Source organism: Cucurbita pepo, chromosome LG10 (genome assembly GCF_002806865.2).
Source record: "Cucurbita pepo subsp. pepo cultivar mu-cu-16 chromosome LG10, ASM280686v2, whole genome shotgun sequence".
NCBI lineage: Eukaryota > Viridiplantae > Streptophyta > Magnoliopsida > Cucurbitales > Cucurbitaceae > Cucurbita > Cucurbita pepo.
In genome coordinates this window covers 3,510,969-3,575,947 of record NC_036647.1, presented here as the reverse complement: position 1 = coordinate 3,575,947, position 64,979 = coordinate 3,510,969, and the positions used below count along the sequence as shown (strand labels likewise).

At 36.5% G+C, this 64,979-nt stretch overlaps 14 protein-coding genes, 1 long non-coding RNA gene and 3 other non-coding genes across 23 annotated transcripts; 3 read left to right on the top strand and 15 right to left on the bottom strand.

The window, feature by feature from the left end:
- The first annotated feature begins 4,457 nt into the window (after positions 1-4,457).
- LOC111804391 (nucleolar protein 6) lies at positions 4,458-14,088 on the top strand. The gene is made up of 26 exons (XM_023689177.1): positions 4,458-4,751; positions 4,949-5,110; positions 5,635-5,800; positions 5,923-6,045; positions 6,162-6,295; positions 6,372-6,522; positions 6,807-6,874; positions 7,329-7,427; positions 7,974-8,089; positions 8,263-8,437; positions 8,524-8,634; positions 8,708-8,786; positions 8,901-9,047; positions 9,547-9,660; positions 10,058-10,182; positions 10,262-10,344; positions 10,416-10,540; positions 10,647-10,767; positions 10,842-10,979; positions 12,497-12,593; positions 12,677-12,802; positions 12,917-13,009; positions 13,114-13,219; positions 13,304-13,446; positions 13,529-13,615; positions 13,703-14,088. Exons 1-26 carry the CDS (start codon positions 4,596-4,598, stop codon positions 13,826-13,828), a joined length of 3,171 nt encoding a protein of 1,056 aa, XP_023544945.1. The 5' UTR covers positions 4,458-4,595; the 3' UTR covers positions 13,829-14,088.
- Positions 14,089-14,739: 651 nt separating this feature from the next.
- Positions 14,740-16,715, bottom strand: LOC111803085 (60S ribosomal protein L6, mitochondrial). The gene is made up of 2 exons (XM_023687355.1): positions 16,444-16,715; positions 14,740-15,363 (listed from the first exon to the last, which is right to left on the bottom strand). The coding sequence occupies exon 2, from the start codon at positions 15,345-15,347 to the stop codon at positions 15,039-15,041; it is 309 nt and encodes a 102-aa protein (XP_023543123.1). The 5' UTR covers positions 15,348-15,363; positions 16,444-16,715; the 3' UTR covers positions 14,740-15,038.
- Positions 16,716-17,001: 286 nt separating this feature from the next.
- LOC111803600 (pyridine nucleotide-disulfide oxidoreductase domain-containing protein 2-like) lies at positions 17,002-23,094 on the top strand. 3 transcript variants are annotated; one of them, XR_002816401.1, is made up of 16 exons: positions 17,003-17,510; positions 17,608-17,769; positions 17,866-18,045; positions 18,133-18,190; positions 18,460-18,510; positions 19,145-19,230; positions 19,439-19,526; positions 20,088-20,129; positions 20,211-20,285; positions 20,368-20,436; positions 21,347-21,465; positions 21,763-21,875; positions 22,056-22,135; positions 22,287-22,438; positions 22,636-22,702; positions 22,782-23,041. XR_002816401.1 is itself a non-coding variant. In XM_023688088.1 (16 exons), exons 1-16 carry the CDS (start codon positions 17,257-17,259, stop codon positions 22,909-22,911), a joined length of 1,695 nt encoding a protein of 564 aa, XP_023543856.1. In that variant the 3' UTR covers positions 22,912-23,094. The 3 variants fall into 3 exon arrangements, 2 of the variants coding, with proteins under 2 accessions (XP_023543858.1, XP_023543856.1); XM_023688088.1 differs by having other exon boundaries at positions 17,257-17,510; positions 22,318-22,438; positions 22,782-23,094; XM_023688090.1 differs by lacking the exons at positions 22,287-22,438; positions 22,636-22,702; positions 22,782-23,041 and having other exon boundaries at positions 17,002-17,510; positions 21,763-22,003.
- Positions 19,764-19,834, bottom strand: TRNAG-GCC. Its single transcript has one exon. It is a non-coding gene; the product is annotated as a tRNA-Gly (tRNA).
- Positions 23,059-25,355, bottom strand: LOC111803603 (AP-3 complex subunit sigma). The gene is made up of 7 exons (XM_023688094.1): positions 25,138-25,355; positions 25,018-25,061; positions 24,834-24,895; positions 24,470-24,566; positions 23,921-23,991; positions 23,568-23,659; positions 23,059-23,476 (listed from the first exon to the last, which is right to left on the bottom strand). Exons 1-7 carry the CDS (start codon positions 25,203-25,205, stop codon positions 23,413-23,415), a joined length of 498 nt encoding a protein of 165 aa, XP_023543862.1. The 5' UTR covers positions 25,206-25,355; the 3' UTR covers positions 23,059-23,412.
- Positions 25,356-25,395: 40 nt separating this feature from the next.
- On the top strand, positions 25,396-26,538 carry LOC111803602 (protein N-lysine methyltransferase METTL21A-like). The gene has a single exon (XM_023688093.1). It carries the CDS (start codon positions 25,543-25,545, stop codon positions 26,374-26,376), a length of 834 nt encoding a protein of 277 aa, XP_023543861.1. The 5' UTR covers positions 25,396-25,542; the 3' UTR covers positions 26,377-26,538.
- On the bottom strand, positions 26,323-29,900 carry LOC111803601 (phosphatidylinositol transfer protein 3-like). 2 transcript variants are annotated; one of them, XM_023688092.1, is made up of 7 exons: positions 29,830-29,900; positions 29,054-29,152; positions 28,771-28,947; positions 27,606-27,704; positions 27,086-27,331; positions 26,691-26,997; positions 26,323-26,414 (listed from the first exon to the last, which is right to left on the bottom strand). In XM_023688092.1, the coding sequence occupies exons 2-6, from the start codon at positions 29,123-29,125 to the stop codon at positions 26,695-26,697; spliced, it is 897 nt and encodes a 298-aa protein (XP_023543860.1). In that variant the 5' UTR covers positions 29,126-29,152; positions 29,830-29,900; the 3' UTR covers positions 26,323-26,414; positions 26,691-26,694. The 2 variants fall into 2 exon arrangements, with proteins under 2 accessions (XP_023543860.1, XP_023543859.1); XM_023688091.1 differs by lacking the exon at positions 26,323-26,414 and having other exon boundaries at positions 26,464-26,997.
- Positions 29,901-31,202: 1,302 nt separating this feature from the next.
- LOC111803736 lies at positions 31,203-33,986 on the bottom strand. Of its 3 annotated transcripts, none has more exons than XR_002816420.1 (2): positions 31,902-33,986; positions 31,203-31,792 (listed from the first exon to the last, which is right to left on the bottom strand). It is a non-coding gene; the product is annotated as an uncharacterized LOC111803736 (long non-coding RNA). The 3 variants fall into 3 exon arrangements; XR_002816421.1 differs by having other exon boundaries at positions 31,203-31,703; XR_002816422.1 differs by having other exon boundaries at positions 31,203-31,703; positions 32,194-33,981.
- Positions 33,987-34,509: 523 nt separating this feature from the next.
- On the bottom strand, positions 34,510-35,424 carry LOC111803316. The gene is made up of 3 exons (XM_023687658.1): positions 35,204-35,424; positions 34,996-35,117; positions 34,510-34,904 (listed from the first exon to the last, which is right to left on the bottom strand). Exons 1-3 carry the CDS (start codon positions 35,386-35,388, stop codon positions 34,831-34,833), a joined length of 381 nt encoding a protein of 126 aa, XP_023543426.1. The 5' UTR covers positions 35,389-35,424; the 3' UTR covers positions 34,510-34,830.
- A 1,046-nt stretch (positions 35,425-36,470) lies between these two features.
- LOC111803315 lies at positions 36,471-37,312 on the bottom strand. The gene is made up of 3 exons (XM_023687657.1): positions 37,115-37,312; positions 36,904-37,025; positions 36,471-36,814 (listed from the first exon to the last, which is right to left on the bottom strand). Exons 1-3 carry the CDS (start codon positions 37,297-37,299, stop codon positions 36,741-36,743), a joined length of 381 nt encoding a protein of 126 aa, XP_023543425.1. The 5' UTR covers positions 37,300-37,312; the 3' UTR covers positions 36,471-36,740.
- A 268-nt stretch (positions 37,313-37,580) lies between these two features.
- Positions 37,581-37,669, bottom strand: TRNAY-GUA. Its single transcript is given in 2 exon segments — positions 37,581-37,616; positions 37,633-37,669. It is a non-coding gene; the product is annotated as a tRNA-Tyr (tRNA).
- A 92-nt stretch (positions 37,670-37,761) lies between these two features.
- Positions 37,762-37,850, bottom strand: TRNAY-GUA. Its single transcript is given in 2 exon segments — positions 37,762-37,797; positions 37,814-37,850. It is a non-coding gene; the product is annotated as a tRNA-Tyr (tRNA).
- Positions 37,851-38,755: 905 nt separating this feature from the next.
- LOC111803955 (SCARECROW-LIKE protein 7-like) lies at positions 38,756-41,520 on the bottom strand. The gene is made up of 2 exons (XM_023688578.1): positions 40,935-41,520; positions 38,756-40,806 (listed from the first exon to the last, which is right to left on the bottom strand). The coding sequence occupies exon 2, from the start codon at positions 40,784-40,786 to the stop codon at positions 38,945-38,947; it is 1,842 nt and encodes a 613-aa protein (XP_023544346.1). The 5' UTR covers positions 40,787-40,806; positions 40,935-41,520; the 3' UTR covers positions 38,756-38,944.
- A 3,889-nt stretch (positions 41,521-45,409) lies between these two features.
- Positions 45,410-50,755, bottom strand: LOC111803577 (U1 small nuclear ribonucleoprotein 70 kDa-like). Its single transcript, XM_023688057.1, has 10 exons — positions 50,457-50,755; positions 49,867-49,981; positions 49,678-49,757; positions 49,017-49,092; positions 48,870-48,934; positions 48,730-48,792; positions 47,255-47,336; positions 46,988-47,150; positions 46,721-46,792; positions 45,410-46,568 (listed from the first exon to the last, which is right to left on the bottom strand). Exons 1-10 carry the CDS (start codon positions 50,553-50,555, stop codon positions 45,953-45,955), a joined length of 1,431 nt encoding a protein of 476 aa, XP_023543825.1. The 5' UTR covers positions 50,556-50,755; the 3' UTR covers positions 45,410-45,952.
- A 297-nt stretch (positions 50,756-51,052) lies between these two features.
- LOC111803919 lies at positions 51,053-51,745 on the bottom strand. The gene has a single exon (XM_023688534.1). It carries the CDS (start codon positions 51,718-51,720, stop codon positions 51,238-51,240), a length of 483 nt encoding a protein of 160 aa, XP_023544302.1. The 5' UTR covers positions 51,721-51,745; the 3' UTR covers positions 51,053-51,237.
- A 249-nt stretch (positions 51,746-51,994) lies between these two features.
- Positions 51,995-55,318, bottom strand: LOC111803918 (plant-specific TFIIB-related protein 1). The gene is made up of 3 exons (XM_023688533.1): positions 54,606-55,318; positions 53,919-54,077; positions 51,995-52,882 (listed from the first exon to the last, which is right to left on the bottom strand). The coding sequence occupies exons 1-3, from the start codon at positions 55,188-55,190 to the stop codon at positions 52,304-52,306; spliced, it is 1,323 nt and encodes a 440-aa protein (XP_023544301.1). The 5' UTR covers positions 55,191-55,318; the 3' UTR covers positions 51,995-52,303.
- A 591-nt stretch (positions 55,319-55,909) lies between these two features.
- On the bottom strand, positions 55,910-59,250 carry LOC111804541. The gene is made up of 3 exons (XM_023689390.1): positions 58,816-59,250; positions 58,491-58,706; positions 55,910-56,367 (listed from the first exon to the last, which is right to left on the bottom strand). Exons 1-3 carry the CDS (start codon positions 59,047-59,049, stop codon positions 56,287-56,289), a joined length of 531 nt encoding a protein of 176 aa, XP_023545158.1. The 5' UTR covers positions 59,050-59,250; the 3' UTR covers positions 55,910-56,286.
- An 818-nt stretch (positions 59,251-60,068) lies between these two features.
- Positions 60,069-62,663, bottom strand: LOC111804211 (60S ribosomal export protein NMD3-like). The gene is made up of 2 exons (XM_023688937.1): positions 62,380-62,663; positions 60,069-61,808 (listed from the first exon to the last, which is right to left on the bottom strand). The coding sequence occupies exon 2, from the start codon at positions 61,795-61,797 to the stop codon at positions 60,268-60,270; it is 1,530 nt and encodes a 509-aa protein (XP_023544705.1). The 5' UTR covers positions 61,798-61,808; positions 62,380-62,663; the 3' UTR covers positions 60,069-60,267.
- Between the last annotated feature and the right edge of the window lie 2,316 nt (positions 62,664-64,979).

The following is a 64,979-nucleotide window of genomic DNA, read 5'->3' as shown; positions in this document are numbered from 1 at the left end:
AAAAAAAAAAAAAAAAAAAAAAAAAAAAAAAAAAAAAAAAAAAAAAAAAAAAAAAAAAAAAAAAAAAAAACAGAGCTTAAAAAACTGTGAAGAAAACCCCCCAATCCCATACATGAAATCATGAATCATCATACCCAACCCCGACCAAACTCCCCCTCTCAAAACCCGGACCCCACCAATCCCTTCTCTTCTTCTTCTTCTTCTTCTTCTTCTTCCTTTTTTTTTTTTTTTTTTTTTTTTTTTNNTTTTTTTTTTTTTTTTTTTTTTCTTTTTTAATTTAAATTTAAATTTGAAAAGACACATAATCAGATCGTCTCGAGATTGGTGACGTGCTCTGTCTGTACCAAAAAAGATGCTCTGTTTCTCTCTCTGTCTCTCTAGATCTCTGTCTTTCTCTCTCTCCCCCTTTGCTTTATAAGACTACCAGAGAACAAATTATGATTCAACTCCACATTCCATAAAAAAGTGCCATACACATTCATCCATCCAAAATCTATCCTATATACCCAACTTATACTCACTTTTAATGTCGAAAATGGCCATCTTCCCGTGCTTGGTATCAACCGGTTAATAGTTCTGATACCATTTGTTATAGTTTAACCTCACGCTAGTTGTTATTAGAGAGGATGTAGCCCTATTCTGACTAGAGTTTGGTACTATCCATTGACTTGCTTTAATATCATTTGTAACTGCCTAAATCCACCACAGTTAATAAATATTGTCAATTATAAGTAATGTTTTATTCCTTTCTACTAAGATCTCACTATAAATTCTAATTTTATTCATTAAATTTTAAAGACATTTTTGTAGATTTTTGAATGTTTAATTCGTTGATTGAGTATAAATAAAGTTAATATACCAAATAAATACAATCTTGTATAAGTTAAGGTAGGAGTTTTCTCTCTCTTTTATTTATTTTTTATTTTTATTTTTTTGGGTTAGGGGACAGAAGAGATCGATGTTGATGGTTTTCGCTTACCAACAATTATACGGTCGTGGTGTTTTATTATAATAAATGAAAATAATGATGAAATTTATTGAAATACGAACTGAAAAGACCGAATTATTAGTGGATGCAAGTAGGGGAGTCATATTTCCAAGGCAGAAAAGGGGGGCAATATTGAGAAATATAATTAATGGAAGTGGGCACGTGGAATGTATTGCATGCATGCAAAGAAACGACAGTAAAATTATAACCAGAAGATCTATCTATGAAAATGAATCAATGATGATCAAATATCCAAATGGGGAACACCCAACCGACATCATCAACCTACGTACATATTCCATAAAAAAAATCCATCATTTTTTCACCTTTATACACTTCCTAGAAAAAAAAAAATCCTCAAATCATACCACCCTCTTCCTTTATTTTTATTATTTTTTACGTTAACTCTGGAAAAACAACTAAATTTCTACCATTTTTACAGAACCATTAAGTTAATAATATATAAAAAATTTCACTAACGTTCTTGCTTGTACACTGCTAGTGTCTAACTCTGATATTTTATAAAAGCCCAAATAACTAATTAAATAAATGATTATGAATTTATAGAAAATAAATATATTTATTAAAAGTACGAGAGCCTATGATCATAGTGGACACGTCATAAATAAATAAATAAAAATATATAAAATATAAGTATCGGTGGTTGTTCCTCAAAAGCAACAAATGCACAACTGGAATGTGTGTGTGGGGGAAGCTTTGGAAGTTGGGCCTGGTGGCTTGGGGGCGATTCTGCCGTACGTTGACTGGATCTTCTTTTTGCGACTTATCTTAAAGTAATAACAAGACAAGGCAGCAGCACAGTGATTGATTATTACAATTATATAATATGATCTGATATATATATATATATATATTATTTATTTATTTATTTATAAGTTTGGTACCCAAAAAGATAAAGCCAAAATGAAAGAGAGAGAGAGGGGTTCGGATTTGATAATAGGCAAAGTCGGGTTGCGTTTGTAGGTATAACCCCGAACAAGCCGCCTGCCTGCGCCAAAGTTGATACCCATTTTTGTCGCCACTCTCATTCTCTTCATTTTTTTGTTGGTTACGTGAGTTGATTAAGGCCTGATTTGAAGTCTTTTAGGGGGTGGGGGCGTCTTATAGGATAGGGACAATGGACAATCATATGAATTTTTTTTTTTTTTGAAGTTAGCTTAATATTCAAGTAATGTGTTCTCCAAGATTTGAAGGGTAAAAGAAAATGCTAAGATCTATGGCCTTTTTTGACTATGACTTCAATCCAAACACTACCTTCTGCATACATCTCTTCCTCTTTTCTTCTCTTTATTTAATTTTCTCAACAAAAAAAATAAAAAACACAGTTTGATTCCATTCACAAATAGTTTAATTCTACAAAATGGTGCCGTGTGATTGAATATGTGGGATAATTAGTTTTCGTATATTTCCAACTCACTTTTATTAACAAATTTAAATAAATTAATTTTCTTTTACTTTTTATTTTTACAATTTAGCTAACATTTTGCAACAAATTATTTAATTTGTTAGGATGGTTCGTTCTCTCCTCCAACCTATTTGGATTGTATTTAAGTAAATATTATTTTTTTTTAATAACTTCAAGGATGTTTGTTTACTCTAGAAAACGGTTTATTGAGAGTTTATTTGATAATTATTTGACGGAAGTTTTTCGTTTTTTAAATTCAACTTATTATTATTATTATTAATTGGGTTTACTTTTTCGTAATTATAAATAACAACAATTATAAACTGTTTTTTAGTTTGAATTTCATAAAAAGGAGAAGTAGAAAAATTGAATAAGTGAAAGCACTCTTACTAGATTAATTTTTTCAAAAAATAAAATACAAAATTCAAATGTTCTAGCTCTCATTAATACTTTCCAAATTTAAGTTTAATTTTGAGGATTAAAATAAATTGTTTTTAAATTTATGTTTTTTTTTTTTTATTATTTTGAAATATGACTATTAATTCAAATGTAAATTAAGAAAAATATATAGAACAAGAGGCGAGGACAAACCATAAATTTTTAGAACAAAGTTATACGGCATGTATGTTTTATAATACATTTCACATATATTAATACTTTTTCAAAAAAAAAAAAAATCGGACGAAAGTTTATGAGTTAAAAAAATTGCAACATATATTTAGTTATGTTTAACACGTATTTAAGTTGAAGTAAAATTTGATAAAAATTAAAGTTTGTAAATCAAATTTCATCAACAAATTTAAAAATTTGTTAGTTTGAGACAGCAAAAATCAAATTTACCCCTTGATTTATCATATCAAATTTCATCTTCTTTTCAGTTAAATTTAAATGCCAACCCATTTTAACAAAATAAATAAATAAATAAATAAATAAACATTTTAAATGTTCACTGATTTAAACGAAAGTAAAGCGTGACACATAATTCAGTTAGACTAGGTAATATTTAAGATTTAGAGATAAACCAAAATTTTTAAATCTTATAAATTATTTTTTTAAAAAATATCCACTACAGTTTATTAATTCATACCCATACGTTTAATATTTATTACATGCACCATACCAATTTGTATTAATAATTTTTTAATGAATAATCGTTAAGGGGTAAATATTATAAACACTAATAGAAAATTAGTGACTAAATTTAATATTTAATAAAAATAAATGGACCAAAATAATATTTTAGCACAAATAAAAAAAATATTAAATATAAAATAAACATTTTAAATATTCACTAATTTAACTAAAAAATCAAATTAGAAAAATTTCATATAATATAACACAAATCCACTTGTATAATTTATTTTGAAATTTTATTAATTCGTAGGCATATGTTTAACATTTATTAAAGGTTTTAGACGAGTTCGTACTAATAAAATTTTAGCGCATAATTGTTAGAAGATAAAAATGAGTTACTCGTAGTAGAAAATTGTTATATTATTAAAATTTCAACAGGAAAGTGTTAAAAGTAAAAATTAATACACATTCTCATCTAGCTCAACACAAAACTGGTATTCTATTTTTTAATCTCTTCTTAAAAAAAAAAATATATAAAACAAAGAATTTATTGGGAATATTAAAGGTAGGTATAATATCATTTTATTTTGGTACGGAATCAATGAATTATCATGGAGGGTACACTCCCCTTCGCTCTCCAATTATTTTATTATTATTTTTTTTTTATTGGACTAAATTATAGTAACTACGCAAATTTACTTTAAAAAATTGAAGTTCAGGTAAGAAAAATACTGTATGAATATAGTTTTTAAATTTATGGATAATATATTGATATATTATTTTTTGGTTGAAAAAATAAAAAAAAGTATTTGACTATATTTAAGATTCAATAAAAACACAATTGGTTTGGAAAATAAATGAAAAAAAGGTTTATTAAAGCCAAATGGGCCTAGATTCTTCATGTCACACACGCGGCCCATAAACTCCATCATAAGTTCTTCCTTCTCTTCATTGTGGTTTAACGTTCCCGCCTTCTTCTTCTTCCGTTAAACCCTGAAAAACCCTAATACCTACTACGCTCTTTTCCGGAAAACAGTGGTTTCTCAGTAAAGCCGAAGAAATACGCTCTTCTCCAGAAACAGTGGTCCGAAGAAGAAAAGCGAAAGAATGGATTCCAATACGCTTTTGGACCCAATGGAGATGAAGGTCGGAGAACTCTTGAAGGAATTTCAGCTTGACTACTCCGCTGCTCTTGTTAAGCTCGTTGAGGACACAGTGTCAACTATAAAAAAAGCAATTAAACTCATTCCAGAGGACTTGAAGGTTGTTTTTCTATCCATTCCTGCCAAAACGTCAAACAATGAATGGCCACTGTGTTCTTCGTTTGATGAACTGCTGAATGGCTTGTGTGTTCTGCTTGTCATGTTTAATCCAACTGGAGTCTCGCATTTATTTTCCTTGCATTTGTAGCTTCTGGATTGTATTCGGCGTTCAACGTTCTAAGGCTAAAAACTTTGCAGGTTACTGCGGCCGCAGCTCCGGGTTTTATCAGGGATATTGGCGCAGACAAAGTGGAATTCAAATTTAGGAAGCCAAAATCAATTAAAATCGGTGGTAGTTATGCCTTTCAAGGCATTGCAAAACCTGATGTAAATGTTGATCTTTTAGTTGGCTTGCCAAAGGTATTCCATGACTACTGTCCAGCGTATGGTTGTTTTACCTCTGCAATTCGCTGTTTTTAATTATCCCCTCAGTCCTTAGTTGTTTAACGTACTTAGGTATTTCTAGGTTTTGGTATAGTATTAGTCTGAATCTATCGAAGGAGTGACCTTAAGGTTAGGTATAATTGCCGAGTTGAACATATTGCTAATTTCTTTGTAATTAGATAAAGTGACCTTGTATATTGCCCACACTGTTTTTATAACCATACTGCTAATTCATTGATTTGAGGAGTAACCTTGGGGCTGGTGTATTGCTCACTATTTTTATAACCATCAAATGTTCAAGAGTCTGATAGTATTCCTAGCTTTAGCCAACTGACTTGAGTAAGGTCTGAGGACTTGTGATTATTTTGAAGGAACAAATGTTAGAAATAGTATCTGTAATTATATATTCGACACACTTGCCTGTATATCAGGAAAAATGTTATGTTTCGATGTGGTAGTTTTCTTGGATATTTCTTAGGCCAAATTCTTCTTTATGGCAGGAGTGTTTCCACGAGAAAGACTACCTCAATTACCGGTACCATGCTAAAAGGTTCCTTTACCTCTGCACAATCAAAAAGTATTTGAACTCATCTTCAATGTTTTCAAAGGTTGAATGGTCCACACTTCAGAATGAGGCTCGAAAACCTGTCTTAATTGTCCATCCAGGTTGGATAAGTGGGAATTTAAAGTACTCAGTTTATCTGTGAAAATAAATGTTAGGGATTGCACAATTTGGCCTCGATTACAAACAAAATCTTAACTTTGAAAAACAAAATTTTGATTTATAGCTTTGGAAGAGCTGAAGGAAGCTCCTGGATTCTTTGTCAGAATAATTCCAACAATAGCAGCATCCTTTTTTAGCATTTCAAAATTGAATCTCAAACGAAACAACATCCATGCCTTGAACCAAGGTGAGTCTCATTATAGTTCATTTTTAGTATGTTATGGTCACCGAACTCTGACCATCTTTTAGCTAAGTCGCTGTTTCAACCAACTGTTCTCATTTCTTTTTAATTATTTGTTCAAGGGAGCTTACTTGCAGCTACACCTAAGTATAACACTAGCATTTTGGAAGATATGTACTTCGAGGATACTTCAGAAATGGTTAAGAAGCCTTTTCTTGAATCAAAAAGTTTGTTAGAAACTTTAATTCTACTAAAGGTATGCAAATGAGATTTTCTCATATTGACCTGATATTTTAGATATTTGTTATTTTAACATCTGGTTTATGTCATAGGTTTGGGCTCGGCAGAGAGCTTCAATATATGTGCATGATTGCTTGAACGGATTTTTAATAGCTGTAATATTATCATACCTCATTACTCAAAATAAAATAAATCATTCAATGACGACAATTCAGATGTTCCGTGTTGCCGTGAAATTTATTGGTATGTTTTCCTTTTGGTTCTCTTTATCTTTTCTCTCGTTAGTCAAAATTGCATTCAGCGATGTGCATGATACAAGTAATAAATGTATTTGGCAATAGAGTATGGGACTTCAGGGCCTACAGGCTTTGGTAAATTCTGGTTCAAAATCATATTATGGTTCAATTGCCTCGAAAATATAAAATTGGAATTAGTAGTTCTCCTTAAGTCATATGAAAGTTGTAATATTTCTGCTGTTTAAGAATGGGACATTCAATTATTTGGAACATTTTCTCCTGTTTTTGCAGCCTCTTCGAATTTATGGAATCACGGGCTCTATTTTAAGCTTGGACGTCAGAGCACTATTTCAAAGGAGGTTAAGTACTGTTGATTAATTCTTTTAAAATGTATTTATTTGGCTGAGTATATTTCTTTATGGGCTGGGAACTTTTCCTTTTCTTTAATTGAGTTCCCAAGGTCTTTTGATATTTTGGGTTACTTACCATTACAAACGATCCCAAAATTTTTGTAGTTTATGCTGTGAATTTGTCTTCCTGATTAGCATCTAATAATAATAACCACAGCAGCAGCAGCAGCAACAATAACAATAATAATATTTTGGGTCTATTTGAATGATTATTTATTGAAGTATCCGTGTTTTTATTCTATCAGATAATGAGATAATTATTTACTGTCCTTGCTGATGTATTGATAACAATGAGATTCCTCATGCAATTAGTGGTTTTTTATTTTTTTCCTTGAAAGCTCCATGTTGATGTTAGATTCAATTCACTCGTACTCAAGGGATTCGGAATGGGTTTTGGTTGCAGGAAAAGAAGCAATATAAAGATTTATTTCCTGTGGTCATCTGCAATCCGTCTTCCAACTTTAACATTGCATTTCGACTATCACAGTCAGGTTTCGCTGAGGTACGGTAGTGTCGAAGTTTGGTGTTCAATCAATTATGACAGTGTGTATTAATTTTGAAATATAGCCATCCTGTTTCACTGATATGGTGAAAAATATTAGAGGAAGTTAGGAGAATCCAATCCATAGGAATCTCAGAAAAAAGTCCAGTTTGAGTTCATTAGAAGCAGTGGTATAATTACAGAAGGAATTTAATAGAGAACACCACCACCTCATCCCAATTGCTCTTCTTGGAAAAGATGCTTCACATTTTCTGAATCTGTGTCTGGAAACAAGTTGTTTCATAGTTTTCCCCGTTGAATTATGAAAAATCCAGCTTAAGTTAGAACTTAGAAGGGCTTTCCTGCAATTTAGACTAAAGTTGTACTGGAAGAAAAAATGCACCTGATTTATCCTCTAAATTCTGCATGACAAGCATGAGTTGGACACCATTCTAAAGTCATTTCATTTATATTTACTATTTATTGCTTTCAAAAACAGGAATTTTTTTTTTCCTATATGTGTTCTTTTTCGTACCGCGCTCTCAGCTGATATGCCTCAACTTTCAGCTTCAAGATGAGGCTGCTTTGGCACTTGCATGCTTGGAGAAATGCAGCAACGGTGGATTTGAAGAGGTTTTTATGACCAAAATTGACTTTGCTGTTAAATATGACCATTGCATTAGGTATAGACCAGAAATCTCAACTCTTCTACATTTTTCTTAATCTTTTTCTGCATTCTTGTACGTTGTGGATGGGTTTTGTTATTGATTTTCGTTGCTCCTATTTAATTTTGACCATTTACGTCAAAGTAAGATTCCATTTTTCACTACATAATGTTATGTGTTTATTTTTATAGATTGAATTTGAGGGGACAAGTCGAGTTATATGCATCAGGCTTTTGTATGGATGATGAGTGTTGGAGACTATATGAGCAGAAAGTACATGGGATCTTAAGTCAAGGCCTGACTGATAGAGCAAAATTCATTCGTGTTTCCTGGAGGAACACGGAACCAGGATGCACTATTGAAAATGTATGGGCCATTTATATATATTTAGTGTTTTATGTGTATATATATTATTCGCTAATCAAGTATTCTAATTGTCCTTGTGATGTCAGGGATTATCAGTATTTGATACGCAGCCATTGCTTGTTGGAATTTCAATTAGCTCTGTGGAAAAAGCTTTTCGTGTGGTCGATATTGGTCCTAATGCTGATAACAAAGAAGATGTAAATAAGTGGAGTTAGAACATTTTCCCCCTCTTAAAATACATTTACTCATCAAACTTTTATTCCATGACAGGCCCTAAAGTTCCGGAGATTTTGGGGTGAAAAGGCTGAGCTCAGGAGATTTAAAGATGGCAGAATTGCAGAAAGCACAGGTTATATAATAGTTTTGCTTCTGGTGGATTATCAGAGTTGATTGATAGAATATTTTGGGCTTGCATCTGAGCCCACTTACAAAATGTTAACTTGTTGATTTCTAAATTTCTTAGTTTGGGAAACTGATCAATGGACGAGACATCTCATTTTGAAGAGAATTGTGGAATATATTTTTGTTCGGCACCTTTCACCGATGTCAAAAGACCGCATTATGCATGCTGTGGATCAGATTGATTTCTCCCTGCTCCATGGTTCTGGAGGTATTCTATGACCTGTATCTTTTAAAAAACGAGAACAAACTTTATATTGATATATGAAAAGATAGCTATGGCAATGTATCTGTAGCTCTTGCATCAAATGATTGAGGTTAATCTCTTTCTTCACCGAATGCTATTTATGTATTTAACATTTCCATAATTTATACATTATTTTCCTTCAATCGTAAATTCTTTTCATATCAAGTATAATTATTTCTATCATTTTTTCATAATTTTGTTAAATGCACTTCTTTGTTATGCAACTGTGTTTACAAGATTCTTTCAGCCTCTAGGCCCCACTCCAACTATCGGTATTAAATCAAGCTATACAGCTATTTTAAGTTCAAAGTGGCATATGACTTGTCATTTACCTTTTTTGTTCCATAAATTAATCTTATTTATTTTAGTCCGTACAAAAGGACAATGTTTAACCTTCTGCTGTATGGAAAAAAAATGCTAAGATGATATTTTCTGTAAATAAAAAGTTTCTTATTTATTTCAGATCCAATAACATTTTCTGGAAGTTTGCTTGCGGCTTTTGAAGTTTTATCAAAGCGATTACGTTCCATTGAAGACATTCCTTTGAAGGTGTCTGCCGTACAGCCTTTAGACTCAGGTATTAGACTTCAGAGGACACAATTCCCATGTAGAGTCTTGAAAATTCCTGATCATTATAAATGCAATATCCAGATTTAGATTGCAGGAACTTGGACCATTTACTTCTCTCTTTTATATCAATGTATGCTTGCACGTATATTCTTTCATCACATCTTTAATCACGCCATTATCTTGGCCATTAAGTCGGCAGAATTTCACATCATAATAAGTGGGATTACTTAGGACATGCGAGAACAGAATAAGAGAATTCCCTAATGGTTTTAAGTTAGTTGTGTAGTTATATTTTTTAATAAGAAGGAATTTTATTTTTAGTTATCAACCAGAAGTCCAGGAGTAAAGTTTTCTCTAGACTTGGGGTTCGGAATGTTAGACTGTATGCTTATCCATATTTACAGCTTTCAGGTATACATCTGTTTATCCTCCTGAACCTCACCCACTAGCAGACGAAAAGACAAGTGATCTGCGAATACAGCAAAAGCTTGCTCCATCCTGCATTCAGCCACTGGAAGTTATGATTCAGGCATGAAGTAACCTGAATTCCATGTTTATTTATTTGAATTTTGAAGTAACTTTTGACCAAATTTCCCCCTCATTTTCAGCTGGAAGGCTCTGGGAACTGGCCAACTGATGAGGTAGCAATTGAAAAAACCAAAACAGCCTTCCTTCTTAAAATTGGAGAGAGGTGAGCAAAAAGTTGATTTTGTCATGACAACATTAACCTCAGAAGTCAATCTGATGGTCTCAATATTGCAGTCTGCAGAATATTCGGGGGATGGCGTGTATTGCTTCTGAAGATTCTGTTAATGTACTTGTCTCTGGTTATGCCTTCCACCTAAAAATTTGGCATGAAAAAGGCCTGAGCTTGGTGAATAAGGAATGTAAGGCCTCATGTCTCTGACATACTTTTATGCAGTCATGGGTCTGGTGGTACTGAGGGTTTCCTGATAACCATTTGAATGTTAACATCCCAACCTATCTTTGCAGTTGGAAATGAATTATCAAATCGGATCTCCTCAACAGATAAGCAACTTTTTATTGAAAGTCAGCATTCAAGCATGATTAGTGGATTACAGGCTCGTCACTCAATATATGGACCGGTTGTTAGGTATGTACTGGTTATTGTGTATTTGATAGATTTCTGTAATACACTCCTCACAACTTTGTTTTTGGCATTATAAGGTTGGCAAAAAGATGGATAGCCTCACATTTCTTTTCAGCATGCTTGGTAGAGGAAGCAGTTGAACTGTTGGTAGCATCAATTTTCCTGAAGCCTCTACCCTTTCATGCACCACTTTCTCGAGTCACAGGTTTTTTAAGGTGTGTATATGTCTAATTTATCTTTGCATTGTATCGTTTTTGTTGGGAGCCTTTCTCTTTCTGTAATTCTCGTTGAAGGAAAGTGAAACTGATGAGTTAAATAAAATAACAAAAGGCCAAAATGAAAGTGACTGGCAAAAACAGAACAAAATATCAATTACAAAAAGATGCTCCAGTTATAAGTAAAAAAATTATGGACAATTGCAGAAAAGAACTTAGACGTAGAAATCAAAAGGGAGGCATTCTATTAGAATGAGCCAAGTCGCACACCCTTCCTAAAACCCCACTACGCCCTTAAGAGGCTCTCGTCTCTCTCTAGCCAAATACTTTCACTCAATAACAAGAAAAGTAGCTTGCCAAACAGTCCTTCCTTTATCTTGTGAATGAGAATGTGAGAGCACCACCTGTAGCATCAGAGTGACAGTTCCTACTTTGGGTCAACCGGACTTAGAAGTTATTGAAGAATGAACTCTAGATAACTGTGACGAGTTGACATCTCCACGACATATGGTCTAGATCCTCTTACAGACGTTTACTAAGAACAACGCTCTGCTAGGGCCTCAAAGCCATAGACGAGGACCTCTTGGATGAATTATGTGTACATATGTGTGGGAATATATATTTGAAAATTTTAACCTTCCAAATTGTGAAAGCAAAAGCTGATTTAATTGAAATTTTGAAAAGAAAGAGGCAATCAGACGGGAAGATTTACAAGAAGATGTTGCCGAATACTTGGGTCCAAGAACAACACTTCTTGTCTCCGGTAAAATTGCAACCCTTATAGAAGGGAGCAGCGAGGACCTGCTGTGAGCTGACCTATTGGACAAGACTAAAGCCTCTTGATGCAACAGTTATACGAACTAGAACCCTCAAACAATAAGTAGCGACAAACAGTTTACTCAAATTTCTTGGAAGAAGGATTATAGAGATGAGAGAAAAGTTAACAAAAGGGGCTCTCACCCAACAATTGGTTCTCTGAAAAACATTTAGTTCCCTCCCTAATGGAATGACTTAGCAGATAATTACAAAATCCTTAGAATCATAAGCCCACAAAGAGATTAATTCTAAGGATATCCCAAACTTCCTCATAGGATTACGCACCCTCAAAATAGGGGAAAAAACAAGTATGTTTCTTGATGAAGAAGACTTTTTGTGATTGTCTTCTCGGTCTTATTTTATTTGTTACGAGCTCATTTTTTTAGTTTGTCTCCTTTTTTGTGTGTCTGGTTTTTGTATCTCCTTGTATTCATTTTTTTTCAATGAAAATTTGGTTATTTATGAAAAACAAGAATGCCATAGGATACTGCCCTAATCCCATCCCGTAGAATTTTGCTCATATGTACTCGCTATAATATTATGCTACGAAGTGTCAAAATTTAAAGTGACATTCATAAGTGTACCATGATAATTGAATTTTTATCATTAAATTCTCGATTTTTTTGTTCATTTGACATCCTATATAGCTTGGTTTGTTCGCAGCTCACTTAATCTGTTTCTGTACTGTGACTTCTTTACAGGTTCCTAAGATTACTGTCGGAATATGACTGGACTTTTTCTCCATTGATTATTGACATAAACAATGATTTGGGTGTGAACGAGGAGAAAGAAATAGCTGTAAGTTCTTACGTTAGGAAACAGTTCCTATTATAGTTATGGGTAACCTTTAATTGCTATTTATTCTCACTGAATTTTTATAGGATAAATTTAACATGACACGAAAAGATTTGCAAGAAAATCCGCAAAGTGCAAGTCCTGCCATGTTCTTAGCAACAGCTTATGACAAGGCATCCGAGGCTTGGACCCGGTTCTCACCAAAATCATCGGTATACTATTGCCAACCAAGACCTTAAATATTGAGCTTTATTGCACGTAGTATAACCACATTTCTCCAGCTTTATAATTCTTCTGTTACTGACTTTATGCGCCCATGTTAAAAGGAGTTAAAACGGTTGGTTGCTTATGCTAGAAGCAGCGCAGATTTGTTGAGTAGACTAATATTACAGCATCAGGTCGACTCTTTTCAGTGGGAGGTTAGTGTGTATGCTAAAACCATTATTTGATTGTTTTGTTTGCGTCTTTGGATGCTCTGCTGTTGTGTAGAAACCTAACGATGTAATGTTTCTTTGGTCTACAGTGCCTTTTCCGAACACCATTGAGCAACTACGATGCTGTTATTCTTCTCCATAGAGATAAATTACCGTACCCACAACGCCTTCTCTTCCCATCTGAACTGAACCGAGGTATTCTTCTTAAGTTGTCCTTTTTGTCGATTGCCTGTCGATGCTTTTGATATCTGAAGTTTAATCATAAGCATATGTTGGTAGGAATTCATGTCGCCAAAGGGAATCCTAGCAAGATCTTCTCTCCATTTTTGTTGCCTAAAAACTTGAAAGCAAGTTCTGAGAACATCAAGGACAAGCTTTTGGTAAATTTTGATCCATTAAGGTGTTATATTGCGGATCTGCAGGCAAGTGACTTGATTTGCTTTGAAATTGCATTATTATCGTCGATTTTGTTGCTTACCCTCCTCCATCTCTATGAAAATGTAGAAAGAATTCTCCAACACTTTCAACTTATGGTATGACTCTTTGGGAGGCGATGCAATTGGACTAACTTGGGGGCAACACAGTTCAAAGGTACATAGTTTACTTGTTATTTGAAGGGAGCAAATTATATCATCACATTTACTTATTTGACCGAACCGAATCTTCTTACCTTATCAGAAGCGTGGGCGCGATGAAGCTGTTGAGGAAAAAGAACCAGCTGAAGTGCTAAAATCTGTTGGTGAAACTGGTAAAGGTCTAATGAGGAGTGTCTACCTACTCAAGGCGCCAAGACTCACGACTTAAGCTTAATGCCATGGAATTGTTGTTCTGGGGTTTTTGACTTATTGTTGTTATGGATGGAGGCAACTGTTGCCAGATTACCTACCCTGCTCTTATTATTTATCCGATTATGTTTACCCCATTTTTCGGCTGGAAATTTGTGGGTTAATGTAATTCGGTGGGGTTATGTCTATGGTAGAAGAACTGAAAATTTATTCAAATGTATATTTGATTATTGATGTATTAATATCAAGGAAATTTTGGATGTATGTTTTTAATTTATAGTTGAAGAATTATTTTAGCATAGTGTGCGAAAAGAATTGGGGTTGATCGAGTTTATACGATGTATTTGAAAGTGGACTTGCCATTTCTCTCATAATCGTGATAAGTCTTTCAAGTTTTTATGCTGAAGACCAATTAAGTTCTTTCCATCCTTATTTTGGCTATCACTCCTCAAGTGATAGTAATAAGGAATCAACTCAAGGAAAATTTTTAATATCAACTGATTAGGAATTACTACTAGGAAATTTGGATAATCTAGTTGATTGAATATCTGAAGTCAAATCATGTCTTGATTAAGATACCTTTGTATCATTTCCTCTTAAATCTGTGTTAGACTACTTATATCTTTGCAATTCTATATCTCCTTATGGAAACTAATTCGATTTTTCGTCGTTCATTAATGATAAACACTCATAAACACTCATCTTTTTGTAAGAGTGCTTTACTTGTTTGAAAATGTACTTTGAACTTGGAAGAATATTGTTCTAAGAATTCATGTCAAATACACAGTAAAACGTTTCAGGCAGCCTTCATATCCTAATGCATGCATTTTCCCGTACAAATTTGTAGTTATCATTTCATTCAGTCAATCCTTCAATTTCTAAATAGGAAGAAAGCATGTTGAATAATCACCGAGAATTGGCGGAAGTTTGTTAACAAGAAAAGATGGGTAGATATTGAACATGGAAAATGATCATTACAACTCAAAACACAGGCAAGAGTTGACCCTCAACTCTAATATGCTTCTTTCCTGCATGATTTGCCAACTCCAACATATTGGATCAATGGGATAACATTTCAAGAATAGGCATTGAAGCAACCAAATTTCAGTCACATGGCTTAATCTATGGAATGCTCTAAAGATATGCATACAATAAACCCAATTATTCTTAACTGAGGCACTTTGTGTCTGAATAAAGATCGATGCGAGGCATTTTTTCGTTCCCGGCATCTATTTAGACTTCTTTCCTTGTTTCTTTTTTATGACCTCGTCGATATACATTATGCCCTTGCCTTTGTATACTTCTGGCGGCTTACAGCTACGAACTGCAGCAGCAAATTGGTGCACCCTTTGTTTGTCAATCCCCGTGCAGCAAACCACATTGTTTTTGAAGCAAAAGACACGAACAGCTGGTGGAACGGTTAGTTCAACTTCGTGGCTGTATCCCAGTTTAAGATACAAGAGACGTCCTGCTGCTTCTGCTCTGGCTTTGTAACCAACTCCCACAATCTTCAGGAACCGAAAAAACTTGGCCTCCATTATAGTTCCTGCTCACCTATTACGATGGAATTAGCAAACTACTTAGTCTACTGATATTTTGAGAGATCATATATTCCATATTTGTTGGAAACAGAAGAAATAGAAATGGTTAACGTTAAACAAGCAGCAAATTCATGCCTTAAAACTGTAATTGGAAAGGCTCTTTGGAGAATACATCACCAAAATTATAATTTGGCAAGCCAATAAGAATGGGGAGAAAAATACTTGCAATAATAACTTGAGCTCCCACAGGATCATTGGTTCAAAACCAGGTATGATAGTCAGCATTCGAGTGGAATTGAATTCAAAAACTTCTACTCTAAAATTATGTTAACTTGATTAGAGAGATTCCACAACCTGGAACCACGCAACCCACCAACCTATTCATTGTAAGCCCATTAACACCCTCAAATTGTTCGTGTGATAACCTAAGATGAGTGGGATTCGGTTTAAGATTTTCTTCTCCAAAATTCGTCAAATCTCCACCAGACTTGAAAATTGAATTCTTAGGTTGAGATAAATTTATTCACACGAAAGTTTAAAGAGATTAAGTAGTAGATAAAAGATAATCAAGCATCTTCTCAGCCACTCCTCACCCCCATCACACCCTATTGACTCGATCCCCAGCATAAGTAAGCAAATAAATAATTTTGAACTCTGTCAGGAAATCTTGTGGTGGTTACTAGAATCAGATCACATTCAGAGAAAGTAAAGAAGTTGCTTCAATAGGGGAGCCATCCATACAAAAGTTCATGCTGAGTTACAATTCGTATCTCAAGCAATTTGAGAATTCTAAAACTAAAGTCTACAACTGATAATCATCTTCATGGAGAGGCTTTGCAAATAGAAGACCCAGAATGTCAAGAAAAAAAAGAACTCACTAGATTATCTCACGTGTATACATCAGTACTAAACAAAAATGCGACTGTAACTATCGAATCACGGTTACATGCTTGGGCTGGAAAAACGTCGTCACTCAAACTAATTACTCATTGATATCAGACATTCGAACAGCATATTAGAAGATTGACCAATGTATATAAATATAATCGAGATTGTAGCAATCGTAACTGTGCAAAACCTAAAAAACACAAACCTTGAAGTAGGCGGAGTGAGTGAGATTGAGGGGAGGGAGAGAAGACGGAACAGAGGATGCCGTATTGAGGGTTGCAACTACGAGGGATTGGGAGAAGCTGAGATGACTGGGATTGCAAGAGATTGAGGGTTCAAAAAAATCTTCGGGATCTGAAGAATTAGCGGCGGCGAATTCGTCGGGGGTGCGGCAGCACGGGCTGCACTGGCTTGAAATATTGAAGGCGGCTGAACGTGAAGTAGGGTTCAGAAAAGGAAGAAGGAAAGGTAGGATTGCAAAGTAATAATAATAATAAATAAATAAAATACAAGTGAAATTCAAATGTTTTTTTTCTTTTTTTTTTTCTTTTTCTACTTTTGATTTTGTATTTAGTAGATTTATGATATATTTAAAAATTTTAAAAATAAAGAATAAAAAATAAAAAATAAAAAATAAATATACCAAAATTACGAATTAAAATGGTAATTTATAGCTTAAAGTATTTAAAGTTGCAATCAAGATTGGTCACATCATGAGGAGTACAAAAATGGAGTTTGTACTAAAATTGTTATTGAAAGGACAAAGCAGCTTGATATACGAAAGCGATTGCGCGCCAACATCGGGAATTTTCCTGTTCTGTGTTGCAATATATGGAAGTGCTTCCGATCGCATGCAAGATCGGACGAAGTAACAAAGATTACTGCCTGCAAGTCGCTTTCAGTACATGTAACAATCCCACTGACGATCTGAAATGGTTGGATTGAAGTTGAATTTTCCGTTAATCCATTAAGACATGAGCGAATTTAGCTGTTGTTTACAAGGAATAGAAACGGAGCTATGTGGAATCGAAGCTTCAGCAGCAATGCAACGCGCGCGGTGTTGAAGGAGAAGAAATGGGATGCGCTCATCGTCGGCGCCGGCCACAACGGTTTGATAGCCGCCGCTTATCTTGCCCGTGGCGGCCTCTCTGTTGCAGTGCTTGAGAGGCGCCATGTGATCGGCGGCGCTGCTGTTACCGAAGAGCTGATTCCAGGGTTTAAATTCTCTCGCTGTAGTTACCTCCTAAGCCTCCTTCGGCCCTCCATAATCAGGTAGTTGTAGCTCCTCTTTTCTGATTCGATTCACCATTTGTTGTCTGTGAGGCTATTTTTCATTTCATTTCGATGGCGATCGGGATTGAAATTGAAGGGACCTGGAATTGAGGAGACATGGGTTGAAGCTATTGAAACCCATGGCTGCATCTTTTACACCCTGCCTGGATGGTCGTCATCTTCTACTTGGAATGGACGATGAACATGATTACTTGGAGATATCTAAGTTTTCAAGAAGGGATGCAGAGGCGTACCCAAGGTGATTCTCTCTTTATAATATCTTTCTTATCATTAAGCCTGATCATTTAGTTTATCGTGGATTTTGTTGTAAACTTCGTTCGTGGTTGATGAATAGATATGAAAGACAGCTTCATAAGTACTGTAAGTTCATGGATTTTATCTTGGATTCGCGAACTCCTGAAGCATTACATAAGGGTTCATCATTTAATCACCGGTTGAGAGAGAAGGTGCAGAACTCTATTTTCTGGGGTCGTTGTCTCCAGCATGCGCTATCATTAGGACAAAAAGATATGGTGTAAGTAATTTGAACCAGGATAGTCTTTGCTAGGCATTGATTTAATTTGTTACTCTCTGATGCCTCTCTTTATTTAATTTTTGATAGGGAGTTGATAGACCTTCTAGTATCACCAACTGCTAAGGTCTTAAATGAGTGGTTTGAGGTAATAATGGACTTCGTTTACTTGGATTTTGAGAAGTTTATCTTGGTTGTGAGTTCATATTTTAGATGCTAAGATCTGCCAAATGTTTTAAAAGTTTCTCAGATGTTTAATTAGCCAGAGATTTGCTTATGCTTGCTCCATTAAAATGTTAGCTCCAGGGTAGCCTCAACAGTCTGAGTTTCTCTTGCTTTTTATTTGATTCTCTGCCTGGATGGATGTTTTGTGGCTAATAACCTTTTCAATTCTAACCTTATTTTTGGTTCACACAGTCGGACGTATTGAAGGCAACACTTGCAGGAGATGCCATCATTGGGACAATGGTGAGACTTTATACTTCGGTTTAAATTTGGTTCCGTTGCATACTAAATTCATTTGAGCATCATGATTATTAAACATCATCCCCCGCTAACCTAACGGTCCGCTGTAGCAAAGTAAGCTTCAAAAGCCCTTTCGAGATTCTTAGTCAAGCCTCAACGCCCTGCAATCTTTCTAGAGCGCTAACGCCTTGACTCCATCCCCCTTTTCTCTCAGTAGAGAATCTTCTGTGTCATGAATACTAATGGCTCTAGGAATGTGTATCGTCATCATAAATAGATGTAATCGTTGAGATGACCTTACTTGAACAGGACTTGTTCTATAGGTTGAACAAGTACAACTGTATCCTTTATTTCTGAAGATTTAACTACTGAACAAGTACAAGTCATACTAGAAGATCAGCCTTCTTCTATCAATGCAGAATCATGATCAACTCCTGATACAGAACATGATAATAGGAAATATTAGTTTATATTACTGCTAATATAAATGGTACATTGTCTGTTAATCAACCAAAATTTTCATTCCAATTCAGTTTTGGAGATTAAACATTCTAGTTATAATGGTTTTGAAGCTCATCCATCAAGTCAACTTATTTTTTCCTACTTCAAATGATGATTCTCAATTTATCTTTGGCAGACAAGCATCAATAATTCTGGAAGTGGATATGTCCTACTACATCATGTAATGGGAGAAACTACTCATGGTGACCGTAATATTTGGTCGTGAGTATCTCATCTTATAAATATTTACAGTACAGACAGCCAATTTGGCAATTTGAATTAACAATCAGGTTAATGTAATGATATTTATGCAAGCAAACATGTAGGTTTCAAGCGATGTTGGGATTTTATCCTCGAAATTAATTGTATACTGCATGTGCTTCACAGCATTTTAACAATATTCATTGAAGAATATTAACTTTAATTGTAGACATGTTGAAGGTGGGATGGGTTCGGTATCCATGGCCATAAGTAACGCTGCCAAAGAAGCTGGAGTTCATATTGCAACAAATGCAGAGGTATTCTATTACAATATTCAGCTCTTGACAACAACTGGATTTGGTCTTGAAGCAAGTCCATTTACTTTTACTCATATAACTATTAATTAATGACTATTAATATTAGCTTTTTTTTCTTTCCGGATGGGAGGAAAAGAAAAGAAGGGGGGAGGATAGAACCACTATACTATCACGGTCAACTATACTTAATAATTTATCCTATTAAATTAAAAACATTAACCTATTATCCTGATCCTGGGCGGATAGCGGGAATCGAACCCGCATCTTCTCCTTGGCAAGGAGAAATTTTACCATTCAACTATATCCGCATTTTTTTTATCCCCAATGTATAGTATACATCAGTGCAGAGCTAGCCTATTATACTAGGCTATTAATACTAGGCTATTTTTATATAATTTATATATAGATTTAACGAATTCTATAGTTAATAATAGTTAATATATAATATATTTTATACTATACTATTTATATTTATAATATTTGGAATTAATCTTTATAACTAAATTAAGATAAAAAGTCCATTTACTTTTACTCATATACAATATTCATCTTGATGGTCAGGTTTCAGAATTGATGATAGAAGACTCTGGTAGATTAAAGGGGGTTAGTTTATTTTTATTTTCTTGGTCCATCTAGAGGCATCTTCTTATATTCTTATATATTTGCTATATCTTATTAATTAAGGTGTTGCTGGTGGATGGAACACAAGTGCATTCATCGGTTGTTCTATCAAATTCAACCCCCTATAAAACATTCATGGTAGAATGCTTTACATTAGAGATAAAACACATTAACGTCGATTTGTGTTGCTCAGTTTCTCGTCTTAATGTTTCTGTCGTAGGAAATGGTGCCTCATACTTTTCTTCCAGATGATTTTCTACATGCTATCAAATGTTCCGACTATACTTCAGTAAGTCGTACTTGATTATTTTTCTTGCTATTTTTCTGAAATGGAATAATGCCCAACTTCTCAGAACTTCATATTTCCCTTATATTTAGTTGTGAGATCCTTTTATTAGTTTACCATTGCTCTCAGGCTTTTATTATCAAAAGAATCTTTGTGAGATCCCACATCGGTTGGAGAGGAGAACGAAACATTCTTTATAAGGATGTGGAAACCTCTCTCTAGTATAGACGTTTTAAAAACCTTGAGAGAAAAGCCCAAAGAGGACAATATCTGCTAGCTGTGGGCTTGGGCCGTTACAATCTCAACCTTTCTTTAGAAAAGGAAGCAAATGCAAATTTTTTCCTCCACCAAACTGCAATTTGCTCAACTAAAATCATATTTACATATAATAAGGAACCTCAGCCTTTTCTTTTTTAAGTTAAATGAGTTTCACTGTGGTTGTGGGTATGTGGGTATGTGGATCTCTTTTGGACGATCAGGAAGGTATCCCTGCTGGTCTTATTTGCTTAGGTAACTGGTTGGAAAAATATTCACTGATGATGATTGATGAATAAAAAGGGCAAGGGCGTGAGCTCATGTTTCCACTGTTCTTGCATTTATTTAATATCTATAATGCTCTTAAAGTTGTAAGATCCTTTTAAGTCCACCACTTTTCTTGGATTCTTTTAGTTGGGATGACTTGACGAGTTAAAGGCATGACCCTTGCAAGACAGATAGATGACCTTTTCTTTTCCTCGAGTTTGAGTTTTATCATTCGCTTTTAAACTACCATAAAGGAACGTCTTTAAAAGTAATAAAAATGAAAAAAAAGCTAATAATACGTCTTTCCAAATGTTCAATTAGAAAAAGAAGTATTTTGTAGTTACTTTTTTCTAACCTTTGTTCCCATGCTTGGACTTGCTGGCTAGAACAGGGAACAACAAAAATAAACGTTGCTGTTGACAAATTGCCGCAGTTCCATTCTTGCAACTTGAATAGTCAAGAGGAGGTGGGTCCTCAGCATACAGCAACTATTCATATTGGTGCTGCAAGGTAGGAGAGACAATACTATTATCTTCATGTCATTAGTAGCAGCACCAGAATCATTTTCAATATTTGTTTTGCATGCTAGAGAGACTCATCACGTTATGCATACTTTTAATTCTTTTATGACATTGAATGCATTTAACAGCAATTCTGTTGTTAGTGATTGAGATCAATATGAATCGGGGAAAAAAGAAAGGAAAAAGAAAGAGAAGGAGAATCCTCTTATAATATGCCTTGTTTTGAAAAGTAATGCATTTGATTATCATTACAATGCTCACCTTTCGTTCTTGGTCTCTCTTTTAGAATGGAAGATATTGGCAAAGCTTGCCAAGATGCCTGGAATGGCTTTCCATCAAGACGACCTATTATGGAGATGACAATTCCTTCCTCTCTGGACAAAACTGTATCTCCCCCTGGTATTGTAGTTCATATGCTCCCCCAATCACTCTTCTACCTGTTTAGCTTAAGAACTATCCTTGTTTGTTACCGTTCCTAAAGTAGGAAACGTTCCGATTTTAGAATGGAGGATACCGATAAAGCTACGGTATGCTGCTAATTATCCCATTGGCTGTAAATTTTCAAGAGTTTTATTGTAGGTAAGCACGTAGTCAGTTTATTTACGCAGTATACGCCCTACAAACCTTTAGATGGGTGCTGGGAAGATATTACATACAGAGTAAGTTGTTTCTGCATTTGTTCGAACGCTCACTGTGGCTCATTTGTCCATTAACGACCTTACTTTTTTTTATACATGATTGGTTTCATTTTCCCAACCCTTTGAATTGATACTGATCTTTGGACTTCGCTATTTTTTCATTTGTTGTCAGTATGACAAGAATGGCACTCTTATCTTTGTAGGATTTATATGCCCAAAGATGTTTTAAGTTGATTGATGAATATGCACCTGGCTTCAGCTCATCAATCATTGGTTATGACATGCTGACACCACCTGATCTTGAGAGGGAAATTGGTCTGACAGGTAAATCCCAATAAGGAAACCTCATGGTTCATTTTTCTTCTCTCGATTTCTTTGATAATGTGGAGTTTATTTCTGAAAAACTTCAAACTAGAAGTATATCTGAACAAAAAATTAATGTTGAAATCGGAACTCTTGCAAATCACATTTTCCAGTTTCAACATGCTTATCTGCTGAAATTTGAGTAATCTATATAACAGGAGGAAATATTTTTCATGGAGCCATGGGTCTAGATTCTCTGTTCTTGATGCGGCCTGTAAAAGGATGGTAATTCTCAGTTTAAATTAATTCTCTCGTCTTGCTTCAAGTCTATATTGAAGAAAATATCCGTTTCCATGTACTGCAGGTCAAATCACAGGACACCAATTAGAGGACTATACCTCTGCGGTAGTGGGTCGCATCCTGGAGGTGGTGTCATGGGGGCACCAGGTGGCAATGCAGCACGTGTCGTTCTCGGTGATCTGCGTGAGCCATAGCCTTTAGGATTTTGTCACGGTTTATGCCCTCACAACACAGGTCTTGAAATGTAATCAGTATCAGACCATGTCAAGCTACACTATGTAAATGCCATGGTGTTTGAGAAAATTACGTGTTGTGTGCTGCTTTCGTTTGGTCTCTCTATAGAAACCTCAATGAAGCATTCACCTTTATAAACTCAATATTCAATCAATATGATTGATTAATACAGAATAACAGAGACCCGAACCAAGCCGTTAGGTTTTCTATTCCTAGGAATCTTTTGATTCGATCAAACCCTGTTGCATACTCAGCAGGCATCTGAAATTTTTCTGATCAATCTATATGTTCTAGGGGGAATTAATGAGCCAAATGTGTCGTCCATGAGTAAGATAGCTTGTTGACTTGTCTATCCAAGTAATCAGTCATAGCCAACACAACAGATCGAGTAATAATTTGAAGGCAAGGCATCAAAGGAATGCATGCTGAATCGCTTAACCAGCTCGCTTTAAACAGCAAACTCAACCCCGCCAACCAGAAACTGTTTTGGAGACAAAGTTGATAGAATTCGAGGCTGTTTCTAACCTGCAATGCCAATACAACGACATCAACATGTATTAATACTAAAGCAAATAAAGCAATCGACAGTTTTATGGATGCAAGAGAGAGAGAGCACTTGGATATTTCTTCAACAGCCTTCACCACTTCAGCAGAACTAGTCTCTAGCACTTGACCACCAGAAATGATTTCATCCAAAATAGAATGCATCTGCATGAAAAGTTTTATTCGTATTATTTCCAATTTAAATGTTCAGAAGAATGCCTTGATTGTCATGCAGTACTTCCAACCAAACAATGTTATGTCATGAACTGAGTACACTTGGCCATTTCAAAAAACAAACTTGAGAAACAAACAACAGACACCACTTGTTTCCTATTCTATGTGGCATTGCGTGCGTTCCCACATCTACATTTATGTGTTGCATTAGAGAGAGAGAGAGAGAGAGAGAGAGAGAGAGAGAGAGAGGACCTTGGTGTAGTTGAACACTAAGTCGAGCTCACATACATTTTTGAAGCACTTGTCCAATGTTTCTACAAAAACTGACAAAGTAGGGCTAATCATATCACTGCACTACATACCTTAAAGTATATTACAACAAACTTCTGAAGATCTACATTCAAATGCATTCAAATATGACTGATTGGTTCGATCATGTGCATTCCACTTTAAAGGCGCATATCACTTAATGATAAGTTTTGATGATTTAACATTATAGTTGGTTCAATTCTCTTCAACATTATAGTTGGTTCAATTCTCTTCGAGTTATGCAATTACTCTGGCCTCTTCAGTGAGAGAATTCTAAGCCCAAACGCTTCACCATTTTTTGTACTTATTACTTCTCACCACTTCTGTTACTTACATACTAAAGAATGCCAAAACATAACAAGATAATATCCAATTTGAAGCTTGAGGGACCAAGGTGTAGGTCCTCATTGATGCCTTGGAAGAATGTAAATAATATTTATATCAAAGTTGATCCAGAGGTCACTAATCCATCACATATAATATTGGAAGTACCTTGGATCAGGTCAAGCATGGCAAGCTCATTCTCAGAACTGTTAAAGACAAACACGAAATAAAGAGTTGCGAAGTGTTTGTATACAAGACGAGAGTCCTGCAGCAGAAAGAAAAAGCCAATCCCAACGGGTCATTTGAAGACAAAGTTAAAGCAATTCCGGTACAAATAAAGGCACATAAAACTAAATTCATCTGGCACTGATCACCCAGGCCACTCTTTGCGCTGCTATCAGTTGAACAAGACCAATCAACATTAATTTTTGACAAATATCTAGCTTCTCCAAGAATCATCAATGCAATACATCCTACATATGGTACTAGAAGGAAATTGTTACAAGGAATCATGCGATCAACGAAAAATTACCGGACCGAAGATGGACTCCGCCTCGACGAAATTGCTCACGTTCTCAGCTCGACTGCAAAGTACTGTACCAAACCAGAAAACAAAAGAAATCAGAATCAAAATATAGGTTAAGTAAATAATAGTGGCGAGAGTGGATCGTTTTTCGTAATTTGCAAAAATCTAATTGAAATACAGAAATGACAACCTCCATGGACGCTGCGAATGAGCTCCTGCTGCTTCTCGACGGGCTGAATTCAAGAATTCATCATCAGACAGATCGGGCATTTAATTGAAGTGCCTCAAAAATTACAAAAAAAAAAAAAAAAAAAAAAAAAAANACTTAGCAAACCGAGGCTTGCCCTGGGTATTCATCACTATCACCGCACGTATCATGGTAGGCCGAACCCCGAGCACTCCGGTTGATTACAGCGCTGTATCGCACGGTTTGTACCGCCTGGATCTAAGAAATTCTCGTGCCGATTGACTAGCGAAACGAAATCACAGCAATCAATTTCCCGCGAAGAAAATGGGGAATAACGTCCGGCCCCAATGGGCCGAAGTCGAAAATTCAAGGATTGGGCCTGGGCTTGGGCCTCAAAAACGAAAAAGATCAGACCCAGTTGTCTTCTTGGGCTAACTGAAAAGCTAAAACTGCCCTAACGGATTCGTCGAGACGGATGCAAAAAATTCGGGGAAGAGAGACGCAAACAAGAACTTCAGATTCAGTATCATGTCTTCTGAACTCGACGGCGGCGACGACGACGAGATAAGCCCCATCTCTGTGATCCTTCCGGCGGAGGAAGCTGGTATAAACAAATTGTCTTTTCCAAATGACGGTGTAGCATCTGAATTGCAGCACCATTTCATCCGTTCAATCAACTCGACTCTATCAATCAGGCAGCTACCTTCCCAAGGACTCTCATTCCAGCTCTGGCCGGCGGCGACTACCCTCGTCAACCTTCTCGACGATCAACGCTCTCATCCTGAAACCAACCCTCTCACGGCCACTCTCACCGCCTCACGCGACGGTTCGGAACGTCGAACTCTGAAAATTCTAGAGATCGGCTCCGGAACCGGATTAGTCGGAATCGCCGCAGCCGCCACTCTCGGAGCACAAGTGACAGTAACCGATCTCTCGCACGTGATCTCCAACCTCCAATTCAATGTCGAAGCCAACGCCAGCATTCTGGCGGCGAACGGCGGTTTCGTTCAGGTGGCGCCGCTTCATTGGGGAGAGGCCATTGACCCCGAATTGATTGGGCGAGAATTTGATCTTATATTGGCTTCCGATGTTGTGTACCATGACCATTTATACGACCCTCTTATCCAAACGCTGAGGGGGTTTCTCTTAGGCGGAGGAAACCCCAAAATGGTGTTTGTGATGGCCCATTTACGGCGGTGGAAGAAGGATTCGGGCTTCTTCAGGAAAGCGAGAAAGTTGTTCGAAGTGGAAGTCTTACATACAGATCCTCCACCGCCAGGATCGAGAATCGGAGTCGTCGTGTACCGTTTTGCTGCCAAGCAGAGTAAGAAACTGGCCATTGGTTCATCAAACCAAGGTTGATCACGAATTAATCTTTTGAATCCATCATCATTTGCCTTCTGCCCATGATAACATTTGTAAAAGAGAGATTATTCAATTTTGATCTTATTAGCCAATTAGAAACTCTGAATTTCTGTCATTATTCTCTGCCCATTGGTTCAATATTGCATCATTTCAAGGTAATTTACATCTATTCTGGCTATGAAAAGAGAAATTTGATCAAAAGCTTCTGTTTATGGTTCATCACTTATTTCTGATCTGAAAAAAGGGTTTAAACATAATGCCAGGACTAAACTTAGTTCATGCAAATTAGAGATCCAAAGAATGAGACAGACCCTTCTAAGCTGATGAAACTGAGATGGGCATTGGCTCTTCCGGTGCCACCTCTGGGCCTGAATGTCCGTTCATATGGCGGCAAGGCTTGTCGCTGAACTCCCAAAACTTGGCGGTTTTCAGGTCGTCTATTGCCATCATTTTTGAGAACTCTTCATGGTCGTAAGTTAGAGTGGCTTTCCCCCCAAATACACTTGGAAGGTTTTCCATGTCGAAGAAAGATTTCATTAGCTCTACACTGTTCTGGTTGTTGGGGTATAGAAAGTGTACTTTCTGAGCGGTCTTTGAGTCAATAAAGTACTCGATAGCCTTCCAAAAGAGAGATTTTAGAACCAAAATCGACTTCAAAGTTCAACATTCATTCAGTAAGGAAGTAAAGACAGCTTCGAATTCTAACCTTCCAGAAGGCTTGAAAGATTCTTGGAGGATTGTAGAGAAAGGAAATAGCAAGCCTTTCTGGATAGTGGCTCTGCAGTATGTTAATTATCCCCCGTGCTGCTTTGACAGAGATGTTGGTGTTTATTGTAAATCCAGTAAAGTCTATCAGCCACGATATCTGTTCTTGGCCATCGCGAAGGTTCATAATGGTGTTCTCCAAAACATACACTACATGCCGGACATTGTCTTCTGGCGAGTTTGTATTCTGAAATTTCACCAGGAAACCAAGTCAATTTTATTATTATTATTTATTTATTTCTTCGTTTAAATTAAAGTTTAATCTTTCAACTTTTATTTTTGAATTTATTAAACAACTAAGTTTGAAAACTTATTTAACATAGTTTTTCTTTCAACCATGCTTTGTTTCACAACGATGCTATTATGGGAATTTATAACGCAAATACTAATCATATTGATTTGGTTAAAATTGGTTCTAAATTTTGATTTTGTACTAACCCTAGAAAATCTTAATAAAATACCTGCATCCCAGGCCTGGATATGAGCACAGTTCGACCAAAACGATCGTAGAAATTTGCTCTAAAAGATTTGCCCGTTTCACCTTCATGTGCCACTTCGTGCTGCATCACAATGAAAGTTTGTGATATATAAAGTGAATATGTGTCTATTATCGCTTATCACTCACGATTGCTCTTATTAACATAGTTCATTATAGGAAGTTCTAAGTATAATCAAAATTATTAATCACATTTTGTTTTCTCTTAATTGAATATTAGGAAATAATAATAATAATAAAATATCATTGTTACTACTATTATTAATGTTTCAAGATAAATTCTATTTGATAGGAATAATGCAGATTTAGATTTTTCCTTGCCCAAAAAAAAAAAAAAAAAAAAAAAAAAAAAAAAAAAAAAAAAAAAAAAAAAAAAAAANTAGATTTTTCCTTGCAAAAAAAAAAAAAAAAAAAAAAAAAACACGTCTATTGACTTGAAAGCACGCTGATTCAAGATTCATGGAAGACACATGTCTATTGACTTAAAAGCACGTTGATTCAAGATGAGCTGTAGAGAAAGAAAATAAGTGGCAAGATAGCATGTGAAGATTTTTTGGTTGAACTATTGACGATAATTGATGTATATATTTTTAGATATCTGTTTTGGATAAGCCCATAAGATCATTTATGAGAAGGAAAGGCAGAGAAAGTCTGAGATGGATAGGAGGGTGGAGAATGATTGCAAGACAACTTTCGGCCTGGAATGTAGGTAACTATATCCCTTCATGCTACAATAAGCCTACAAATCTAAATTTACGATACTAATAAAAAAAAGAAGTAAACACAGTCCTAAAATTTGGACCATTTTCCTAAACAAACTGAAATGTTCCCTTTCTTAAAGAATCTACCTTCTAATTTTATGAGACTATCGGAAGTCAATATATATATAGTCCTAAATTTCCACGGGGCTTGAGATTGAAGAATTTTCAGCATCTAAATGGTTAGGAATAAGCTTTTTTCCTCTTTCTGTGTGACACTAGTTTGTTCTCGCAAGTTGGAATTACTTCGATCAGAAGTTTAGAAGGCAATCTTCCCCCTCTTATAATGATATAAACACACATTCGTACTTAGAAGTAGCTCAGAGAGTTTAAAGAAAAGGTAAAGAACTTAAAGATTGATATCAAACTAACCCATCTGATTTCCTCTGGCTTATAAGTTGCCCTCCATTTGAGTGAGTCATCCAGCATTTTCTTTGACTTGTGAACATCCCAATTCCGAGCTACCAAATATCTCCGAAGGCATGCATCATCACAGTACTTTAAACTATGACCGGATAGATGCCCGAGTGCCGTTCTTAGTTCATTGATCTGTTCATTACAGATCATAAAAAAAGCGTTCAATTCATCACTTCTGTCTCTATAAAATTACATTTGAAAGAGGGAAAAAAAAAAGAGGTTAAAAGTAGCTGTCTACCTTCGCATCCTGCTGTGAAGAATCATCGATTTCACCATTGTTTTGGGAGCCCCTTCGTTTAAAAAGAAACATGTTGAATACGCACAGAGCAAATTCAACCTACAACATTCAGAAGGCTATCATACATATAAAAGACACTGTAATCTACTTTTAAGGGCTCAACTAATTATTTCAGCACTTGCAACAAAACACTAAATATCATGGTCCACTGCGTGTTCAAAATAATTATGAGTAAATGAGGGATTGGAGGATTGTCAAGTATTGAAGCTTGACAAATTTGGTTGAATGATGAACTAAGGCAACCTCCCCCACACAAAATAGAACAAACGAAAATCGCGGAAAATGATAAAAACAACAATAATATTTAATTCAAGAAGATTAAAGGTCATTGAATGCGAAAGCGATGGGGGAAAAAACACCGACAACTCTACAGAGCAATCGAAAGATTCAGATATCTGCAGTGTAAAATTACCAGATACATTGATCCACACACCTCCGCGAAATAAACGCTACTCCTAGACTCAGAGTTAGTCAACGAGAGAGGCTTACAGATCAATCCGAGAGGGAAATTAAATAAAACAAAACAAAGCAAGAGATGATACATTTGAATAATGCAAGCCAAATAGCGAAATACGGAGTCAGCGTTCACCGATCGGTGCCGTATTCAGAAATGTACCAAATGAGAACAAAGAAAGTCAAATTTAATTTTCGATCGGCTAGAAACGCATTGCCTGCTAATTGCAAAATAAAGATCTCTAACAGGAGAACGAACTAACCTGAGGCAGCGATCGGGAGAGAGGAGCGAAAAGGCGCTTCTCAGAGCAGAAAATGAGAGGAAGAAGAAGAAGAAGAACTCCAAAGACTCATAAGTTCTTCTCGGTTCACTAATTAGAATTAACAATTCTCCCGCGTTCAACGTGATAACTACTTTGGTCTTTAAAAATGTTTTTTTTTTAAAAAAAAGAGAATATACAATTTTCCCTCGAGTATAATGTTTTTAGGAAATTGTTCAGTTTGATCGTAAATAGAATTTCATAGTATTTTTTTACTATTTTATTACGGTAATAAAAATCTATTTAATTTTAGATAATAAAAAATTGCTGTTAACTCTTTTATTTTTAATATGTTAAATTACTACAATAATTTTAACTAATTTTCTCATTTATGTAGTATATTTTTTAGTTTATTTTGTAATAAATTTTATAATTATTCTAAAATAAATATTAGTAAATATTTAGTGTAACTTATATTTCAAAAATCAAGCATATAGTAGAGTAAATTATATTAAATAAGATAAGTATATTATAAAGTTGTATAAACTTTTTTTATTTAACTTTTATTCATTGATATAAATAATAGGCATTTTAAACTTTTTAAGTTTATTTAGTTGTCATTATTAATTATTATTTTTACATAAATAATTAGAAAAATCATTTATAAATGTCATATCTAAAAATTAAATATTAATTTGTTTATTTCGCTCGTTTTAACCATTTGAAAAAAAATTAGCAGATAAAAATAATTTTTATCAAGAAAAAATCAAACAAAAAAATAAATACCTAAAAGGAAATCTCAAACCCACGCACAAAACACAAATAATTACAAAAAGAAAATGAGTTAGAAGAGCTAATAAAAAAAACAATAATAACATAAATAATCCAAAAAATTTAAATATATATATATTTGAAAAAAATAATAATAAAAGAATTAAAAAAGGAACAAAAAAATCGAAAATAATAAATGATTTGAGAAATAAATAATACAAAATAAACTTCATAATCACATCAACACTTTCCCTACCTATTTAGTAGAGATATTCATGAACCAAATTGAAATATTCATGAATCAAATTGAATGCTTTCTTGAACCCATAGATTAAAATCACACAATGTAAGATGTAAAAGGGACTTATGGTCTAAATACACGTTTTTTCAGTGAAAGATTCGACCCACATCAACTAAATAAGTTGACTTTACCCTCGGATTAGTGAAATTTTATTTAATTAATCCATTACATAATTAATTAGTATATATATATTGGTGTGGCAGATTTTTTCGGGCATTAGATTGCATTTATTTCTTATTTTTTTCAGGGAAAAGTCTCATTTGGGTGACGAGATTTGCTTTCTAGAGATATCATCGCTACAACGTTGACAATGGCAGGCAAAATTTTTGCATTCCTGCTTCTATATTGAGTTGATCAATCCATAACAGATACATAGACATGATCCAAACATTTCCTTTCTGCTATATAAATACTCACATCCAACACACTCAAATGTTTAGTTTTTGTTACCTTTATGTGGGTCTCCTTTTACAAGAAAGTATGTATGAGCCTTTCTGTCGTTTATTCATACCTGATCAACATCGAATACTCTTAGTTTTGTCCCACAGTTAGGTCGGCTTGATAGTCGAGCTCATGCGTCCCCTCATCTCGGCTTTAGCAGCACTTGACCTCCTCGTGGCCGCATACTAAGGACCCAATAGGTTCCTTAAGTGGCATGGCCAAATGGCATCTACTGAATGAACCCATAAATATTCGATCCAAATAGATTCGATCCACTAACCTCCCTCTTACCTTATTGATTGCTCTACCATCATTGAGCTACGGGTCATTTCCATGTATCTTCCCCACTAGCAAGGGCCATCACCTGGATATGTTTCTCTAAATGATTTTCATTGTCTTAAAAGAATATGACATTTAAACTCTTTGAAGCTCATTATCAGCACACACCAACACCTGTAAATCAACATAAATAGAGAGACACGGGTACAGAGTATCTTGTTGGCACACAACAATCTGAAAACAGAGGACTAATATAAATGGAAAAGAGACAGACCAAACTCACATATGTTTCTCTAAATGACTTTCATTGTCTTAAAAGAATATGACATTTAAACTCTTTGAAGCTCATTATCAGCACACACCAACACCTGTAAATCAACATAAATAGAGAGACACGGGTACGGAGTATCTTGTTGGCACACGACAATCTGAAAACAGAGGACTAATATAAATGGAAAATAGACAGACCAAACTCACATATGAACAAACGACAAAGACGAAACCTGAACTTGAATAATATTTCATTTCTAACATCCGAGAAGACATTACCATAAATGCAAAAATGTAGGACATACATTATCTTACAGCCGGTCACTAAGCAAAATTCCAAAAACACGAACAGACTTCCATTCTATTGCAGTCGCTCATTAGTATAGATACCGTCATCCTCTGAAAAACCAGGGCTACCTAAAACACAGCCAGCCACAATGTATTCTGTTGCAAGTTACATAACAGTAATGATCATCATACCATTGCAAAAATCCAGTACTGTTACACCAAAATAGAACACGCGAAACAATTGCAGCGTGGAAGTGGAATACAGAGAACATCAGTTCATAACAAATGGGAAGACGGCTTAAAATTTCGAGATGTTGTGCTAAATTAAGCAAGAATATAAGAAATTAAGTTACCCACACGGTCAGATTACTCTTGGGACGACACAGCACTTTGACAAAAATCAGCAGATCCAACAGCTCATCCATGGCGAAGTTCATATCATCCTTTGATCCGACCCGAACCAAATTAGTTTCCTTTATGCATGTTCCATTTCTCTATGTGTTTTACAATGTGACGATAATAAAATGTTGAGTATCATATACAGACTTAGACCCCGACCATCATACGGCGCACATAAAAAGAAGCCTCAACCCAGGGTACTCTTGTCATTCTTTGAATAAAATGAACACAGAACTTGAATGGGAAATCAAAATAACTTGTATTATTTTGGTCCGGCCTAACAAATAAATTATTAATTTTCCATGATCGAGCTTCCCGAGAGGAGACGACGACTAATACAAAGCTATGAAATCGATATCTTCCAAGCGTTGTGCGAATGATAATTCTAATAAGAGATTAAAAAAATTAGTAGTTGACATGACAAATCTCGGTCAAATTACCCTCAAGCCTATATAACCAAATGAAACTTTACTGTACAGCTGTATGAATATTAGCGAAGGGATCCTATTAAGCAAATTAAGATTGTATACCGGCTAGATTAATGAAGATTAGTCTTAGCTCACGTATTACTCTTACAAACGCGGTTGCTTCAACCTTCCTTACACGTTTATCTATGAATTGATTGAAATCAAAGAAATTGTTAATACCTTTCGGACCTTAGAAAGGAGCACGGTTGAGCGAGAGCGATCGAGCATGCAAGCAGTTGACGGCAGCTACGCATAATAAGCACAGAAATAAAGAGAAAGGGAATCGGAACACACCAGAGAGGAGGAATCCCGGGCAATTCCCGTGCGATCCCTCCTCTAAACCCAAAAATCTTTTTTTCCATTAACGTAGTTGACCTGCCATGCAAGCGCACCTGTCATGGCAAAGGTCGGATGACAAAGATCGACCAGAAACCGCCTCCCTACCAATATAGGGAGGTTTCGTCCTGATATCTTATACATCCATGACACACTAATCAAATCAACCTTCCTTGGATGCAGCTGCCGAACATCTCCCAGCGTTGGAGCGAACGCGACGGATCGTTCTCTCCTCGCTTTAACATAGAAGCTCTACAGCCGTCTAGAATTAGGAATCCATTCCGATTGGGAACATCAACGCAGAAAACCTAGAACATCCGGTGAGAATCCTTTAGTTACGTATGACGTTATTCAACGCCGCAAAAACCGGTCCCGATCACTGTAAACACAGATTCCAATCAGAACGAACGGCGACTGGAATTGTACAAGACACGAACCTGAATTTGGATTTCCGCGTAAAGAAAGCGCCGTTAGCAACCGGAATTTCTGATACGCATCCGACATACCGCAACGATGGAAAGAATCCCCAAATAAAGCACAGCAAGAAGACCTATAACGAGGACCGGTGAAGGGAAAGCAGAAATGGGATGAGAACGGCGGGAAGGAGCCCTAATGTATTATATATGGGGACCAAGTGAAATGCACCGCGTGGATTGAGCGATACGGGTACAGATCAACGGCTGAAAACTCGTAACGTGGAATAATAAAAGTCCCGAGGCGGTAGAGGCAAGTTAAAACGGGGATGCGTTCGTTGACAATTGATCATCAATAGCGTTGTTTCCAAGCGACCTTATGCTCGCCACGTCAACGATTATCCAAAATCGTTTTTCTTCGAATTAAATATTCGGAGATGTACGGCTTAGAACAAAGACGTTACGCATCTTTAAAATAATCGGGCGGGTGTGTAGATCGACCCCTAGACCGACCCGACCCGACCCGAATTATAGAGATTGGGTTGAGTTAAATTAGCATAAGAAACCGAATATATTCGTTTTGGGTTCCGCATCTTTAAAATAATCGGCATGATGTGTACATCAGGCCACATCAGGCCCAAGACCCACCTGACCCAACCCAACCCGAATTATAAAGATTGAGTTGAGTTAAATTAGCATTAGAACCCGAATATATTAGTTTTGGGTTGGACAAAACTTCAACTTTTGAATTGGTACAACAAAGATGGTCGACTCTGACCCAACCTGCACCTCCCCTAGCAAGTGACTTGTGCAACTTCTTCTAGGGATAGGTAGGGATAGGTGGTGGCGACGACGACGGTAACATTCCGGTGGCGGCGCCCCGTGTGGTGGTCTAACTCCTTATTATCACACCCAATATTCTTCTAATTAATTTACAAAATGCAAATTTAGATTTTATACAAACTAACTTCTCATGACAACAAGATGACAAAGAAAAACATGACATAATACAAACGAGTATGAGACGAGATCATTGTTCTTAGCAGTTGGAGTGAGTTTGATGTCGAGCCTTCTCCTTCTCCTTCACTTCGCTCCCTTGGCTTTTATCATATTCTTCAAAGCATAATTCAAACAAAACAGTAATTAAAACACTAAATCATCATATCATCATTTAATTAGCGAAAATGCATAAGAATTTAATTACCACGTTTCTTTTCATTCTCAGCCCCCTCCTCGGTTGACTTAATCCATCTATAAATCCCTCCAAATCCTTCATACTCGCTTCGGCACGCGTACGCTAGCCCGAACGAATCAGTCATTATATCTCTGATTTTACACACATTTTACAAAATTAACCTTTTAAAACGGCCCCATAAACTGACCCATGCAACTAGAAACGAGAAAGATCTAACCCAGTCTGCTTGGCGGTGTTCTTAGAGTCATCCATGTTCTGTGGGTTCTGATCAGGTGCGGTGGAGAAACCGATCCGTTGACGGGATCGGAGCTCAGGCGCGTCTATACGGCGGAGCTGTGGCGGAAGAGGTAATGTGAGCACGATCGGCGGTGGACTGCGGCCGAATCGGATTGCATTTATCATATTTGCTTCTGAAGATAAGTGGAAGAATAGGTGGAAATCTTCCCCAACTTGATGAACGCTACACTTGGAAAAATTTCAGGTTGTAAATGTGACACGTGGAGTAAGTATGACACGTGTGACTTTCACACAGTTGAAATCTTGCGTGGCGTTGACGTACCCGAACTTTCTTCCACTGTAGTTTAAACATGACACGTAGTCCTGCGTGGCGATATCCCGTGAATGTTCATTGTTTAATGATAGATAAAATATAAAAAAATTTAATATATAAACAAAAATAATAAATACAAAAAAATAAAAAAGAATTCCGACCTGCCACGCTACAGTCCTCTGCTGGGTGAGGTTTTTTTATTAATTTGTGTTCATTATTTGTTTTTAAAGAGATTCAAACATACATCTAGAATATGGAGCTATTTCTCTAATTTTTTATTTTTAAAAAAATAAATCCGACCGTATTCAAACCAGCCACCTAAACGACCTTATGCTTGCCACATCATCAACGATTATCCAACCTCGTTCCTCCTCGAATTAAATATCCGGATATGTACGGCTTATAACAAAGATGTTATATGCATCTTTTAAGTAATGGGCAACAGCCCAAACAAGAGTGTACATCGAACCAAACTGGATTGAATTGATTAACATGATTAACATACCGAACCGATTAACATACCGAACCGAGTTAAATTGACTTCCAAACTCAAACACATTCGAATTAACCCAAGGTGAGAACTGGTCCTAAAAGTATCCTCAAACCAACTCAATCTAATCCATGTAGACCCCTAACTAGTTGAAACCCTTACAGGGATGAGTGAAATCAACGGTGGTGTTTTGGTGACTAGCGATTGGTGATAAGCTCAGCAGCAAATTGTTAGAACAGAGAACATAAACAATTCTTAGAACATAAACAATTCTTTTATTAATTCTAAGCATGGTAATTAATGTACCGCTTTTACCAAAAAAAGATAAAAACCACAACGATAAATACACATCCTTTATAAAAAGATAGACCACAACGATAAAATCATTGAACATACAAATATCTAAAAAATATCAGCAGAAAAAATCCAAAAAAAAAACAGAACTCTATAAAGACTAGAACTTTATTTGAAAAAAAAGTTGACTAGACGAGTAATTCCTAACCGATGATCCATCTTGTCGGAGATGGAAGGAAGAACGAAGAAAGCAAGAGATAAGGTAATCGTTGGTCCAACCCCTTAACATCACATCCAGTATTGTTCCAATTAATTTACAAAATGCAAATTTAGATTTTATAGAAACCAATTTCTGACGACAACATGACAAAGAAAAACATCAGACATAATACAAACGAGATTCAGACAAGATCATTGCTCTTAGCAGTTGGAGTGAGCTTGATGTCGAGCCTTCTCCTTCTCCTTCACTTCGCTCCCTTGGCTTTTATCATATTCTTCAAAGCACAATTCAAACAAAACAGTAATTAAATACACTAATCATCTTCATAATTTAATTAAGGAAAATGCATAAGCATTTAATTACCAGGTTTCTTTTCATTCTCAGCCCCCTCATCGGTTGACTCGACCGATCTATAAATCCCTCCAAATCCTTCTTCCTCGCTTCGGCTCGCGTACGCGTGCCCAAACGAATCAGTCATTAGATCTCTGCTTTAACAACACACATTTCAAAAAAATTAACCTTTTAACATAACCCATAAACTGGCCTATGCACACAGAAACGAGAAAGATCTAACTCAGTCTGCTTGGCGGTGTTCTTGGAGTCATCCATGTTCTGTGGGTTCTGATCAGGTGCGGTGGAAAAACTGATCAGTTGACGGGATCGGAGCTCAGGCAAGTCTATACGGCGGAGCTGCGGCGGAAGAGGTAATGTGAGCACGATCGGCGGTGGACTGCGGGCGAATCTAATTGCGTTCATCATATTTGCTTCTGAAGTCAAGTGGAAGAATCGTTTAATATAAAATTAGTCAGACAGAGATCGTAAGGTGGAGTAAGTATGACACGTGTGGGACTTTCCCACCGTTGAAATCTTGCGTGGCGTTGACGTACCCAAACTTTTTTGCACAGTAGTTTAAACATGACACGTAGTCCTGCGTGGCGATATCTCGTGAATGCTCATTGTTTAATGATAAAATATAAAAAAAAAAAAAAAAAAAAAAAAAAAAAAAAANTACAAAAAAAATAATAATAATAATGAAAAGATCCGACCTGCCGGATTCGAACCAGCGACCTAAGGATATCTGTGAATACCACACTACAGTCCTCCGCTCTACCAACTGAGCTAAGGTCGGAGATGTGTAAGGATTCTGACTAAAATTATAGATTATTTATTTTTAAAATATATTAGAATATGGAGCTATTTCTCTTATTTAAGAAAAGAGATTCCGACCTGCCGGATTCGAACCAGCGACCTAAGGATATCTGAGAATACTTCACTACAGTCCTCCGCTCTACCAACTGAGCTAAGGTCGGTTGTGTTCCAAGTTGCTTAAAGTAATATATATTATCTATTTTTAAACATTATTTATTTTTTAGAAAACCCGACCTTTTAATTTCACTGAATGTATTAGGCATTTTAATTACTTCATTTTGTTTCTAAAAAACAAAAGAATTTGTGTACATATTTTTTTAGATCAATTGATACCTTTACTTAATTTGTTGAAGTAGAGTAGATAACTGTACTTCCTAGCAAATACATAATTAGGGTTCAACGTATTTATATAAGTTACTTACAAATTACTCGTATGAAAACTCGTGAAAATTTAAATTTGAACATAAATAAGAGTTTAATACCTATCATAAAATATTATTTTCTAAACTTTAGGTTGTATCAAGTAAAACATATTTAAAAAGAATTATAGGAGTAAAAAAAAAATTGACGGCTCAACGATATTAAAGAAAAAATACAAAGATGAACGAAAATTTTAGCATCAAAGACGAGCGAAATGAGTGATTTGTGAAAGGTATGGAATATAAAACCGCATTGATGGGAGAGCTATCTCTTCTTTTTTTCAAAGGAAGCACCCGGGCGAGCAGTAATGAAGGAAGCAGCATTGGTGAAAACGTCAGAATCCAATGTCCGGGTGCTCTTTAAGATTGAAGGTTTAAATGTTCAAAATTATTGTCCAAAGAACATGTATACATTGTCTCTTTATTATCCCCAAAAATTAGATATGTTCGTTGTCGAAAAAGGACATCCCAGCAAAAATAATTGAGAAAAGGACCCATCTGAAAAGAACATAATTTAAAAAGGGTGGAGGCGGTTACTACCGGACAGTCGGTGCAAATGAAGACATAAACTGAGTAAAAGAAACACAGAACACAGATCAGAGAAAGGGGACCCACACTCCACTCCGACCGACCAAACAAACCCAGTCAATCTCAAATTTCCATTTTGCAATTTCGATCAAGAACAACAACAACAATCCTTTAATTAATTTCTGAAACTCCCATGATTTTTGATATGTGATTATTAAAATATCTTAACATCATTTTTTTACAGCACGGAAAAAAGAAATTACATTTTATAATATCATGTAATAAACGAATTACGGTACCTGTTGCTTTCAACGCCATGAAGAAACTGTAATGATCGGGACATCCTTCCATGCCAACGACAGGAACCCAGCTGAGGATTCCATCAGACAATACTCAGAGCTGTAATCGTACTTCCATAAAAGAATTTTAGCTTGGCTTCTCGCGTAATGGCTCAGATTTACTGCTTCAAATCCGCTGTTTTCCATTAACATTTTCCACTCTTCTTTCTCTTCCATTCGTTCCGTTTTGCCTCCCGCCGCCGTCGCCGAGGACTCTGGTCCCACCACGCCGCCGATTCGCCGCCCGAGCACGAGCTTTTCCAGTTGCAGCCTCTCGTTTGAGTCGCGAGGTAATTTTGGGTCCAGTGATTCGAAAATGGCAGAGTAATATCTCAGTGCGTTATTGAACCGGGTGAAGAACCCGACCCGGTTTAGACTGGCTTCGTATTCCCCGAGCGTCACGATTTTAGGGTTCAGCGATTTTGCCAGTTTCAAAACGTTGAGAACGGCGCGAGGAGTTTCGTCGAGGAGGTTGTATAATTGAAGCATGAAATTCACGGCCAGGGATTCCTCCGACTCGATTCGGAACGACGATTCGTTCAATTCTTCGATTGGAGTCAGAATTGGATCGAATTCGAAGTTTAGTTCCAGAAGCTTTGCGAACTCGGCCAGTCGGTTACCTGTTGCGAACAGCGCCGTCGCCGGACAGTTCCCGAGCATCGGAGCCGGAATGCCGGAGATCCGAATTCCTGTTGGTTTTCCGGTAGAGCGGGTTGCGAGAGCTTGAAGAAGCGCCGCCCATTGGACTCCCTGTGAAATCCCAAAGTCGATTATGTGAATCCTGCTTGCGTTCTCTGTAATCTCGAGTATGGCTTGATTCGCAGTCAAATGTGCGAATTTAGAATACGGGCAAGCGTCGTTCAGAGCTTTATAAGAGAGAGTGAAATCATCGGAAGTGGATTCGCAAGAAACCAAACAATTCTCCGATCGAAGTGACAATCTCCGGCACAGAGCTTCGAGAAAGTAAAAGGCGACTCTCTCCGTTGGATCTCCGTGCTCCGATGACGATTCCTTAAGCTGAATCAACATTTGCGCCGCTCGATCTGGCTCCGATTCGGTAAGTCGAGCACATTCAATTAGGGTTTTAAGTAGCGGCGGAGTCGATTCAGTCTCTGCAGAACTCGACGAACCGCCGTTATCTTCACTCTTGTGAACAATAAGGGGAGGGTTCGGAACTTGAGTGTCCTTGACGACCGCCGGCGGAGTCGCCGACGTAAGTCCCGTCCACGAGACCACCGGCGGTTGAATGGCGGTTTGACTTTTGGGAGGGTCAGGGAAAATGACTCTGTTAAGATCAGAGGGTGAAGAACAGGGGATAGTGAGGCGACTGGGACAGGGGATAAAGGGATCGGCACCATAGAAAGCAAAATCCGAATTAGACTGCCAGGCTTCGCAACCAGAAGGAAGATTAGAGCTCTCCGTTGAATCTCCACCCACTATTAGACTGTCCATCCACTCATCAGAGTCGAACTCTGCCGCAGCGCCGCCGTCGAAATCGGTAAATCTGAAAGCAGAAGAATGGTGCTCCAAGTTGGGAAACTGAAAGCTCGTATCTCCACCGTCGACTACTCTCTGAACCTGAAACGGGTCGGGAAATCCAGCTCCGGAGAGCCCAAACCCCAAATCTGGCGCACCGGACAGAGAATGGTTCGAGGCAGTCCATGGGTTGAGACCGAAAGTACAGGGTCCAGTGAGCTGCTGAGGCGACTGCTGTGGGTGCTGCTGCTGTTGCTGCTCTTGTAGCTGCTTCTGCTTCATGACTTGCTGAGCAATCGCCATAAGATTGCCGCTATCGGCACACATATTCGCCATTTTCCGGCCAAAATAAGAATCTACAGTCGCACCATTTCAAACATGCAAGCAAAAAAGAAGAAGAAGAACAACAACAAAAGTCAGCGACAGCGACTCAAAACCAGTTAAAATAAGCCCCGGCAAAGACAGTAGGTAAAGGAATGCATACAGAAAGGAAAGCCGGCGGAAGTGAAGAGATCACGGCGGCGAGGTCGTCGGTGAGGCTGTTTATGCAGAGGGAAGAGAGTGAGAAAGTGAGGGAGAGAGGTCAGAGAGAGATAAAAAAGAAAAGTTTCCTCCGGAGAAGGGTGGGCCCACGTTGGGAAGAGAAGAGAAGAAAAGAAATGAACATTTAAGGGAAATAGTGAGAGAAGAGTTGAATAGGGAGGACGTGGCAGGTGAGGCCCAGTGGGGATCTGACGAGACCGAATGATGTGTATCTACGTGGAGAGGGAGGTGGAGTGGCTCCCGCTCAATGCGGGGAAACTGACAAGAACAAGTGGGGACCAGACACCCAAGTTCAGAGTGACACGTTAATTTAAGAGTAACCTCGAGAGCGCCGTCGGATGACGTAGGAGATGGTAGGGTGGTCGGAAGATCCTGTCCGTCCAAATTTGAAAGACTGGCGGAGAGGCGCGGATTTTAGAAGGGAGATGGAGATTGGGGATTGCAGGGCCGTGTTTGTCAGTTAAATTCTTATGGGAGCACAGATGACTCACTCAAAACTCCCCGTTTCACGTGAACCCTTCTTCAACGTCACCCTCCACCTTATAAATAAATAAATAAATATATATATATATATATATATATATATATATATTCAAGTTCGACGATAATTAATGACTATTTACCATGTTAACGATCAATCTAGATCTAATAATTTGTTTCGTATATTTTATTTATTTAATTATTTAATTGCGAGGGTAGGCATACTTTATTAGGTTGGGGGTGAGGGGGATTAGGGGTAAAGGCTAGGGTAAAAAAAGAGAGTGGAAAGGTAAAAAAGAAAAATGAGAAGAAAAAAGAGGCAAAGTGAATGCTTTATTAAAAACAAGAACCATGTTCCTTTTGAACCGTTGATGACCTCACTTTCACTACCCACTTTGCCTTTGAAGTTCAAATTTAAGTCTTTTGAAGGACCAAAAAAGCTCAACGGACCACTCATCCTTCAACAATGTCGCAACCAATTACTCCAACCAAAGCTTTTTTTTACCGTTCATTGAGGGATTTGGTCCTTTTTTTAATGAACAACAACATAATCAACATGATCAGTGCAACTAAGGGAATAACTACTTATTTATTATACCTTGACACCTGAGACACTAGAAGCTACAAATGTGCATTCACCAAACAAGAAAAATTAGTAAGTCACTACAAACAAATATTGATAACTCGAACATAGCCCGCCAAGGCAGCTCGATCAATTCTTGAAATAGGGTAAGACAATACAATTTTAGTGTTGGGTTTAGAGTAGTGAGAATCCCAAAGAAAGAAAGCAGCCTTACAAATTGGTGACATTGGACACATTAGTGGTGTCAATGTCAACATAAGTCATCAGCTTGCGCCTTACTGTTTTGTTCTTTTTAGTCAACTCTCCATGTGTTCATCAACGGCCCATGTTTCTGTCTACCCTGCATTTCCTGTTAAATCCCAGCCCTCCATTCAATCAACTCCCTTCGCTTGCCATTGGTTTTATTATTGTTATTATTTTATTCCCTTTTTATAACCCTTTCTTTTTTTTTTTTGGTTGATTTTGTACATTTTTTATAAATAAAGTTGCAGAGTTAAAAGAGCATTAAATTTTGTGAGCCTCACCAATTTGGTAATTTAAATAGATAGTTCAGTGACACCATATGTTATATTTTAATTAACAATATATTGCCAATAAAAAATAAAACAAAAACATGTACATGAGTTTAAAAGAGCATTAATTATTGAGTTTATTGAATATTAAAAATTTATAATTTAATCCAAATGAAAACAATCAAATCCCACCGTTAAAAGGGTTTAAGATAGATGATTAGACTAAACACCAATATAATCAAAGCAATCAAATGGAGAAGAGGTTGTAGGCCCCACTCTTCCACTTCTTCCTCTCAAACTTCATAATTTATTTATATATATATATTATATAAATTAAAAAAAAAAAACATTACAATTAGGTGACGATGTGAATCTTTGACCTACGAAATAGGTTGTTATTATCATAACCTACTAAATTTGTTAAGCTCGGTTAGAGTTTGATCATTTTCATTAAATAATTTATCGAGATAAACAATTAATTTTGATATTAAACTTGTTCGGTTATAAATTTATTATTCCACCTAAATTTTTAATATTGCATAAGATCAAAATTTTAATTTTAGAAAACATTCTAACATTTTATAAAATGATAAGCTTAGAATAGCATTAAAATCTAAATAGACGGTAGAAAAATGATATCTAACGTTAAATATTATTTACAAGATTGTTAATTCGATCTCACCGTCCATTATTAAATAATAAACAAAAAAAAAAGAATAAAACTTTAATAATATAAAAAAATAAAATAAACGACGAATCATTACGTGGACTCGGTTTAAATATAGAAAAATGCTGACACAAATAAATGATGATAAGTTTTTAATCATATTTTTTAAATTTTTTTTTTTAATAATTACTTGCTTAAATACCATAATAGACAGAATATGGATGCGTTTGTTAAATCTATAATTTTATTTCCAACCTTATAGACAAAATTAATTTTGGAGTATTAATAAAAATAATAATATATAATTACAAGTTTCTAATCATATTTTTGTAATAATGACTCGCTTAAATACCATATAATAAACAGATGGATGAATTTGTTAAAGAAATAAATCCACCATTATAGGCATAATTAATTTTGGAGTATTAACAAAAAATGATAATATTTTAAAGATAGGTTCTCGAATTAATTTGGTTCAAATTTATGTGTTTATATGAAATTATACTCTAATTAATTTGTGTAAAATTGAATATTATTGCATTGTATTTTATTAAAATTAAATGTATGGTAAAAAATATTTAATGAAAATTTAGGTTATAATTTGAGTTAAATTTGATAGTATAAAAATGTTGTAACATTGTTGGTGGAAAAATAAATAAAAAAGAAAAAAGAAAAAAAGCAAAAACTGAAATGACCAAATTGGGGACGACATATATGTAACGCAGTGTACGGATTGCGTGTCCCAGGATGGCGATGTTTGTGGTTTGTGTCGAGGTGAAAAGGACAGGACTGTAATTGGATTTTGCTTTTTTTTTTTTTTTTTTTTTTTTTTTTTTTTTTTTTTTTTTTTTCAGATGTATTTGGAATTGGGTGGTGCAGGAAGCAGCGTAAGTTTTCCAGTGTAGGCCACCTATTTTGGGCCATAATTTTTTTTTTTAATTCATTAATTAGATTAATAATTAGTAATTTGGGCTAAATTAATAAAAATACTCATTAATTTTGTATTTTGTTTAAAATATATTGTTAAAAAAATTCAATAGTATTCTTATTTTTATTTTTTATATATAAAAAAAGTGTAAAATTATGTTATGATTTGTTTGAGATGACCACCATTAAAATTGAATTAAAAAACATGAACACAAAGGTGATCTAAGGAGACATAATAAGAATATGATATTATTAGAAAAGGGGTTGTTGTTTGGTAAGATTGAAGAAATAAAGTGATGAGTATTGGGTGGCTAACATAAAAGAAAAACATACACAATTAGCTGATTGAATAACAACTCCCAAAAGTGTAAAATAATAACTTAGAAATGTTCGTTGTATCTTTGCCTCAATTATTGGATGCTTCCAAACATCCAAAACCCACCTCCACGTTCTTCAATACCTTTTTCTAAGTTAGTTTTTAAATAATAATAATAATAATAATAATAATAATAATAATAATAATAATAATAATAATAAACAGTCTAATTTTTTATATTGACAATTAAGTTGAATATAAAATTCCAAAAATACTTGGAGGAAGAAAGAAAAAGGTGGTTTTAAGAGTTTGATAAGTTAAGTGCGGTTTTACAATTTATTAACAAAGGAATAACTTGAAATAACTTAATTTTTTTCTTAAAATATAACAATAAATATTCAGCATATGATTAAAATCAATATTTAAATATTTAATTTGTAATGAGTTATATAACTAAATAGTTCAAAATATCTCAATGATCAGTTGTCGTCCGGCGGTTAGGATATCTGGCTTTCACTTAGAAGATCCGGGTTCCAACAGTCATTGAACTCGGTATCTTCCAACGTCCATGTAATTAAGATTGCATACAGATTTAATGAGGGATGAATCTCATTGTTCATACAAGTTAGGCCTGACTATTGGGTAATCGCTTGGCTTCACAACTTGATATCAAGGAGTTTCATGGACAGTTTCCAGTTTGGGCAGCTTGATCCCATTGGGTCTGCAACTGGTAGGTCGAGTGCCTCGTTATTTTGACCACCCACGACACAAAGTGGACTCTAAAGTTTAGTATTCATCAATTTAGACCTTAAAAGTTCAAAACTTGTAACAAATTTGTTCCAAATTTTCATAAAAATTCAAGGGTCATTCTTATAGGCCTTCAAAGATTCCAAAGACGTATGAACAATGAGACTCATGAAACTCCTTGATATCAAGTTGTAACAAACTGTTTTCCATATTGACCTTGTTGTCACCAAAACGATGTTCAATCAAATCAAGCATTCAATGTTCTATGACGCTCGTAGAAGTTTATAAAAATCACGGTCAAAGACTAATACAGAAAATCTAGGGAAGTACAACAAATAAACTAAGCAACAATCTGCGTGATAAAGTAGCTGAAATTGAAACTCCCAAGAAGAAACAGTATCAGGCATCCAGAATCTTTAGGTTAATTAACAGAAGAAAGAAGACAATTCCAACATCGATCACGGCAGCTACATAGTACTTTCGTGATATTTGATATCATCTCAACCTCCTCCTGGAAGAATACTAGGGAACATATATGGGAGAAGGGCTGGCTGCTTTATCAGTTATAAAGAAAAGGAGAATAAAGTGAACAGATACTTACCAGCGGTACACACTGCAGCGTGACAAACTCGTATTCTCTCGAATGAGATCTCTCACTGCGCCTAATTCATGATTAAAATCACGGGGCCACTCTATCACGTGATTCAGAAGCGCCACGGTCATGATGTTAATCATCCTCCATTCTATCATTCTGATCATAACGATCTTGGTTACGATGGTCTTCTGGGTGATCATATTGTCCCCGACTACGGTTATGTTCAAAGTGATCGTAGTTTTGGTGATCGGGATCATTATCTGGGTGTCGATGCCCATACTCAGGCTGATCATACCACCCATGACCATCTTCTGTTTCAGCACGATCAATATCTCTGTCCCTATCACCATGTCTATCCTTTTCATATTTTGATTCCCGATTAAAATCAGATTCCCTATCATGGGAGCGACCACGATCAGGGTCTGGAAATCCCCCTTCAAGATCCCGATCCCTCTCCCTATCTCTGTCGCGATGACGATCCCGATCACGACCTCTATCACGCTCATAGTCACGGCCTCGATCCCTTCCTCGATCACGATCACGATCACGTGTTCTATCGCGGTCATGGCCACGATCTCTCTCTTTGTCCCTTTCTCTGTCCCGATCTCTATCTCTAGTCCTATCACGATCTCTGTGATGCCTATCTTCTTTGACATCACGATCCTTAGATCTCTCACGGGAACGTTCATGAGACTTCTCTCTCTCTCTTTCTCTGTCTCTTCCCTTCTCATAAGACTTTTCCCTATCTCTGAAAATATTAAATCGAAGCCTAATTACGCAGAATCTAAAATTAACAATAAACTGAAGTTCCATTCAAATGCTGAAACCATTATTTGAAAGAAGCACATATGTATTGGCACAAAAATTTCTAAAATGAAAAGAACATATGGAACATCATACCGCTCTCCAATGCGATCTTCACGAGCCCTAGGCTCCTCTGATCGAGATGGTGCACCAGACTGCTGTTGCTCCCTGTACAAGTTACACAGATGCTTTCAGCGTATATAATCTTTATAAATTTTCAGTGATCACAAAAAATTAAGACTTCGCAAGATAAAAACACTGGATCGAGAATCATTCATTATTGTTTTATAGTACAATAATCATCAATATTTCTCAATGCCTTGCACTAGTAAGAGCAGGAGTTGTCGACATCATATTAATTACCTTCCAGACTGCTTCTGGTTATTATCTTCGCCTCCCACTCTGGTAGTTCCAAGACCGCCACCCAGCCATCGAGGACGCCAATTCGGTACTGTTCTACCTCGCTCGACGTCCACAAGTACCCTTCTACCATCAATCTTTCTACCATCAGCTTGCTTATATGCAGCTGAGTAGTTTCAAATGGAGGTGAGTAAATTAATTATCTCCAAATGAAGGAACTAATCATTAATCGAATAGAAGGGTTAAAAATACAAATTAATTGAAACAAACCTTTCATATCTCTTTTGTGCATGTACTCAATGAATGCGTAGCCTTTAGGTTTACCTGTCACTTTGTCCGTAATCAATCGGGCCTGCAAAACACAGAATATTTGCACAAACAAAAAAGTCATATTGCAGAAGAGAAGTTCAAATCTCTTTCCATTACACATTCTCGATGAAGATTTTATGAATTTATAGCCAGAGAAATACTGTAAGAAAGTTTATTATATAAGCAAATCCTATTGGCACGGCAGACAGGCACTATGCCTAATTAGCCGTGCTCACCTTTAAATCATAGAGCTTCCATTGCGAGATGCATCATCACCAGCTAGAGTCAGGAAAAACTGATGTATTTGTGACCATTTTACCAGTTGTCGAACATAATAAACTCCCCTTACCAGGGAATTATTTTTCAAATAATGAAAAAGGTATATGTAATATAGGAAATACCAGGAAATACCAGGAAATCTTCTCAACGATGAGATTTTTTGATGCCTTTAAAACCAAAGGTACAACTTTTAGCAGCAGAAAATCTATGCAGTACAAAATTCAAAGGAGAAAGAGATGCTAATACTCCCATGTATTTTACCCAAGGCAGAATAATAAGTTGACAATCTCCATTGTTGCTTGAATATAAAGGCCAAAAGGCAAAGTACATCACTCCACTGCCCAACCTAAAATTTTCAGCTTTGTCATGCATGGTGAAGCCCACCATCTTTCAGGTCAGAGCCATAGAAATACCAAAATCATGAATAACATTTGGCTGAATGTAGAATACCTGCCTCCTTGCCAGGAATTCTTGATGTATAGAATTTTACTAAGGAGTTTCCAATTAACATCATGCCTCAAGAATTAACTAACCCAACTACATCCGGGCAAAGACACGATCACTAAGAGGAAAATGAAATACACATCAAATTGATGACTGCATACCAGCAGCTTTACCTGAGAGACTATTAGGAGCTTGAATAACCAACGATGAATCCAGGAGGTGTTTGGCGTTAATCGTTATTCAAACTTATTTCCACCGTAAGGATCCAGACAGATGGAAATATGCTTTACCCCCAAAAAAACTTACCCAGAAATTTGAAAACTTTAAATGGGGAGAAAGTTGAAGGGAAAAATAAAAAATAAAAAGTAAGAGATCTGTTTCGCATGTTAATACATAGTTTGGAAGGCCAGTGGAATATTTCTGATGGGTTATTCAAAGAGAAAGCATGAACTATTTAATTGTCACTACAACGAAAAACAATACAAGAAGACCTATTAACTGAAACCACACATGCAAATCCATGCTTAGACATACTACTAAACCAACCCATAGTGATTTAGAATGGAATAGATTCTAGTAAAATTTTCAGAAAAATGGACCAAAAACATGACAAGTACCCAAAAAATATTTCTCATAGTAAAATAAAGTATATAATTGACCACAAAAATATTAACCTCTTACCGAGCGCCCCATGAGGATGCTCAAATACCTACCCGTTTGATTGGCCCATAAGACTCAAACTCTCTTTTGATTCTGCTCTCAGTTGTCTCATAATTCTGCCAATGGGTAACAATGATTTTCAGTGTAACATTAAGCTTAAATTAAAGAATTATGTACACTACATTTTACACACCAGTCTAGCCACAAAGAGCGTTTTGTATGGATCACCAGTTACATTTGGATCGTCACGTTCAAGATCTGCACATAAGTACATATGTAAGACACGACATTCAAATTTTTTACCTACAAATTAAGGGTAAGTACTGAAGAGATGTATCACATTTTGGCAGCTCCTCAACAGCTTTCTTCGCACCCTTTTCAATTCTTAGCAAGTGAATTCTAGCCCTCCTTTGTGCCTGAAAAGTTTCAGTTTCAGATTAATCAGATTCTTAAGTAGTTACGCCATAATTCTCATAGAAGTATACACGATAAACCATCATTTTGAAAATCCAGTCTTCAGAAACTAATTAAGATCACTTTATTTGAAATGATAAAAACTTTTACTACAAATGTGCTAAAATAATCGACAGAGATACCACACTAAATAAGAGGCTGCACCTAAGTTCTTTTTAAAGAATTTTCCTGTATTTTAGTAACACAAGTTCAGTTAAAACGTATTTATTTGATGTTGCTGTTGTTTAAAAGAAATCAAAGCATCGCTTACTAAAAAAATCATGGGCAAATGAATTGTTATACACTAACCTTAAAACTTACAAGCAACCTAATTTAAATCCCGAAAATTGTGTTTAAAGCAAACCATATTGCATCACAAGCTGCCAAACAGCCTCTAAGTTAAAACTATTAGCAATACTCACTTTCCTTACAATACATACATGTATTCAAAACATATACATTTTTGGGAGGGAACGAGATTCAATATTCAATCTTAAAAGGATTGGGGAAGCTAGTTCACACAGTCATTAAGAAGTAAATTATCTTACCGGAGTTTCACCCTTTAGAACAGGGGGAGAATATTCTGGATCATCAGGTTCAGCAAAATTACTCACAAACTGCGCCATCCCTTCAACACGAAATGCGATAAAATTACATCCCTCGGCAAAAATAGTAAGGAAAAAACTACATAAAAAAAATTAATAAATACCATGCAAGTTTTGAAAAGTACTAAAAACCTGTTAATGGTGGACATTTTCTTTTTTCCGGTGGAGGTTTGAATTCCAAAGGCGGTCGGGGCTCAAAGAGCTTCAGGAGATTGGTCGTAAGACCAGTGGGATGACTCTGTCCAATCTGCACGAGAAGGAAAATTAAGAACCCTAGACATTCCATAGTCGAATGTTCTAAAAACACATCAGCTTCTTTGAAAACCATAATCTGAAATTTCGACCCCCGATGATAATATTAAGTCATCGTATCACACCATGCTGCTGTCGACTAGATGTAGTCTTTTTCTCTTTTAACAAGACACGAGACATTTCATTGACAATACGTCGTTAGCGATCTATGAGAATTCAACGTAGAACTTAATTTATCATCTCTAAACAAAAAAAAAAAAAAACGAAAATCAATCATTATGAATACGCAATAACTATAACGACAACATCTATGCATAGTTTTCCGACACAACAACAAATTCTGTATCTTTTCTAATTAACAAACTGCGAAACAACTTCTTGAAACCCTAGCTAACTTCAATCAAACAAAAAAAAGAACAATCGAAGGCTTCAAAAGAAATGATGATAATAGTCGAAAGCCTTCCACGTACCAGTTTGAGTTGAAGGACATTGGCACGATTCTGGGCCTTGGTACGAGTCTGAACCGCCGCGTTGGGATTCCGCATGAAGGCATCATCGTAGTCTCCCATGGCAGCACACGTTGGTTGCTCAGACTAATACGATTACAAATAATTGATATCAGAAATCAAAGGGAGTGGACGGAGAACATTGGCGAGTGTTTTTTGCTCGGGATCTAGTTAGTACGGTCGGGTCGAAACGGAGGGAACTGGAAGAGGCGGAAAAAAGCTGTAAGGTTATATCGAGGGTATTTATACACTTACTCTGCAAGGACTCCCAAGTCTTTAAACAATTCAACTCAATAAATTTCTTGAATATATAAGAAAATTAGAAAGGCTTCAAACCAGAAACGGATATTAATTCTCAAAATTATAATATTAGTGGGTGAAAATACAAATATAGTATAACGTTAATAAATATAGTCTGTTTTGGTAAGTTTTCTGATTTTTAACGCGTGTCTACTCGTACATATTATCCACTCTAGTCAGCCTCAAAGTTTTTAAAACTCTGTATTAGAGAGAGAGATTTCCACACTCTATAAAAAATGCTTCGTTCTATGATAGTAATTGAGGAATTGCAAACAACATAATTAACTTAAATTTGTTTGATTATATTACATATGAAACCCAAATAACAGGGAAAGTCCTATGCGCAATGAAAGAGAAGAAAACACAATCAAACCAAAACTAGGAGAAACAACAGCCACATACATTCACCACAAGATAGACCCCAAATGGTTAAAGAAGAGAATCGTCAACCAAAGCACTGATCAGCCGGAAGAGGGCCGGGGATGTACCCCTGTTCGAAGTACTGCAACCCAAAAACGACCAAGATAGCCAATAAACTCAAGTACGACAGACCTTCCACCGCGCCCAATAGCCCAAAAGGGCCGTTGGGCAGGCCAGATCCAGTTTTCGTCTTCGTGTATGCCGACCAACCCACGATGCCCACCACCGCCAAGTAGCTGACGCCTTCCAATGCGCCGAGTGACCCGCCTGGCCCCGGCGGCAGCCCGCACCCGGTTGTTTTCAGGGTGTACAGCGACCAACCGATCACTGGGGTCGCCACTAACCCCCCGGCTATTGCCAACGTCTCTGCAATGCCCCCTTCGCTCTCGCTTCCTTCCTTTGCCATGGCCTGAATCTTCACTGCCGTCCGTGGATTCGCCGGTTTACAAAACGAATTCAAACGATTAACCGGCAATGCTCGAACTAAAGAGGATGATGACAGTAGCATCTTTCCCAACTTCCTCGACTATGTCCGGCTCTTTTGTGTGTGTGTGTGTGAGGGAGAGAGAGAGAAGTGGTGGGTTCTGTAAAGACCTTCCACCTTATCCATCCGAGGAATATCAAAAAGCATTTGATGAAAATCTGAACCAATGGTCTTCCTTATAGATCAGGAATTAAGAGTAAATAATCAAAATCTGAAATTTTAACTCTACAGAACGTTACTCTTTTGTAACTTGGAAGCGAACTATACGGGCAAATCTAGATGGTTGGCAGTTCAGACATGTAAAAGACGAGAACTATCGTGTGTGATGCATAAGAGTTCAAAACCATAACATGTTCGAGTTAATTATACATATGTACCTTAATCCTCGTTGGAAACAGTGCAATTCTCCATGACAATTGAATTGCCGAGGCCTTACATTGGGAACTTCTAATCCATTTGCTTGGTCTTTCTCCAAAATAAACGCAAGGAAATGTTCGCTTCTACCAGAACATAACTATGAATCTACCTTTTTCATTTCAACATCGTACAGTTCCACTTAACCAATATAGCATAATTGGGTGGCGTCAAGCTTCATCCTCTTCTGTTCTTATTGCTGGCCGGTGGAGTGCGGGTGCTCCTTAACAATATCCATTCCCTGGATATCGCTTTGACTCTTCTTCCCAACAGTGCCTTTAGGAGGAGGATGTGGCTGACAAAAAGTTGATGACTTGTTAGTTACAGGGTTATACATTCCACGGGATACAAATTTACTCTCATTATCTTCTTTGACTCTGGATGGATGACCCATGTCTGAGATCTCGGTGGATATATTAGGTTTAGTGTCTATCTGCTTGTCTTTCTCTGAAGACGTCCGTTCAAATGCATCAACTTTTGGAGCAGCAGAACGGCCTGAAGCAATTACAGTTGTGGGAAATGCCCTTTCTGGAGGGACAGCAGGAGTATAATTAGACGGAAGCAAATCATCCCAATTTTCTAGTAGCTCTTTGTAGACTTTCCGGAGGGTGACTTCAGTAAGACCTGTAACCTTACAAATTTCTGCTTGTGTCTTCCGTTTGTCTTCTAATTGGCAAGCTAAATATATAGCAGCAGCCGAGATGCTAATGGGATTCCTGCGAGTGCAGAAGCATTTGTTGATGACAACTTCCCCGATGTGAGTAGCCAGTTCCTAAAATTCATAGTTGTCAACAAGCATGATAGAGGGAAAATAATAGATCACATGATACCACATGCTTGGAGTTGTAAGGAGGAAAAGGTAAACGATCATTACTATATCCAATATTATTGTTGAGGAGAACTGCCAATGCCAGTGGTCAATCAGAATTTGACTTGTACAAACACATGAACACAAATTTTATTGTACAAATTTGAAATTTATCTGTTTTGACATATCACATTCAAATCAAATCAAATTAAGGCTAAATTGCAACTTTAGTCCCTTTAAGGTTTGTGTCTATTTGGAAAGTTTAAATAAGAAAAGGTGAATCTATAGATCACATAGAAAGAGAATAACATTATTGGAATTGAAATTATTAAACAAGAAACAACTATTATCACTCTTGGAAAGTATAAGAAAACAAAGGGGAGATAAGCCATTAAGCCATTCTAAGCCAAAGAAGACAGCAGAGAAGTGCTCTAATTGACACTTACCAAAAGCACATTGTAATTACTAAAACCTTAGAAGCAAAATGCTTTGGAACAGCGTGGTGAAAGCTATCTTTTGGAAGTTGTGGTTGAAAAAGAGATCCCAAATCTTTGAAGGGATGAATAGACACAAAGCACAATTGTGAAAGATTTGAAAATTTTGCGTAGGGCTACTAAAGAACTTCCGTTGGTTTTGTTAGGTGGGGGCGTGTCATATTTTTCCTCATGTACTTCTCCCGAACTTCGTCTAGCCCTCTAAATTTATCCATAAGGATTCTACAATTCCTCATGAATCATGTACCACTGGTAGAACATAAAAGTTACATAAACTCCATAATGCCTTTTTACGTAGAGCATTTGAGAGTCCAATCAAATTAACTTTCAAGAGTTATTTGCAAAGAAATTTCTCTGTCATTTTTTGCCCCCAGTAAGGATACAGCACTTGTCCATTTTCTCATGCCGTAGAAGTTTTGATCATATTGAACAGAATCAACTATTTACAGTCCAATGCATACCAATCAATATGCCTTAACTTGGTCTAAGAAATGAAATGGAGGTACCTGAGCAGATTTATTGAGTTGAAGAAGCGTGCAGAACCTTGGCATATGGACTGAAATGGAATTGCTGTTGATGGGTTGACTTAATTGCAAAGCTTCTCCCAAAATCTTGATGTACTTCCCTATCTCTTTTTGGGGTACATTGGCTGCAATGGAGATTTCCTGTTATACTCACAGTATGCACCACTTTAGTTGTCGTATCAGTAGTGAAGTAAAGATGACAAAACATAGCTCAAAATCACAATTGGTAGAAGACAGTACTCAGACTTCAAAAGTGCAGAAAGGGGCTTGTACAGATAGCAACATATACGAGGATTAAAATTTTATATTCTAACCTGAGAAAGTTAACCACTCCAAAATAATAATTTTGCAAGAAATCAGAGGAAGGATAACAATTGACTGAATATGTAGAACAAGCAAGGGTAATTCATGAAATTCGAACGAATCTTGCGGGTAGTTAGCACTTTCGTAAAGAAACTCAGAAAGATGTAAGGTCAAAAGATGAACTTGAAAGCCATAGCCTCGCCAACTATCAAAGAACAACATCAATGGACAATAGCTGCAGAGATTTCTCAATTCATCTGCACAACAGTGAATTTCCCAAAATCTTCCTGAACTTTATGCGAGAACATCAAAACATATCATAACAAAACCAAGAATCAAACAACTTATTTAAAGTGAAATACAGACCTGAAGGGTTCGGGGCTCCTGCGCCTCCCTAATTGCCTGCACAAGTGCAGCAGTGGCAAGCGCCTCAACGCTCCGGTTCCTTAAACAAGTAGCCGAACAGCAATCTCTAAACAACTTAAACGCATGCTCGGAAATGTAGTAATCCAACCCCAAAAGAGAAGCCACATCGATAATCTGCATATAAGCCCTAAGGTTATCGACCACGACCGTCGACGACGACGGTAAATTGGCTGACGACGTAGACTCTAGGGTGCGCTCGAGCTCCGCAAGGTGACCGGAGAAGGAGAAGCAGGAGCGGAAGAAGAGTGGATTGTGCTCCAAGGACCATGTGGAGAAGGCTGTAATGAAGCCTGTGGGCTCGAAAGGATCCAAAACCTGATCGTTCTGGTGGTGGACCGGAGGGGAGGGTAGGTCGGAGGTGACGAGACAAAGGGGGTTATCTTGAGCGCGAAGGTGGAAGAGGTGATGAGGCTGGAATTGTCGCTCTTCAACAACGCGGCCGCATGAAACGCACTCGGTGATGGACTTGCCAGTGCTCGAGGTGGCGCACCGCCCCTGCGCCGCCGAACAGTAGGGGCACTTCATTGTCGTCGTTACAGTACTGCTACGGATACAGATTCAGCGCGCATATGTTCTTCAGTGGTCGGGTAATCTCAATCCGATTTTGCAGGTCGATAGAATTCAAGTCAACTACATCGCCTACCATTTATACTTTTTTGTTGTGGTTGTTAGGTTAAACCATAGTTTCCTTTACTCGCTCGCACATTGGGTTATTCAAAATTTAGTTAAATTATAAGTTTATTTACTAACATTTAGGTTTATATTAAGAAATTTGTTAAATTAAAAAACGAGTGTAAGTGTGGTTAGAGTTGTGGGTCGATTTCAACATCGTCGCTGATACTCATACTCTAAAGTTTCCATCGTTGTCGTCTAGTAATCAAAAGCCATCGACGTCCCAAGGTTTTAGCTCGAGAGAGTAGTCATGTTGCATGCGATAGAGGAGACTAAACTATTTAACATTTTCGACATCTTTAAAATGTAGGGATCAACTAAACATAAAATTGAAATTTCAATGGCCTATTAGACAAAAACATAAAATTTTATAGACGCAACCTATAATTTTACCTTAAATTATAATCTTTGATATAAGAAGTTTCAAATTCTAATTAGAAATGAACATAAAATAATAATTCATTCGATGCCACCGGAAGATCAATGTGAACGTAAAATTCTAAGAACCTTATCGAATAGGAAATCTAAGTTTCATAACGATATAACATGAAACATTAAGATAGACACTCGACGACCAAAGCATCCGTAGTTGAAATTATCCAAAGTTCTAACCACAGAGAAACAAATTGAACCATGCAAACAACAACGGGTTGGAAGTATAATAGTTTATGATGCTCTTCTACATGTTTAAATGATTGTCGAATATGAGACTTTCAATACTTATCTTTCACCTTTATAAATAACATTACCAAATATCACTCTAACATTCTACGCAAAAAGGCTGTTTGACCCATCTTGCAATACTGTAAGCAAAAGGGAAAAAAATCGAAGTTGAAAGAATGTAGACTTGCCAGTCACTGCCTCCTACAAACAACCTCAGACAGCAATCTAGTGGCAGAAAAGGCAGAGTAGAGAGGCATCGAACCTTGGATCATCATGATCATCCATGTCACAGCTTACTCCCAGTTTTGATAGCTGCCCCCCTGCTTTTATCTGCTATTTTATGCATCTTTGTGAACTCTCGTGCACTCTGATAATAAGTATAAGAAAAGTAAAGAGCATAGAGGTTAGAGTACCTTGACAAGGAAAGAAACATGAGAAAGGAAAAATGAAAATTTTCCCAAGCATAGTTAATCATTTCTATATGACACAAGCTTTGATCAGATACAGGATTGCCCTTATCGGTTTTTGAAGCCTATTCAACCTGGGATACAGGATTTCTAATAACACCTCTAATAACACCGCTAGCAAATATTGTCCTCTTTGGGCTTTCCCGTTCAGGCTTTCCCTCACGATTTTAAAACGCGTATGCTAGGGAAAGGTTTCCACACCTTTATAGAGGGTATTTCATTCTCCTCCCCAACCAATGTGGGATATCATAATTCACCCCCCTTTAGAGCCCAGCGTCCTCGCTGGCACTCGTTCCTTTTTCTAATCGATGTGGGACCCCTGCAAATCCACCCTCTTTTGGGGCCCAGTGTCCTTACTGGCAACACCGCCTCCTGGTTAGCACATTGTCCGGTGTCTGGCTCTGATACCATTTGTAACGGTCTAGGTCTACCACTAGCAGATATTGTCCTCTTTGGGATTTTCCTTTCAGGCTTCCCCTCAAGGCTTTAAAACGCGTCTACTAGGGAAAGGTTTCCACACCCTTATAAATGGTGTTGCGTTCTCCTCCCCAACCAACGTAGGACATCACAACAATATATAATATATTCAGGTACAAGATAACCTCAACTTATATAAATCACAAAATCACACCCCGGTAATCAGTTCACAGTTTGCAAAATTATCTAAAGAGCTTAATCTTTTTTGGGCTGCAGAGTGGTATAGAGGACAACAGACCTCACTGTCCTTAAAAAGCTAGTGATCATTGAAGAACAAGCAGTACTCTCCTATTTGAGACCACTACAATTCTCTACCAGGCAGCTAAGTGAAAACGATAATATAGCTTCAACTCTTATAATTTAAATCAGGTAGCCAAAGCTAGTTCCTCCCAACTTTTACAAATCCCCATATCATACCTCTAAAAAACAACTCTATATTTGGATAAAAGACTTTCTTTTTTAGGCTGCAAGATGGCACAGAGGATAAAAACCTCCATGTCTTTATAAGCTAGTGATCATCGAAGAACAAACTGTACTTTCCTACTTGAGATCACTAGTTCATTATCAGGCAGCGAGGATGAAAAATGAGCGGCCATCTACCCATCAACAATTGGTTATGGAGGGAGGCACGCAAGCAGGTAAAAACCGTTGCAAAACTTAGACATGTCAATCATTGCTCCCTTATACAAGATATCAAGCCTTTGGTAAAGAACCCCAAATTTGTCCCTTTGGGGACACTCGATAAAATTGGTTTACCGATGATGTATGGGAAAATTATCTACAATGCTAAAGGGTTATACGAGTTACCAAGTTTCTGAATAGGAAACGACATCAGAAGTCAGGATTAAGATCCCATTCATCAAATGGAAACACAGGGCTGCACTAGATAGTCAATTGGTTCATTTTTCTAAATATTAATGTGCTATAGTGCAAACTTGTTATAGCTTATAAATTTACTATAGCTTTCACAAAATTGAAACTACAAGGGAACACGAAACACACAGGAAGTACTAGGAATCCAACTGCCCGCTAGAACCTTGCCCGCATGTCATGTTAAACAATACTCCTCCAAGCAATATTTGGCCATTGTATCATGTTAAACACTATATGTATCATTCCCTAACTTCTTACAAGTTCAATGAGAATCATAGTCAATTGCAAATATGCAATCGCAACCGAAACTGAACCCCCATCCACATACACGAAGAGTGTACTCAAACCAACATGATATCTGTTCCACGTAGTCCTCAGTTATCCCAAAAGGTGCAATCTCAGATGAATATGAAGATATTACCCACGTCAAAATGAGTGGGTGGGGAGGGAGAGGCCGCACCATTAGCATTTAGTTTTAAGAAAACTTCCCACCTAATAACTATAAGAATTGCAACACTCAAGACTTGGGAGCGGGAAAAAAAAAACTCAACTCCAACTGTTGCTGGTTTGTAATTATAGTTCATAGAATGCCCTAGATACCCTTTTCGTGTGCTACGAACATAAGATCATCAGGGGCTATTAAAACGTATGTATCAGAGAGTAAATAACCAACCGTGGATTGCTCCGAAGGCGTATCAAGAACAATGGAGTGCATAGACATCCGGGCGATCTCGGAGATAGCAGCCTCTCTATCACCAGGCACTTCACTGGTCAGGTCCTCGTACGCAGCCTCGAATGCCTCTTGCCAGAAACGCGGTAACCTGATCCGGCGATTATTTGTGTAAACGTCCCACATATGTTTCACTATCTTCTCCCTTTCCTCCATTTCCTAAAATTCAAAACCAACAATTGGAGGGAAAACCATGAAATCAATGTGTTAAATTCGATCAAGATCTGGCTCAGACGTCAATAATAATTACAGAGAGAGAGATACTAACAAGCACATCGAGATCATTAAGGAGGTTAAAATCGATATCATCAGATAGACCGTTGAGATTACCGACAGACCATCGAAGAGAGACGGTGCCGGTGAACATGGACCAAAATGCGAGCAACAAAATGGCAGTCAAGGCCCAGAACTTGTAGCGTCCTTTGCCGAATATACTCGAAACCGAGCTCTCTTTCTTCCCGGCACTCGCTATCGTCGTTGGAAGGACATCGTCGTCCTTCATATCGATCAACGACAATAAGAAGAAATAAGAAAAATCAAAATCCTCGAACCACTGCCGCAGAATCGACTTTAATCGATTTTAAGAAATACTGAGAAATTATGCCCTCGCCTTTTCCCACTGAATCAAAGAAGAACCAGATTTGGACGGAGAACAGAGTTTCTTCTCTCACTGAAGAGAGAGGTGAAAAAAGAAGGAAAGAGAGAGACAGAGAGACTTATTAAAATATTATATTTGTGGGCCACCACATATAATTATATTTGATATCTCAATATCGTAATAAAAATACGTGGAAGCATGAATCTTTGCTAATACTATCCAGCATAGGGCTATCCTTATCTGGGACCACCGACGCAATACGACGTCGGTTCAAAAAATTCAGTAACTCCAATAGCTTTTTCTCATTTTCAAACAATCCGCCATACGTTCCCTGAAAAAATCGTCGAGACAACGACTAGGTTAAGTGGAGGAGAGCGTCACAGCCTCTTAATTTGTGCTGTCGCGTCTGACCATACAATTGTGTTTTGAGACAGTCATTAAGTACGATGATTAGATTAAGTGGGGAGTGTGTCCCAAGTTCACTGAGAGACGACCCTCAAGTGGCGCCTATCTGACCATGTTTGAGCCAAGATTGAGAAGTGTTATGATGCAACCGAGGAAGAGGATGATGAATCATCCAATACACTAGGAGTGTACATTGAAGATAAATCGAGATATGCAAAGTTTGAGAGAATGAGGCGACACTACATGAGTGTCGAAGGAGGTCAAATAGGACCCCGACTATAACTTCAAAAGTCAAGATTTCGATATGAATTTTTACCTATTAAGTTATTATCTAAATTAATATTCTAAAACAAGTTGTTATTAAATTATTTCTAGTGATTCAATTTGATTCAATTTAATTCAACCTCTTAAATTTTGAAAAGTTTCCATTTTAACTCATAGGTTTTCTAATTAAACCAGAATGATAATTATAATCTCATTTAAACCACAACATTTATAAAGAAAAAGATGGGGAAACATGTAGCAACGACACAATGACATGGCCGATATGGTTGACAATAAATTTGTACGTTTTTTGTAAACAAACCTTAAAAAAATCAGATGCCGTATGAATGAAAATTACAAGCAATAACAAACCCGTTACGAACACGAAAAAAATGAGCATAGTTCAACAATTAAGGCACTACTTCCAACAAGAAAGACGAGCAGGCAGCCTACTTACTCGTCCATGCCATCGTTTCCGTCTCCATCTCCATCTCCTTCATCTAAATCAAGATCAGCAAGCAACTCTTCAAGTGGTACTGAAGGTCCATCTTCCCCATCAGTCATTTCAGATGGTTGATATTCTCTATTTCGGTACAATGATATGTTGAACCTCAAATCTGGATTCTCCTCTAAGTCTCTCAAAAACTGTTCATACTCCGAGTTTTTCTTATCTTCATCTGCTCTACCTCTATCATCAACATCCATTTCAAGCGATTTAAGCTTCCATGCTCGAGGCTTTCCACGCTTCCTCTGGCGCTTTTCTTCATAACTCTTCTTGATTAAAATCGCCTCTGGAAGTTCGAGACCCTTGTATTTTTCTATCTCCATATCATTACTATTGGCTGCATAAAGATCATAACCAAGGGCATAATCCCCAGGGTTCAAAATATGACCAAGATGGGTTCTTATGGAGAATATCGTGTCGTTCCTTCCAAAATCTGATACGCGAGCTACTTGAGCATAGGCCAACATATACTTGGAACCAGCAACATTGACTTCAGTAGAAACATTCTCAATATCTAATACAACATATTCCACAAGCTGCCTGCTAGTGAGTAGAGACCTAAAGGATGTCCTCCAATACTGATCAGCATCCAAGAAGCAGTACCTTAATGTGAATGGATCAAGTAAAGCAATCGCATTTGTAACTTTGGTGCAAATTACAAGAGGACCAAGATTGCCCAAACTAACAGCAACTTTAGGAGGCAAGCATATCAAATCCTCACGGCATATTGGCGATATTTCAACAGAGAAAGTGTGCTTATAGTTGTGAACGTTACTCTTAGAATCATGAGAAACGAGTTGTTTATCGCTGCGGCTCCTGATTGGAGCAACCTTTCCAATAAATTCCACAAACTTTACAGCATGACTCCTATTAGAAAAGAAAAAGTCAATACCTTCATCCATCTGTTTGATCCTTATGGCACTGGCAGCAGCACCATGCTTCAGTATCAGTTGCTCCAAGAAGAAAAATGTACGGCGGTGAGGCACGTGCTGCCTGAGTTGAACAGAAGCTACCCACTGGTCAGGGTTGGCCTGGACCCTTGCACAAGACTCACACAAGTGATCCTGTACAACATACTCGGCGACGTAGGACTGTTCCAAAATTGCTCCATGTAGGACCTCTTTCTGAACCTTCAACTTGACCTTGATTCTCTTGGAATGGGGTTCAGTCCAAACAAATTCAGCATGTACCAGTTTAACCTTATTCAAATTTTTTAACCTTTTGATACAGAATGTCAGTAGTTCCTTTGATTCTAATTGCGCTTTAAGCCAAGTTCGGGGTGGCTGCAAGTAACTCTCGCAATCTGGACAATGCATAATAGTCAATTGCTTCTGTAGACCTTCTGTGATGTCAACTTCAGAACACAAGCATTTGACGCACATATTGGCAGCATTTGGTGCCATGGGAATTCCACATTTGCAACATAAGACACTGCCAATGGTCTGTTGAACAGCAAACAATCCTGCTTCTCCAGCCATAGTTTATACTCCTAACAAAGATCACCAAAACAACACCAATTAAATTCTAAAGCTTCTTTTATTGCAGAAAAGGTGAAAAAAGCTAATCTAGGCCAAAACATAACCCCTTGTTTGGAACCCCGGATTTGGAAGGATTAGAAATCAGTTTTGAAACCATTTCTGTTGTTTGGTTTGAATAAAAAAATAAAAAAATAGTTGAAATTCAGTCTAACTTGAAATCCCATTTTATATCGAAAAAATTCCATACAATATGAAAACTTCAAAAAAAAAAAAAAAAAAAAAANTAATCACAGGGTGCGGAATACAGAGAATGCTTATAGAATTTAATTGCACGAAGAATCTGTCAACTAATAGTAATTTATACCAGAAATATGTAATTAATCAGAAACGAACTTAACAATACCTGATTACACAAAATAGTAGGATTTGGCGGAATTTTAAATTAAATTTGACCTCAATCCAATTTTTTCCTATTTTCGAATTTATTGAACAGGGGGAAAATGAACAGGAAAAAAATTGAACCAAGCAAATTAAACAACGATGGACTGAGCGATCTACGGTTACAGAAGATTAAGTGTGAACCTCAACGATGAGCTGTTGTAGAAGAAGGCGGTGGGCAGTCGTGCGGTTGCAGCAGAACAGAGGACGGCGCGCCGGGACGGTTCAACAGAGGAAGATAGAAAAAGAAGGAAGAAAACAAACAATAACGATGGGTGGAGGGCGCCTGCCGGCGAAGGTTGTAGCAGAGAGCGATAGATGGAGAAGAAGGGAGGCGAAGGAAAAGAGAAAGCTAAGGGCTATGGAGAAGAATAGTGGTCTGAGATTTGGCGAAGACAATGGCAATGGCGGCAAAGGAAAGGGGTTTTGGGATTTTAGGTTTGTAGGGTATTATGGTAATTATGTTCACCCACAAGGGTTATTTATTAATAATTTACAAATCCGCTGTGACGGTGGGCTGGAGAAACAAAAATCCAACTCCTGCTTTCTCAAAAAATCAAAACCGTTTTTTTTATTTAAAAAAAAAAAATCTCAAAATAATAAATAAATTATAGTAAATATTAAGTCCTGCTTACCATCGCTCTCCCATGGGCCTTTGAGTTCGTGTTTGGGCCAGGGTAAGAAATGGGCCTCAATATGGCCCAAACAGTTAAATACAGAAGCCTGCTGCCCGTTCCATTGTCAGCCACCAAACAACCACCGCAAGTGGATGGGTCGCCTCCAGCTCTCCGCCAACCATTGTCGGTGGTGCCTGCCATTGATGGCACCATCTAGCTTTGAAATTAAGTCTAAATAATATCCATATATTTTTTTTTTAAAAATTGCTCCTAAATTTTTAAAATCTTAAAATATTAATATAAAATTTTATGAAAGAAACTTAAATTTTTATTTATTTAATAAGTAATGATTAAGAAAGAAAGTAAGTAAAGGGACATGAAAGCAAAAGCAGTGGCATAAATAATATTGATTTTAATAATGTCCACGTCAGATTAGCAATATAATAATAATAATAATAATAAAGAAAGAAAGAAAAGTCCAATCAGCCTTTTTACAAGGGAATGCCTTGAAGAGAGAACCTAAAAGAAAATGAGATTTTACCAAATCACCCATAGTTTATCCCATAAATCGCACCCACCAACTTTGATCCTCCACCCAATTAACTTTTTACTTCTAATTATTTATAAATAAATAAAAAAATCAAGAAATCCATACTTTATATTCTATCCTTCTATAAACACATCATTTAATTATTTTTTTTAATGTTATATTATCGTCGTAATATCTTATCTTATGTCAAATAATAATAATAATTATTAAGTTTGACTTTACAGACTGAAATATTCTTGCCTTTCCTACTTAATACGAGCGTGACAATTCAAATATTTGACCAATTACTAATTTATTTTGATTTTTTCAAAATCTGTCAATTAATGAAAATGATGATGAAATAATTCGTGTTGATACAAATCGGGTACGACATTATAGAGAGAGAAAGGTGGGGGAGAGAGAAGGAGAGACACGGTTAGTGCAATGAATGGGAATCTCTCGATGAGAAATACTTTGCGAAGAAGGAAGAAAAGGGAACACTTTTGATGATGGAGGACTTTTTGATATAAAGTTAAAGCAAATAAAAAAGCATATATGAAAATAAATAAATAACTTACACCCATCAATTTCATTCATTGCGTCTCCTCCACATATTATTAGGCCAACCCTATAGTTTTCATCCCTTTCACATTGAAATGATATAAACATTAAATTTTAATCTCAAATTTAATTATTTGAATGAAGTTTTATATAATTATTTAATGAAATCATACTCCTATTGGTGTATTAATTTAATTAAGGAGATTAAGCTAAGATCCTTAGAACACCATCCCACTTATCATGAGTGGAAACACAACGTGAGTTTGTGTTCCAAGTCAACGACATCAATTATGATATTTTGCAGAAACTTCCCGGCTTTTTGGTTGTATTTTATTTTTATCCCCCATTTTTTCAAATATTCCTTGTTTCCCCCTAAATCGAGCTTGAATTTTATATTTTATTATTATTGTTTCATATCTACTTTTAGAAATAACTTCCAATCAATTTATAAATTCAATTAAAATGCTCGATTAATATGAGTGTACAATAACGACTTTTTTTTTTTTTTTTAATTAATATGATTGGTTTTTCATTTTTTTCATCATTTTCTATTTTTTCTTAATTATTTTATAATTTTGTTTTTCATGGTTTGGTTGAATTTGGAGAAAAAAAAAATCTACATAATTTTTAGTTAATTTTAAATAAAATTAAGTAAAAATATTTTTTAAAAAAGTTACCTAAATAAATAAATTTTAAATTGACATAATTATTTGTTTAAAATTTTAATATAAGCGTTGAAGTTTCATGGGATTTAAATATTTTTTATAACTTATTAATTACATTAATACCCCACACCTTCCAAACATAACCTTTTTTTTTTCATCATTAAATTTATCCAAAAAAAAACAAAAATGAAGTTCATGGGAAGTTGCCATGTGTCCAAAAGCGTGGACAAGGATACTTACTATTTTAAAATATTTGATTTAAATAAGTAGAGATATTGATGACTAAAATATATCATAAAACCCTCTCTTTTCCACTAAAAATTAGTTGCATACAATTCTACCTCTAAAATTTAGTCTTTGTTTTATATGTCT

Coding starts and splice junctions, on each gene's coding strand:
- LOC111804211 (XM_023688937.1), bottom strand. CDS start 61,797: ATGGCTGGAGAAGCAGGATTGTTTGCTGTTCAACAGACCATTGGCAGT.
- LOC111803955 (XM_023688578.1), bottom strand. CDS start 40,786: ATGGCGAATATGTGTGCCGATAGCGGCAATCTTATGGCGATTGCTCAG.
- LOC111803085 (XM_023687355.1), bottom strand. CDS start 15,347: ATGGAGGCCAAGTTTTTTCGGTTCCTGAAGATTGTGGGAGTTGGTTAC.
- LOC111804391 (XM_023689177.1), top strand. CDS start 4,596: ATGGATTCCAATACGCTTTTGGACCCAATGGAGATGAAGGTCGGAGAA. Junction 10,183..10,261: donor CACTGGAAGTTATGATTCAG/GCATGAAGTAAC, acceptor CCTCATTTTCAG/CTGGAAGGCTCTGGGAACTG. Junction 13,616..13,702: donor GGGGGCAACACAGTTCAAAG/GTACATAGTTTA, acceptor TTACCTTATCAG/AAGCGTGGGCGCGATGAAGC.
- LOC111803577 (XM_023688057.1), bottom strand. CDS start 50,555: ATGGGAGACTACGATGATGCCTTCATGCGGAATCCCAACGCGGCGGTT. Junction 47,337..48,729: donor CTTATGGGCCAATCAAACGG/GTAGGTATTTGA, acceptor TGTGTTTTGCAG/GCCCGATTGATTACGGACAA. Junction 46,793..46,987: donor AACCAGAAGCAGTCTGGAAG/GTAATTAATATG, acceptor TAACTTGTACAG/GGAGCAACAGCAGTCTGGTG.
- LOC111803602 (XM_023688093.1), top strand. CDS start 25,543: ATGTCTTCTGAACTCGACGGCGGCGACGACGACGAGATAAGCCCCATC.
- LOC111803315 (XM_023687657.1), bottom strand. CDS start 37,299: ATGATGAACGCAATTAGATTCGCCCGCAGTCCACCGCCGATCGTGCTC. Junction 37,026..37,114: donor AACACCGCCAAGCAGACTGA/GTTAGATCTTTC, acceptor TTGTTAAAGCAG/AGATCTAATGACTGATTCGT. Junction 36,815..36,903: donor TGAGAATGAAAAGAAACCTG/GTAATTAAATGC, acceptor TGTGCTTTGAAG/AATATGATAAAAGCCAAGGG.
- LOC111803316 (XM_023687658.1), bottom strand. CDS start 35,388: ATGATAAATGCAATCCGATTCGGCCGCAGTCCACCGCCGATCGTGCTC. Junction 35,118..35,203: donor AACACCGCCAAGCAGACTGG/GTTAGATCTTTC, acceptor GTGTAAAATCAG/AGATATAATGACTGATTCGT. Junction 34,905..34,995: donor TGAGAATGAAAAGAAACGTG/GTAATTAAATTC, acceptor TATGCTTTGAAG/AATATGATAAAAGCCAAGGG.
- LOC111803601 (XM_023688092.1), bottom strand. CDS start 29,125: ATGTTTCTTTTTAAACGAAGGGGCTCCCAAAACAATGGTGAAATCGAT. Junction 28,948..29,053: donor CTTCACAGCAGGATGCGAAG/GTAGACAGCTAC, acceptor TGTAATGAACAG/ATCAATGAACTAAGAACGGC. Junction 26,998..27,085: donor TCTTTCAAGCCTTCTGGAAG/GTTAGAATTCGA, acceptor CTCTTTTGGAAG/GCTATCGAGTACTTTATTGA.
- LOC111803919 (XM_023688534.1), bottom strand. CDS start 51,720: ATGCTACTGTCATCATCCTCTTTAGTTCGAGCATTGCCGGTTAATCGT.
- LOC111803918 (XM_023688533.1), bottom strand. CDS start 55,190: ATGAAGTGCCCCTACTGTTCGGCGGCGCAGGGGCGGTGCGCCACCTCG. Junction 54,078..54,605: donor AGGAGCCCCGAACCCTTCAG/GTCTGTATTTCA, acceptor TGAGTATAACAG/GAAATCTCCATTGCAGCCAA. Junction 52,883..53,918: donor AACTCAATAAATCTGCTCAG/GTACCTCCATTT, acceptor TATGAATTTTAG/GAACTGGCTACTCACATCGG.
- LOC111803600 (XM_023688088.1), top strand. CDS start 17,257: ATGTGGAATCGAAGCTTCAGCAGCAATGCAACGCGCGCGGTGTTGAAG. Junction 18,511..19,144: donor ATGCCATCATTGGGACAATG/GTGAGACTTTAT, acceptor TATCTTTGGCAG/ACAAGCATCAATAATTCTGG. Junction 22,136..22,317: donor GGGAAGATATTACATACAGA/GTAAGTTGTTTC, acceptor TTATCTTTGTAG/GATTTATATGCCCAAAGATG.
- LOC111804541 (XM_023689390.1), bottom strand. CDS start 59,049: ATGAAGGACGACGATGTCCTTCCAACGACGATAGCGAGTGCCGGGAAG. Junction 58,707..58,815: donor TTAATGATCTCGATGTGCTT/GTTAGTATCTCT, acceptor TTTGAATTTTAG/GAAATGGAGGAAAGGGAGAA. Junction 56,368..58,490: donor CGCCTTCGGAGCAATCCACG/GTTGGTTATTTA, acceptor ACTTATTATCAG/AGTGCACGAGAGTTCACAAA.